The sequence below is a fragment of the Impatiens glandulifera genome, chromosome 8 (genome assembly GCF_907164915.1).
Source record: "Impatiens glandulifera chromosome 8, dImpGla2.1, whole genome shotgun sequence".
Classification (NCBI taxonomy): Eukaryota; Viridiplantae; Streptophyta; class Magnoliopsida; order Ericales; family Balsaminaceae; genus Impatiens; species Impatiens glandulifera.
In genome coordinates this window covers 22,931,750-23,003,838 of record NC_061869.1, presented here as the reverse complement: position 1 = coordinate 23,003,838, position 72,089 = coordinate 22,931,750, and the positions used below count along the sequence as shown (strand labels likewise).

Below are 72,089 nucleotides of genomic sequence, written 5' to 3'. Positions count from 1 at the left end.
GTGTTACGCCAACAGTTGAGTTGCCATCAATAGGGTTACGCCAATAGCTGTGTTGCGCTAACAGCTGAGTTGCCATCAGTAGGGTTGCGCCAACAGCTAAATAGCCATTAGCAGGGTTACACCAACAGTTGTATTACGCCAACAACTGAGTTCTTCATCAGTAAAACTGATATTCAGCAGAGCTCGATATCAGCTAAGTTCCACATCAGCAAAATACGATAAAATGTACTTTTGCCACGTATACAAATATTCCATTCGTCTTGTGCACTACAATCATGTACGCCACGCACTAATAAATATTTGATTCTCATGCACATTATCTCGTACACCCCACACTAATGAATATTCGATTCCTAGGAACACTACCCCGTACGCCAAGCATACATCAAATGTACAAGTGCCACGTGTCAACAAAATGGATTCGACCGTTGCTACTCCTCAAATATAAAAAGTTATTAGAGAACAACAATGAGCCTCTTAGTTTTGGATTTTCTTAGTCATTAAGCATTATTTGTTCAAGTTCTTTGCAAGTGATTATGTTAAACATACTTGAGACAATATATGATTGAGAGATAATAATTTTGTATTATTCCATAGTGATTTCACTTTTGTAAGTTGAACAGAACGTTGTCTGTTCAACAAGAGAGTGTGATTGTTAAGACATGTGATCTGTGTGGGTTTGTGTAAAGTCTATACAAATCAAGAGTGTTTTAGTGGAATCCTTTTGGAAATAGAAGAAAGGGTGACGTAAGAGTTTTATCTCCGAACATCCATAAAATCTTGTGTTGTCTTTTCGTTGCTTTATTATGTCTTATATCTTCTGCTTTAAATCTCGCAAGCATTTTCCACACTTGAAACTGTTCAAGAGCTTGTTATGATTTGTTCAAGAATATAAATAAAATTTCAATCTTTAACAGAATTAAAATCGCATTTTAAGTGAAAAATTGTACAACAATATTCAACCCCCCTTCTATAGTTGTATTCGATCATAACACACATCCTTGGCGAGGAAGGAAATTTGTGCAAACAACAAATGTACTTGGCATTTGTGATATGAATATGTGTTTTACATATATTGTTGTTGGGGGCGAAGGTTCCATGCACAATTCACATGTTTTATAAATGATCGAGAGAAAATGAAACTTTAATTTTCCTATTCCCGTTTCAGGTACACAAGTTTATATTATTGTCATTATTCACCCATGAACATTTACAATATTTTAAATTTTTTAATTGCAATATAGGAAAATACTATTTGGTTGACTTGGGCTATGTTAATAGGCATGGATATTTAGCACCGTATAGACGTGTTTATTACCACATACAAGAATTTTAGTCGAGTGGTCCTCTAGTTGGCTTTGAAGAAATGTTAAACCAACTACATTTATCATTGTGATCCGCAATTGAACGTACTTTTGGAATTTAGAAAAAAAAATGGCGTATACTCTCAACATCAACACATTTGTTGAGTTTTGTTTTAAATCAAATGAAAATTATTGAAGTAACTAGTTGTTTGCACAACTTTATTAGACTGAACAATATAAATGAGGATAATGATTATGATATTTCAATTGATGATGAGCTTGACACAGACATGCCACTGGAAAACTTCAACGAGAAATATTTTTTTTAAGGATGTTGTTATGGGTCACATTCGTAACATTATTGCTTTAGAGATTTCTCGGAATCACTAAAGACAATAATTAGTTTGTTTATGAATTGTTTTATTTTGGTTCTTTTCTTATAATATTTATATGTCTTGTATCATTTTTATTTACTTAATTTTAATATTAATATGAAATGGTTAATCGGATCATCCTTACTATCATTTTAATTAATAAAATGGACTCCTCTATCAGGTCGTCCTTATGAATCATTTTATACAAAATAGCACACGTCTTTCATTTGTCTATCGGTAGGAATTAAGATCAATTTCTTCATTCATATTATAAATTACTTAAATTAAAAATTAGTTTATTTTAAAATAAATAATATAAATATATTAATTTTTTTTAATTTAATTAAACGTGGGTGATTTCACGCTGGAATGTTCTTAAACACATTAACTTTTTTGTCTCCATATTTATTTCTATTTTCATTTTTTTAAATACTAAATGATCCATTCATATATACTTATTATCAGATGGTCATATAAGTTGATTATAGTCAATAAAGTAAAATAATTAATTATTATATATTTTTCACCTTTCCACACTTCTCTATCTTTAACACAATCTTTCAATTGTCAATTTATTTCTGAACCCTCTCACAATCTTCCTATCATTATTCATTTCGGCCGCGTTTGATTCATCTCAATTGTAATCGGTACTTTTAGATAATTAAGACTGGTTTAAATTCCAAAACTATAATTATAAATTTTAAAACAAAACACGGGATATTTATATTTCATATTTTGCTTAATTATTTTATATATTAAGATACATATATTATAAATAATAAATAAAAATATATTTAAATTTATGTTTTATTATTATTATAATTTTATATAAATATATAAAAATTATTAGAAAAAAGATGAAAAAGAATGAATAAAATGATTAAAAAAATATTAAATAGATGAGAGAATGAATAAAATGATTAAAAAAGAATGAAATAAATGAGAGAATGAATAAAAAAATATTTCAAAGTGATAAGAGAGAAAAATGCTAAGATTTTAAGCTTAAACACTGAGAAGAGAGATAGAGAGAAAATTTAGTTTAAACGCAAAATTTATTTAATTATAATTTTATGTGTTAATTTTATGCAAAATTAATGTAGTAGTTTATTACGCAAACGCCCAACGCATCGTTTAAACGCTGAATCAAACTTGGCCTAAATGTCTCATTTTCACGAAAGGATACACATACATCTAAATCTGATGCTCAGCATGTGAAGGTAGTCCGTAAGATGAATTTGTATATGGATAGAACGAATGTAAGCTTTGTGAACCTTATATGAGGGTATGTGTCAAACATTCACTTGTAAATCTAAGTAGTTATGTTTTCCTCTCAACAGTCAATCGAATGTCCATTGATCTGACTTATTTAAGCCTTTAGGTCATGAGTTTGCGTAATCGTAAATATCTTGAAGTAACCTAGAATAGTTGACAATGGTTATCGCAATAGTTGGAAACTTCATTGCTATGATATTGTCTTGTTTTTTGTTGTTTGATTAGAGTCAAAATTATGTATTCAAGTGCATACAAATAATGTGAAATAGTCGACATTATGTATTTAAGTGCATATAAAGAATGAGAAACTGAGAAATAATCAAATTAAATAGTTATAGATGTGAATTAAGTTTCATTAGAGTTTCATTGTTCACAAGATCTGAAAATGTCGCATGATGACTGCAGTTGCTCCTACCCTTCTTTCCCATGTTCATCTCCATCTTCACAATTCTATACAACGCGGATCTACAATGTTGGGTTGAAATTTTTAATGAACTCAACAAGTTTTGATAATTTAATTTAAATAATAAAAAAGGGGAAATTATTGGGTTGGAATTTTTAATGAACTCTACAGGTTTTTGATAATTTAGTTTAAATAATCAAAAAGGAGAAATTGTTGGGTTGAAATTTTTAATTGATTTAAAAATAACTTAACAATTTTGATTTGATGATTGATGAAATAGTTTTTGGATAAAACTAAGTTCAATAATTGTTAGTCATATCAAATATATAAATATATATTTAGATATCAACATCTTAAGTGGTGTAGTGGTAAGTATGTCCGTTTGTCATATAGGTGACCTGAGTTCGAATCTCACCAGGTGCAGAATTAATATTTAGAGTTTTGTTAATTTGCAGGCACATCTGAAAGTCAACGCGAAGTTAGACCCATTATATGAAAAACGTCTAATGTTAGACGTGAGGGTCTAACTAGTAGAATTAGACGTGGAGTCTAATAGATGCAAGGAATTAGACGTAAGTCTAATATATTTGCGGAATTAGATGTGAGTCTAATATATTTGCGGAATTAGATGTGAGTCTAATATATTTGCGGAATTAGATGTGAGTCTAATATATTTGAGAAAGTTAGACGTGAGTCTAACTCCTTCAGATTAATCTGAGGTAGAACCAGAATTAGACGTGCAATCTAACTCAGTGGAGTTAGACGTGCAGTCTAATGGTTATTGGATAATTAGACGTGTAGTCTAATTAAGTGAAAGTTAGACGTGAGTCTAACTCCTTCAGATTAGTCTGAGGTAGAACCAGAATTAGACGTGCAATCTAACTCAGTGGAGTTAGACGTGTAGTCTAATTAAGTGAAAGTTAGACGTGAGTCTAACTCTTTCAGATTAGTCTGAGATAGAACCGGAATTAGACGTGGAGTTAGACGTGCAGTCTAATGGTTATTGTAATTAGACGTAAGTCTAATTCTATTAGACCAGGTGGTCTAATAGACTCTATTATTAGACGGGGATGTTTAAATTTCATTAGACTGATTTTCACAATTCGTCTAACTAAAATACGTCTAATGATCAGCTTAAGCAGTATGCTTGAAGCTAGCACCCGCCTACCCACGTGCTCTAGCTGTACGCTACTCCTGCTCCACTCTCTTGTGAAGATCAGTACGACAGCCAACTGTAACCAATTGATGAATGCCACGTAAGTAAATATTCTTCCCACTACTTGTTCTGTGCAGGACAATTTCAGAAGAATATTTGGCCACTACCAGATTGGTACGGCCACGTTCCATATGCACAGTGCCTGCTGTACTTGTGTACTATGGGCGGCCTTCCAATGGATGCTTGCCACGTATCCAAAAGGAAGATTCAACCGTTGAAGTTTTTCAAGAATATATTGCTACCTAAGGATGAAGATGAAGAGAAGCAGAAAACAAGACAGAAGCTGAAGCTTTCTCTCTCATTGAATCAACAGATTTCCAGAAGCTTGATTTCTTGAATCAACTTACTCTCTCTCTAGATATTTTATTCTCAAGTGTATTTTGTAAATCACTACGTGAAGTTGAGAGATAAGTTACTGGACTATTTGATAGTCATTAACAGTGTGTTGTAAGTTGAACAAAGGCTGTTCTGTTCAACAGAGTGTTAGCTAGTCAGCTGTATTTGATTGAAAAGTATAGTGAATCCTTCTGGTGGTTGGAAGAAGGGGTGACGTAGGAGAGTTTGCTCCGAACATCCATAAACAATCTGCTGTGTTATTTACATTCTGTCATCTTCTCCTTCTTTGGTTTTTAGCTTCAAACCTAAGCAAACGTTTCCGCACTTGAATCGTTCAAGAGTTTGCAAAGGTTTGTGAAGAATAGATAGAGATATTAATCCCTAACAGGATTTCTATCAAACTATTTATCCGAAGTCGTCAACAATAGTCAGACCCCCGTCTCTATTGGTGTCGCCGATCCTAACATTAGAGTTTCATTGTTCACAAGATCTGAAAATATCGCATGATGACTGCAGTTGCTCCTACCCTTCTTTCCCATGTTCATCTCCATCTTCACAATTCTATACAACGCGGATCTACATTAGGGTTGAGGTGGGCTCAAGCCCACCCCAAATAAAAAAAATTTCGCTAAAAAATGTAACATAACCCATAATTTTTAAAGTTTTCTAATTTAATTCACTGTTTATTCTAATTCTTAAAAATAGACAAAATCTTTATCAGTTAGATACATAATTTTCCCAAAATATTTAAGTTCACTATAATTTTTTTCAAACCCACCTAACTTTGAATCATAAATTCGTCGTTAATCCTATATAGTCAAGATATCTTTTTTTTGGAAAACTACATAGTCATTTCATTAAAAAACCCTAAAAGGGGAAAAAACCTACATGAGTTCATGAATTAAAGCAAAACAAATACTTGCTTTAATTTTTAAAAACTATAATTACAAACCAAATGAGTAAACACAAAATGAATTTCAACTTTTCAAACAAACAAACAATAATAGTTTTATGATCTCGCCTTGAAGTTGCTAGATTGAGTGACTTTATAGTAGTTAATACCCCAATTTTGACATATACACCAATTTTGCTCATTTTTGGGACTTCGCCTCCAAGTCTGAATAAGAGAATTGCAATCAAACTATATGTTATTCCAAATATCATCAACACCACCTCTCATCCTCGTGAATACTCTTGAATTTATTTCCATCCAAATATGATAAACAATAGAAGCAAAACCACATATAAATATATTTGAATGAAAAAGATTACCTTTAGCTTTTAAGATGGCCATTTTCTTGATATCAATCCAATCCGAGAGAAAAAGGCTAATTCATAGCTTTTGTAAACCGTCTCCATAACTCGAGTGTCAATGAGAAGGCATCAAATAAATGATCCATCGTCTCTTCTATGTCATCACAAAGTAGACATTTAGAATCTGGGATATCCATAAACCGCTTAAGTCGATCCCTAGTTGAAAGTCTCTTCCTAAACAACAACCATAACACAAATTGTTGTCTCAGAATGATTTTGGAGGACCATACAACATGAGTCCAACCCACATCGTTCCTCCTCTCACGAATAGACTCCCAAGCTAGATTATAATTGAACTTTTCATCTCTTTCTACCTTCCAAACTCGCAAGTCGATATTGTCATTAAAGTGTATTGTTTGCATGAAGCTAAGAATCCTAACACCTTCTGGAATATGCCTTAGAAGAGTATTATAATCTCCATCCCGAATGTCACGAACCGATGAATTAAGATAATCCTTTGAATACGCACCCCACCAAATTCTGCCTTAAGAACGATAGGCAGATTTTCAAACCATGGATCATACCAAAACAAGGTTCCTCGACCATTTCTTAACCAAATATCAAACAAAAATATATCGTTGTTCTTAAGCTTGAGAATCTTCTTTAGTGACCAGCCCATTTTCGGTTTAATCTTTGAAGTCCATATACTCTTTTCATTCTTTATAAACCTTGAATGCACCCACCTAACCCACAACGAGTCTAGCTTCTTTTTTAACGCCAAAAAATGCGTTATCGTAAGAGCCTTTTTCCATTCAATGCAATTTTTAGCCATATCCCTCCTTCTTCTTTCGGCTTACACACGTTAGTGTTGGGTTTTGGGCTCATATTTTATTAGAGTTTATATATTGTAATGAGTTTTAAGCCTTTATTGGACTTAGGAGTAATAGTTTAGTCTTTTGGCTTTTGATGTACTCCTATAAATAGAGACATTGTAACCTAGGGTTACTTTGACCATTATTCTATGGAAAATTAATAGTTTGGACGACTCCTCAAGGATGTAGGCATTGTTGGCCGAACATCGTTATATCTTGTGTTCTTTATTATTCTTTACCACTTTATTTATATATCTTCTTTTATCGCGTGTTCAGATTAGATCTTTTCACAACAAGTGGTATCGGAGCATGTTTTGAGAATATTTATCCTAATCTATTTGTGAAGATATGACGAAAACCCTAACCACTATTGAAGAAGTTGTAAATTTGTACTTTTGTTAAAGATTGTTGGTTATTTGAGAAAATGACATTGGTTGTAGAAGAATTAGTCGCTGTGAAGATTTGAGTCAAAAAAATTCAATTGTTAAGGAGATGTCAACGGTCGTTAAAATATTTCTTAGTTTTGAGTGATGATATCTTGAGAAGAAGAAAGAAGAAGACGACTGGTCTTTTATTCTTCTCGAAGGTGCCAATGAGTGCAAGTGATGAAAAGTCGTCGTAGAGGTAGTGTCACCGAAATGAAGAAGATGAGGTATATTCTTTTGACTTATTTTAATTTGTGGCATATGGTCTATTAAAATATAAAAAGAAAAAAATATATATCTCCATATATATCTCTATATATATTCCACACACACATATATATATATATTATGATATAATATAATATATAAAGAGGAGCCAAGAATCTTTGAAACGGTCAACAACTAAGACTTTTTAACTAAGACTTTTTCTTTAAGTCTCGTTTGATTTCATAAAATAGGTTTAAGACCTATTTGATTCCAATTTTCACAAGTAAAGCCTTGTTTGATTTTAATCAAATTCTCAAAACTTTGTATGCTTTGATCTTAGATTTGTATTGAGCCTTGTTTGACTTGAATTTATCAAAGATGGAGATTTGTGATTTATCTGCTAAGAGATTTGATATTCATCAATATGGAGATTGAAAATTGGAAGTTGAAAAAGAATGTGGAGTACTTATTCGATGTTGCAGGTTATGGAAGATAGTTAATGAAACATGTAAGGGTTTTTCTAATTAAAGAGGGTGGCTTTAATATTTGTTTCAAGAGTGTGGTTTTGATATGTGTGTATAAGGACCAGATTTTAGATTTGCATCAAACCTTGTGAGTTGGTTTGTTTGGCAATCTCCGGTAAGTACTAGTGCGAAGTTGTCAAGTGGGTGTTGATGCCTCAAGGGTTCTATTAAGAATGATAATTTCTAAGGTATTAGTTGAGGGTGCACTAATCATATATATGGTTTGTTAGATTCTTTCTATGCAGGATTTGACTAGAAGATTGTTGAGAACAAACGATACATCTTCATGCTTGTTGAAAATTAGTTTGAGGTTTTATTATAACCGATTGTTGTCTTGGCATATATGAGAGACATTATTTCACTATGTTGAGGGTTTTGACTTGAAGAAATTCTCGGCTAAAATGAATTTGGAGAGATTTTTCTTTGGAAAACGATTTTTGAAGAAGTCAAATTAAAAGAGATGTAGAGAGAAAATCTAGCAGCATATTTTCTCCTACAATCGCACAGGGTTCATTAAACTGACGATCGAAGATTCAAACATAGTCTGATTATGCTAAGATTTTGTCGAGAGGGTTGGTAACTCATTCATCTACATTTTCAACGATTGAAACAAGGTTTGGACGTCTCGGAGTTTGTTTTTTAGGGCTTAAAGTGTCTGCCTATTTTTAGTTTTATTTGGCTTGTTTGGGACCAAAAAGTTTGTATCTTTTTTGTTATGACCATTTATCTTATTGGAAGAGCTAATCAAGATGAAGACGGTAGTGATATTATGTGCTTTACACTTGACAAAAACATGATCGAGTATGGAAAGTTGTTATCAAAATGGTGTTTACCAATGACAACATTTTCGACATGTTTACAAGGTAATCCTTCAGGCCAAATTGCAAGATTACATTGAGTTGACGGGTGATTAAGGATTGGAACAATTCTAGTTTGCACACAATATGAATGAAAGACCAGGAAGAGGAAGCCTAGCAAAAGACACTTATAAGTTGAGGTGGAGACATCTTGAGAGTAACTCTCAAACGAATCAAGAAGAAATCATTACATTATCTTCTAATGTGAGAAGATAAATAAAACCTTGAGTGGGATTCCTAGTCATGGAAAATGGGCTAGATTGGAGACTCGGTTAATTCGAAGGTGATGATTTTGTTACTTCTTTTGTTCTATCTTAATTGTCTATACATTATAGATCATAGTTTATATGAATGAGATGATTGATTTGTCATATTATTGATGAGATGATTAAGACCTTGAATGGAATTCCTAGTCATGAAAAAGGGGCTAGATAAGAAGTTCGATCAATTCAAATGGAAGGATATTCGATTTCTTTCAGAGAAACTATAGATGATCATTTGAAGTATTAGTGAAGACAATTGAAGAGAGATAGTGAATTTTGAAATAATATTCTTGGATTACTAGGCATTTTTGGTTTCAAGAAACTATCAGATTGTAAGCTAATTTGTTCAAGAAAAAGTATGAGGTTCAAGTTGGTTGAGTATGCAACGTTCAAGACAAGATGGGTGATAAATACTTTGTCATATCTTGATCTAGAGAAAAGAGATGTCATGATAGCCTAATTTATTTGTTATGAAGTAGACGATAAAAGTTCATCTTGAGTCTTCTCGCTTTCGATCAATATCTTATTTTGAGGAAGTAGACGATGAAAGTTCGTTTTGGGTGTCCTCAGTTTTCGATAAATATCTAATTTTGAAAAAATAGATGATGAAAGTTCGTCTTGGGTCTATTCGGTATTTTGGTTTTAGTCGATTGTTGGACTTGAAAAATAAGACACTCAATTTGTGGCAAACAAAGGTAAAGATTATTTTGACATAATAAAGAATTGTTCATTCTAGTTTCCGCATATATCAACGGGTATGAACAAAGATTGGGAAGAGTTGTTGAATGTCTCTTGTCGTTGAAATAGCGTGGTTACCCAAATTAATTTGGTGTTATAAACTCTATGATTTTATCTTCTAAGAGATTTTGAGTAGAAATGGAGGTATACTGATTTATCTCGTGAATGTCTCGAGTAGTGAAGATTGATGTGTGGCTCATAACTTTTTGATGGCGCGATATACGTGAAGGTGGAGATTGTTATTCTTTTAAGGTCTCTTGAGTGGAAGTGTATGTACGAAAAATTATCTCATGAATGGCTCGAGCAAAGGTGAAGATTGAAGTGTTGAACCCACTTATTTCATGATGGCTTGACTTTTGTCGATGTGAAGATTGATGAGTACGGGTCATGTATTTTCTAAGGGACGTGAAATTCGTCAAGGTGGAGATTATTGAATTTGTAATTTATTCATCACATCTCAATAAACGCGGTATTCGCTCAAGATGGAGATTGTTGGGTTTTAGGCTCATATTTTATTAGAGTTTATATATTATAATGGGTTTTAAGCCTTTATTGGGCTTAGGAATAATAGTTTAGTCTTTTGGTTTTTGATGTACTCCTATAAATAGAGACATTGTAACCTAGGGTTACTTGAACCATTATTCCATAGAAATCAATAGAATGGACGACTCCCCGAGGATGTAGGCATTGTTGACCGAACCTCGTTATATCTTGTATTCTTTATTATTCTTTACCACTTTATTTATATATCTTCTTTTATCGTGTGTTTAGATTAAATATTTTCACAGCAATCAGCCCACTTCACTTTCTTTCCACCTCTTCCTTGATTCCCCCAAATAAAGTTTCTCATAAGACAATCAAGATCCTTCATTATCTTCTTCGAGAGAATGATTTGTTGTGCCCAATACCCTATGATTCCCACTATGACTTTCGTAACTAGCTCAATCTAACCCGCGTATGATAGTCTTTTTCACTAGTAGAAAAATAGGTATCAGTAAGGGTGAAAACCGTTACTGAAAGCATCGAATGCCGTTACTGAATCATAATTGTAACGGCAAATAAAACCGTTACCAATCGTTACTGAAAAATACGTTACAGAAACTTCACATGTATCAGTAACGACTTTCGAAAGCCGTTACTGATAGTCAATGGATAATAGTAACGGTTCTAGCCGACTTAAAACCGTCACAAAAACTGACAGGTATCAATAACGGTTTTCGAAAATCGTTACTGATATTAAAGGAACAATAGTAACGGTTCTAGCCGACTTAAAACCGTTACTGAAAGACAATTATATCAGTAACGGTTTTCGAAAGTCGTTACTGATACCTATGAAGTTTCTGTGACGGCTTTTTATTTGTTAAACCGTTACAGGAATTTTTAAGAAAAACGGTTTTTTAATTCATTAAAACGTTACTAAACCATAATCGTTTTTTTTTCTCCAAATTTTTACCTATATCACAATCATATCAATAACCAAAACCAAAAAGCACAATCATCAATAACTAAAAACCCAAAACCACAATCATTAATTCAAAACAATAATCATCCACAAACTACAATCCATCCACAAACTACAATCATATCACAAAGTTCAATCATATCACAAATCCACAAAAACCATTAATTAACGTACTTCAAATAACAATTCAACTAACCAGAATACACGGGAAAGCGACGATCAAGTGGAAGGGGCATCATCTCTAGTGGGGGGGGGGGGGCAGGTGGACGTAGAGGGCGACCACCGGGAACCATGGATAATAAGAAGTTCATCGTCTCCCTCATCTCAAGCATCTCATCCTGCATTCTATCACGCTCTACAACTGATTGTTGTCTATTCCTTCGAGCTTCTTCACGTTCCATTTCACGCTGCTTTAGTAATTTATCACGCTGCATTAGTAATTCTTCGCGCTCCATTTCACGCTGCCTTTGTGCTTCCTCACGCTCCATCTGACGCTCCATCTGACGCTCGAGTAAGGCTTCTTCGCGCTCTCTCTGTGACTGAATCTTCTCCGCTTCATGCTCCTCTCGCATCCTCTGCATCTCCTCAAGTAAAACTCGGTTTTCTTCACGGAAATGTTGCGTGTCACTGCGCGGTATGCTAGAACCCCCACGAGCATCTGCTCTAAAACATGTAGGTGTGACACTTGAGCCCATACCCACGACTCGCCCATGTCCCTGAGACCCGAACGCACACTCAGCCAACTGCAGGTCATTCCTAGTCGGGTCTTCTTCTATAGCAATTCGCAAGGCAGTCTACAAACACAAATTACATTTGATTACATACATAAAATAAATAAAATAAATAAAACTAATAAACACGACTTACCACTTTTTCTTGAATAATAGGGAGAACCTCCGGATTTGGATCTTGCAGAGTTGGTTTCTTTGTATGAGTGTGGAGAAATAATTCCGCAAAATTAGGCGACGTACCGGTAGTCTTCTCCTGTACAAATTTAATAATTAATAAAAACGTAATAACATTATAAACTTTGTTATTCAATGATAAAACGAACCATTTGCTTCTCCACTTGCGAAAATGAGATGTTGCCCGCATGATTCTTGTACACAACACGCGACCTATTTTGCGCATTCACATTACTTGTTTTCTGCAAATAAGAAAAGATTTGTGTTTAATGAATGATTAATTTCAGGTCTCTTTATAAAAATTAACTTACCTTGAACTCGAGAGTGAGAAAGCGACGATCAAGAAGATAATGCCAATCACTTAGTTCAATCTCGGGAGGGGGATTTGCCCTAATCGCAACCTCGTTACCTTCACGAGCTTTAACGTACAAGGTGTTCCATTGACATCTCCACCTATCCCATAATTTGTTAGCTTGAAATAAACCTTGTTTGCGATAGTTGTTGATGTCATCCTCCACAGCCACGAAAGGATCCTAAAAAGTCAACATTAAAATACGATTATAGATTGTGATTAATACATAAAAGTTAATTATATAATAAGTTACCGTGATAGCCATCCATATGTGATCTAGCTAAGTAGAGCTCGGGTCCGACCAACGCAAAGTCCTGTGAGGTAGTGCATTGGAGTCTCGAATGACACTCCCAATATGTCTCGACCACGCTGTCCTATTCTCGCACATGGGCTTACCATCTACCGGGTTAAAATGAAGAGTCATCTTTTTCCCCGCTTGCAATCTACCAACTGCTGTATTTTTGTTCTTGCCCCGTGTCCTCCTCGAAATAGATCCTAAAAATAAACACAAAATTATATAGGACCATAACAAATTAACACTAGTAGAAAAGAGGTTATCTGTAACGATTCCTAGTAACGGCGCTCGAAAGCCCTTACTAATATTTGGTATCAGTAACGGTTATATTAAACCGTTACTATTATAAGTGAATCTGTAACGGTCATATAAACCGTTACAGATATGGTGTCTCTTTATCGTTTTCAGTGAGGATATCTGTAACGGTTTTCTATCAAAACCGTTATTACTATAGTATTTGTAACGGTTTAAATCAACCGTTACAAATGTTGAACCGTCTTTTAATTTACTTCGCTGGTATCTGTAACGGTTTTACGATTAACCGTTACAGATACTGCTTCCCTTTTAACGGTCTAATAAAGAATATCAGTAACGGTGTTTATATAAGCCGTTACAAATAGAGTATCTGTAACGGTTAATCAGTAAACCGTTACAGATACCGAGTCGACTTTTTAACTTCTTTACTAATATCTGTAACGGTTTTGTAAAAACCGTTACAGATATCCTATAATAACTCCCGCGCCGAGTTCTTTTTTCCTTCTTCTTTTCTTTCTTCTTCCGTTTTCTTCCGCGCTCTCGTTTTCCGATCATCCGTTGCCGCTGTCGCTGCCGACGATAGAAGACTCCTTTAATCCGTCGTTTTCTTCCGATCATCCAAGATGCAATCGATCTGCAGGTAAGTTCTCTCTTCCCTATTCTCTACCCCCAATCCGCCGGCCGCCCACATTCATCCAATCATCGGAAACCGCCGCCGCTTGCCCCGCCGATAGAAGATTCCATTAATCATCCTGCATTCATCAATCACGCCAGGTAAGCATACTGCATTCCTTGATCGTTAGACTATATTAGGTCAATTTTTGTTCTTTGTAATGACTTTACAGTTTGTATATATATCGTTTGTTTAACATTGAACAACCTGGATTGTTTGTTATTTATGGATTTTTGTTATTTATGGATTTACAGTTTGTATATATATGGTTCTAGATAGGATTTACAGTTTGATATTAGGATGTTTTACAAATTTAGGATGGAATCAAATAGGATTTTGTTGAATACATATGATAGGTTGATAGGTTGAGATTGATTTCTCATAGTTTATTTAGATACTGATTCTGATATTGTTTGTTATGGAGAGTTTGAAGAAATATTTAGAGTGTCATGGTATTTCTGCTCTATTTTCTTTGGATCTAGATTATTACAAGGAAATATATATAGTGGATGTTGATAAATCCTAGTTACATATTCTAATATTATGTGAAATTAATAATACAGTTCAATTGAAGGAATCCTGAATAATACATTGATAAATCCTAGTTACACTAACACTTGTTTTATAGTTGAGAATCTTGAGATTAAAAGTTAATTGTTTGTTGCTAAGATTTTTGATTTGGGGTATACAAAATCTAGCTGTATATCCAATCCTCCTGTCAACATAATCCAATTTTTGGTTTGCAGAAATTCTGAATTTCCCGTTTGAACTGTTGAATTCGTTCTTCAATACCGTTTGAACGGTATAATCAGGTATTCAATAATGTTAACTTCTTATATATGTTGAACTATTGAATCAGGTTTTCATTATCATTTTTTGCGTTTGAACTGTTGAATCAGGTTGCATCCATTTCAATTCTAGTTTGAATTTGCCATTGTCTTTGCTGCCGCGGATTGTAGTTTGCACTTCAAAATTCAGGTTAGTTCTTATTTACAATCAATGTTAGCTTGTTAGTAGATTATTGATGTTAGTTTAGTGGATAATTTGTATGTTAGGTTATATAATAATGAATGCTAAGTTAGATTATTTGATGTTAGATTTAGGTAAATTATTTGAATGTTATATTATTGGATTTAGGTAGATTAAGTTAGATTAATTTGTATGTTAGCTAGATTATTGCATGTTTGGATTATTAGATTAATTGTATGTTAGATTATTGGATTGGTAGATTAAGTTAGATTAATTTGTATGTTAGCTAGATTATTGCATGTTTGGATTATTAGATTAATTGTATGTTAGATTATTGGATTGGTAGATTAAGTTAGATTAATTTGCATGTTAGATTATTGCATGTTTGGATTATTAGATTAATTGTATGTTAGATTATTGGATTGGTAGATTAAGTTAGATTAATTTGTATGTTAGGTTAGATGGAAATCCCGGACAAAACATGGATGACTACACTTCGTACCGATCCTAAATATAGTGAGGGGGTAGACAAATTCATAGAATTTGCTGAAAGATCTACGGGTAGATCATCGATTGCATGTCCTTGTGTAAAGTGTGCAAATCGAGTATATGAGAATAAGAGTGTGGTTAGATCCCATCTAATTGTATACGGCATAAGACAAAATTATGGTTTTTGGTATTTTCACGGTGAAAAGAGATCAATTGGACGTCAACTTGTAAATGCTGTTACCGAGAATGTGGAGGAAGATGAATCAGATGATGAAATTGAAGACGAACCGATCAATGAACCACCAAATAACGAGACTAATATCATGGAAGATGAACCTGTTGAAGTTTGTGAGGATCATCTAATGGAAGATATTATTGTAGAGGATCATCTAATGGAAGATATTATTGGTGATTTGTACCCTAATGTCAACATTGATAATGAACGGTCGAGTGAAAATGAGCCTCCCGTTGATGATGTTAATACGTTTTACAAATTGTTGGACGATTCGAAACTACCTTTGTATGAAGGTTCTCGCATTTCCAAAGCCTCAACTCTTCTTAAACTTCTTCACATCAAAAATGTAGGTCAGTGGACAAACACGTCATTTGATTTATTGTTGAGTTTATTGAAGGAGGAAATACTGCCAATTCATAATCAACTACCGAATTCGTATTATGAGTGCAAGAAATTCATTAAAGACATGGGTCTATCGTACGAAACAATTGACGCGTGTAAGAATGATTGCATGCTTTTTCGTAAAGAGGATAAGGATTTGCAGCAATGTAAAGTTTGTGGGCTTTCTAGGTGGAATGTCAATAAATCTAATGGTGCAATTCGAACGAAGGTGAATGGTAAGTATATACCCAACAAGTCGCTGCGCTATTTTCCATTAAAACCGAGGTTGCAAAGATTATACATGTGTTCCAAAACTGCTCCACACATGACTTGGCATAAAGATAACAATCCTGAAGATGATGTGTTGAGGCATCCTGCTAATTCAATGACATGGAAGACCTTTGATAACTTGTACCCAAATTTCTCAACAGAACCTCGAAATGTGCGACTTGGTTTGGCTAGTGATGGTTTTCAACCTTTTGCTAGCGGAAAAACATCGTACAGCATTTGGCCAGTTATTCTAATCCCTTACAACGTCTCTCCTACCACATGTATGGATAAAAACAATTTTCTTCTTTCAATGCTCATTCCAGGACCAAAAAGTCCCGGTGATTGTATTGACGTATTTCTAGAGCCACTTATAAAAGAGTTGACGGAATTGTGGAATACCGGTGTGAAGACATACGATGCAAGCAGAAAACAATATTTTAATTTACGGGCAGCTCTTATGTGGACTATTAATGATTTTCCGGCTTATGCAAATTTGTCTGGATGGAGTACAAAGGGTAAATTGGCATGTCCGTCTTGTAATCAGAACACCGCGTCTTTGAGGTTAACAAATTGCCAGAAGGAGTGTTACATGAATCATCGACGATTCCTCCCGTCTAATCATCGATGGCGCAAAGAGACGGATACATTTGACGGGCATACGGAGCATAGAGATCCTCTTGTACTTTTATCGGGTTCCGAAATTCAATTGCAATCGCGAGATCTAAAGGAAATTTGTTTGACAAAGTACCTGCCTAAGAAAACGAAAGTTATACATGAATCCCGAGGTGATAATTGGAACAAATTCAGTATATTCTTTCAATTGCCTTACTGGAAATCTTTGATGTTGAGACATAATTTGGATGTAATGCATATTGAGAAGAATATATGTGATAGTTTGTTGGGAACTTTAATGAATTTCAAAGAAAAGACCAATGATGGAATTAAAGCAAGGAAAGATTTGGTCATAATGAACATAAAACATTCCTTACATCCGGTTGAAGTTGATGGTGTTCTTCGGTGTCCGCCGGCCCCCTATGCATTGTCCTCAGAACATAAGAAACGTTTATGTCAGTTTTTGAAAGATATTAAAATGCCCGACAGTTTTTGTTCAAATATTGGGGCGTGTGTAAACATGGAGGAGAAAAAAATATCAGGATTGAAGAGTCACGATTGTCACATTCTATTACAATATCTCCTTCCACTAGCTACACGTGGCCTACTTCCCGATGATGTGTACGATGTCGTGGTGAATTTAGCAAGGTTCTTTCGGTTGCTTTGTCAAAAAAGTTTACAACGCGGGCAATTGGAAACATTACATGACGACATTGTCTTGACACTTTGCAAATTGGAGAAGATCTTTCCACCTTCTTTTTTTGATATAATGGTGCATTTGCCAGTTCATTTAGCTTTTGAAGCTTGTCTTGGAGGGCCCGTTCAGTATCGATGGATGTATCTAGTTGAACAATATATGAGCACACTCAAGAAATACCTTAGGAACAGGAACTTTCCAGAAGGTTCAATCAGCGAGAGTTACCTTTTGAATGAGAGTATGAGCATGTGTGCCCGATATTTGGACGATCAAGAGTCAAATGATGAATCCATAAATACAAGTACAACATTCTCCATTTTCATCACTATGGAAGACTTATCTAATGGCACATCCTACACATATGAACCGGGTGATCGTGAGCGTGCTCATTGGTACATTTTAAAAAATTGTCGCGAAGCTGAAGAATATTATAAGTAAGTCCATTAATTTCATATGAGGTATGATTTAAGAAAGTAATAATTTAATCTGTCATTTGCGCAGCGATTTCGTTCAATCATGCCCTCCTAATATTTCCAATGAGGCTCGGGATAAACAATACGTTAGATATTTCCAAGAAAGAGTAAGTAATCGTCTCAACAATTTTCTTTTTTAGTATATGACAATTAGTTTAACAATAATTTCTAATGAATATATAGGTGGAGCAACTAACCGATCAATCCGATAGGACAACAAATCTTAAGATTTTAGGACGTGGGCCTACATTGTATGCAAAGAAATATAACTCGTGCAAGATAAATGGGTACAAGTTTAACACTGAAAAACATGACGAGAGCTTGACTACCCAAAATAGCGGGGTTTTGGTTGTTGGTAATAATGGGACCGAGACTATTAACTACTATGGAGTGATTAATGAAATCATAGAAGTGATATTCTTTTGTGGAAGACGAGTGATTCTCTTCAAATGCAAATGGTTTGATGTTTATCACAAAGATCGGGGCATTAAAGTTGATAAGTATGGTTATGTTAGTATAAATATCAACAGGATTCTACAGACCCAATTAAATGAACCATTCATAATGGCAAGCCAAGCACAACAAGTCTTTTACTCAACAGATATGGCATCAAGGCTTGAATGGAAAATTGTGACACCAATAAATCCCCGTTATTCTAATTAAGGTTGAATTATTTTCTATGAAAGGTTACTTGTAAATTTGTCTTCTAAACATTACATTCAATATTTGCAGCTATCATGGCACCTAAAAGAATGCAAGGTAAGAGTTTAAACAGCGCGCTACACGACCTTATACAAAGGACCGAGGAGCATTCAGAAGATCCCGTGCAATTGTGTACCTCTATCGGGGAAATTGATTTGGACCTTGATGATGTCATGAATGTTGATAGTGTACCAAACACTATCCCCGGTGATGATGATGATGAGATACAGCCCCCGTCTGAGGAGCAAGATGGAGGTACTTGTGTTTTTGCTTAAGTTAGTTGTTGTGATCCTATATAATTTTTTGTTTAATTTTAGGATCTATTTCGAGAAGGAGACGGGGCAAGAACAAGAATAAAGCTGTTGGTAGATTGCAAGCGGGGCAAAAGATGACTCTTCAATTTAACCCTGTTGATGGTAAACCAATGTGCGAGAATAGGACACAGCTTGGTCGAGGCATATTGGGAGTGTCATTTGAGACTCCAATGCACTACCTCATAGGACTTTGCGTTGGTCGGACCTGAGCTCCACACAAATCACATATGGATGGCTATCACGGTATATAACTTTTTATATTATTAAGTCCATTATGTATTCAACACAATCTATAATCGTATTTTAATGTTAACTATTTAGGATCCTTTCGTGGCTGTGGGGGATGACATCAACAAATATCGAAGACAAAGTTTATTTCAAGCCAACAAATTATGGGATAGATGGAGATGTCATTGGAACACCATGTACATTAAATCCCGTGAAGGTGACGAGCAAGCGATTAGGGCAAATCCCCCTCCCGAGATCGAAATTAGTGATTGGAATTATCTACTTGATCGTCGCTTTCTCACGCCGGAATTCAAGGTAAATTAATGTGTTTATAAATAGCTCTTACATTAATCATTCATTAAACACAAATGTTTTCTTATGTGTCACACCTAGATCTTTTAGACCTGATGCTCGTGGTGGTACTAGCACACAGTGCGGTGACACGCAAAACGCACTTTTACTTGAGGAGATACATAGGATGCGAGAGGAGCGTGAAGCTGAGAAGCTTCAGTCACGGAGAGAGCGCGAAGAAGCCTTAGTCGAGCGTCAAATGGAGCGTGAGGAAGCACAAAGGCAGCGTGAAATGGAGCGCGAAGAGTTATTGATGCAGCGTGAAGATGAACGTGAAGAAGCTCGAAGAGAGCGTGAGAGAATGCGGGATGAGATGCTTGAGATGAGAGCGACAATGAACTTCTTATTATCCAGGATTCCCCGTGATCAACTTCCACCTGCCCCTCCCACTCGAGATGATGCCCCTCCTACTTAGAGATGATCCCCTTCCTCGTGATCGTCGCTTTCCCACTTCAATTCTGGTCAGTTGAAATGTAATTTGAAATACGTTAATTAATGGTTTTTGTGAATTTGTGATATGATTGTAGTTTTTGGATGGATTATAGTTTTTGGATGGATTGTAGTTTCTGGATGATTATTGTTTTGAATTAATGATTGTATTTTTGGTTTTTAGTTATTGATGATTGTAGTTTTTGGTTTTTGGTTAATGATTGAGGTTTTAAATAGGTAAAAATTTGTAAAAAAAAAATATTAGGGTTTAGTAACGGTTAAATAATTACAAAAACCGTTAATAAAAATCTAACTGTAACGGTTTAAGAAATAAAAAACCGTCACAGAAACAACACGAGAATCTGTAACGGTTTTCGAAAACCGTTACAGATAAAAGCAGTCTTTTAGTAACGGTTTTTAGCCGGCTAAAACCGTTACTGTTGTTCCATTACTATCTGTAACGGTTTTCTAAAACCGTTACAGATTCTCTTGTTGTTTCTGTGACGGTTTTTACACGGCTAGAACCGTTACTATTATTCAATGACTATCAGTAACGGTTTTCGAACGCCGTTACTGATACCTGTGAAGTTTCTGTAACGTAATTTTTTGTAACGATTGGTAACGGTTTTATGTGCCGTTACAAATAAGTTTCAGTAACGGCGTTCGATGCTTTCAGTAACGGTTTTAGCCCTTACTAATACCCTTTTTTCTACTAGTGTAAATACTTAAGCAAACACCGGTACCTCCATCTTGCTCCTCAGACGGGGGTTGTGTCTCATGATCATCAGCATCATCTTCAAAGTTAGTGTTTGGTACACTATCGACATTCATCACATCATCAAGGTCCAAATCAATTTCCCCGATAGAGTTAAATAATTGCATAGGATCTTCTGAATGCTCCTCGGTCCTCTGTACAAGGTCGTTTAGCGCGCTGCTTAAACTCTTTCCTTGTATTCTTTTAGGTTCCATGATAACTGCAAATTTTGAATGTAATGTTTATAAGAACAATTTACCAGTAACCCTTCATAGAAAATAATTCAACCTTAATTAGAGTAACGGGGATTTATTGGTGTCACAATTTTCCATTCAAGCCTTGATGCTATATCTGTAGAGTAAAAGACTTGTTGTGCTTGGCTTGCCATTATGAATGGTTCATTTAATTGAGTCTGTAGAATCCTGTTGATATTTATACTAACATAACCATACTTATCAACTTTAATGCCCCGATCTTTGTGATAAACATCAAACCATTTGCATTTGAAGAGAATAACTCGTCTTCCACAAAAGAATATCACTTCTATGATTTCATTGATCACTCCATAGTAGTTAATAGTCTCGGCCCCATTATTACCAACAACCAAAACCCCGCTATTTTGGGTAGTCAAGCTCTCGTCATGTTTTTCAGTGTTAAACTTGTACCCATTTATTTTGCACGAGTTATATTTCTTTGCATACAATGTAGGCCCACGTCCTAAAATCTTAAGATTCGTTGTCCTATCGGATTGATCGGTTAATTGCTCCACCTATATATTAATTAGAAATAATTGTTAAACTAATTGTCATATACTAAAAAAGAAAATTGTTAAGACGATTACTTACTCTTTCTTGGAAATATCTAACATATTGTTTATCCCGAGCCTCATTGGAAATATTAGGAGGGCATGATTGAACAAAATCGCTGCGCAAATGATAGATTAAATTATTACTTAAATCATACCTATATAAGATGTAATTAATGGAATTACTTATAATATTCTTCTGCTTCACGACAATTTTTTAAAATGTACCAATGAGCACGCTCACGATCACCCGGTTGATATGTGTATGATGTGCCATTAGATAAGTCTTCCATAGCGATGAATATGGAGAATGTTGTATGTTAGGATCGGGGACGCCCTTGGAGGACCGGGGTGTTTCCGGTTTCAGAAAGGGTGGCCGCTTACAACGCACACAACACTTTGGTGATAGTCCGGTTAGAGACTAAAACCGCTCTTAACACTACACAGATTGTCACAGACTCTTGAACCGAGTTCAAGTGCGGAAATGTCCGTTTCAATCTGAAACAACGAATACGATTCGGATGAAGTTTATGAGGAGTTGGTTTAAGGAGTATGTATAGACCGGTTTTGATTATTGGAGTAGGATTATATTTCGGTTAACGTATTTCGGTTTTGGAGTAAATAAGAGGGAAATAAGTAAAAGACACGAGACAAGATTTTTTATGGATGTTCGGAGCAAACCCTCCTACGTCACCCCTTCTTCTCAGATTATGTGAAGGATCTCCACTAACTTGAATGTTACAACACTTACAATGCCGGTCGAGCCTAATTCGCTACTCGCCGGTTACACCAACTCATTATTGATGTAATACAATAACACAACACAATACAACTTTCTCTCTCTTAATAATTTTCAGAAACGTTTTTGACAATTTTATCGCTTTTTTTTTTGCTTGTTCTTGGATTACTTCTTCCTTGCCTTCTATTTATATGAAAAATATGACAACGGTCATATTTTCTCTCTCCAGGAGATTGGCCGCTGGAAACCGGTAATGATCAAGAGGCTTGCACGCCTTCCCTCTTGGACAGATCAATTTGGACACATGGCAGACATGCTCTTAGCCGGCTGCCTGCCTGACAGCTACCTGCTGCCTAGAGATTGCTTCTGGATTTGGACAAGCATGCCTGACAGCTACCTGCTGCTTGGAGATTGCTTCTGGATTTGGATTACTCATTTAATAACCGGAGCTTGACAGCATTTAATCAAACCGGAACATTTATGACCGGAACATATTTATGACTGAGCGGCTCATTTAATAACCGGAACATTTATGACTGAGCGGCTCATTTATTACTGGAGCGGCTGCATTAAGTGTCGGTTGACCGGAGCCTTCTTTCATTATATGACTGGAGCGGCTGCATTAAGTGTCGGTTGACCGGAGCCTTCTTTCATTAAATGTCCGTTTGACCGATCTCCTAACTGAACTCCAGTTGACCAACCGGTTGACTGAACTTCTTGGACGAACCGGTTGACCGAACCGGTTTGACCGATCTCCTAACTGGACTCTAGTTGACCAACCGGTTTGACTGAACTTCTTGGCCGAACCGGTTGCTTTTACTTCAAACCGAAGTCAAACAACCGAACAGTATATATATTTCCAACCCAATGGATTTTGCTCAATTTCCCTGAAATAGCAAAACTTTAAATATAATTTGCAGCTAGTGAGATTTGATCCCAATTTCCCTGAAATAGCAAAACTTTAAATATTATTTGCAAGTGACAGGCAGAGGTGTTAACCACTACGCTACAACAGCTTCTTGTTATATTTAAACCAATTAATATACTTGATATAACTTAGCGGTTTAACATATATATTTGAACTTAGTTTTATCTATTTATTAAACTTTTCATAAGTTATAACAATTATTTTCTATCAATTTCTCCATTTTTGATTATTTAGAATAAATATTCCAAACTCGTAATGTGTGGCCGGTTTGAAAATTAACTTACTTAATTTTTCTTATCATTGTACTTGTATTTATCGATTCATCATCTGACTCTTGATCGTCCAAATATCGGGCACACATGCTCATACTCTCATTCAAAAGGTAACTCTCGCTGATTGAACTTTCTGGAAAGTTCATATTCTTAAGGTATTTCTTGAGTGTGCTCATATATTGTTCAACTGGATACATCCATCGATACTGAACCGGCCCTCCAAGACAAGCTTCAAAAGCTAAATGAACTGGCAAATGCACCATTATATCAAAAAAATAAGGTGGAAAGATCTTCTCCAATTTGCAAAGTGTCAAGACAATGTCGTCATGTAATGTTTCCAATTGCCCGCGTTGTAAACTTTTTTGGCAAAACAACCGAAAGAACCTTGCTAAATTCACCACGGCATCGTACACATCATCGGGAAGTAGGCCACGTGTAGCTAGTGGAAGGAGATATTGTAATAGAATGTGACAATCGTGACTCTTCAATCCTGAAATTTTTTTCTCCTCCATGTTTACACACGCCCCAATATTTGAACAAAAACCGTCGGGCATTTTAATATCTTTCAAAAACTGACATAAACGTTTCTTGTGTTCTGAGGACAATACATAGGGGGTCGGCGGACACCGAAGAACACCATCAACTTCAACCGGATGTAAGGAATATTTTATGTTCATTATGACCAAATCTTTCCTTGCTTTAATTCCATCCTTGGTCTTTTCTTTGAAATTCATTAAAGTTCTCAACAAACTATCACATATATTCTTCTCAATATGCATTACATCCAAATTATGTCTCAACATCAAAGATTTCCAGTAAGGCAATTGAAAGAATATACTGAATTTGTTCCAACTATCACCTCGGGATTCATGTATAACTTTCGTTTTCTTAGGCAGGTACTTTGTCAAACAAATTTCCTTTAGATCTCGCGCCTGAAATTGAATTTCGGAACCCGATAATAGTACAGGAGGACCTCTATACTCAGTATTCCCGTCAAACGTATCGGTCTCTTTGCGCCATCGATGATTAGACGGGAAGAATCGTCGATGATTCATGTAACACTCCTTTTGGCAGTTTGTTAACCTCAAAGACGCGGTGTTCTGATTACAAGACGGACATGCCAATTTCTCTTTTGTACTCCATCCAGACAAATTTGCATATGCCGGGAAATCATTAATAGTCCACATAAGAGCTGCCCGTAAATTAAAGTATTATTTTCTACTTGCATCGTATGTCTTCACACCAGTATTCCACAATTCCGTCAACTATTCAATAAGTGGCTCAAGAAATACGTCAATACAATCACCGAGACTTTTTGGTCCTGGAATGAGCATTGAAAGAAGAAAATTGTTTTTGTCCATACATGTGGTAGGAGAGACATTGTAAGGGATGAGAATAACTAGCCAAATGTTGTACGATGTTTTTCCACTAGCAAAAGGTTGAAAACCATCACTAGCCAAACCAAGTCGCACATTTCGAGGTTCGGTTGAGAAATTTGGGTACAAGTTATCAAAGGTCTTCCATGTCATTGAATTAGCAGGATGTCTCACCACATCATCTTCGGGATTGTTATCTTTATGCCAAGTCATGCGTGGAGCAGTTTTGGAACACATGTATAATCTTTGCAACCTCGGTTTTAATGGAAAATAACGCAGAGACTTGTTGGGTATATACTTACCATTCACCTTCGTTCGAATTGCACCATTAGATTTATTGACATTCTACCTAGAAAGCCCACAAACTTTACATTGCTGCAAATCCTTATCCTCTTTACGAAAAAGCATGCAATCATTCTTACACGCGTCAATTGTTTCGTACGATAGACTCATGTCTTTAATGAATTTCTTGCACTCATAATACGAATTCGGTAGCTGATTATGAATTGGCAGTATTTCCTCCTTCAATAAACTCAACAATAAATCAAATGATGTGTTTGTCCACTGACCTACATTCTTTATGTGAAGAAGTTTAAGAATAGTTGAGGATTTGGAAATGCGAGAACCTTCATACAAAGGTAGTTTCGAATCGTCCAACAATTTGTAAAACGTAGCATCATCAACAAAAGGCTCATTTTCACTCGGATGTTCATTATCAATGTTGACATTAGGGTACAAATCAGTAATAATATCTTCCATTAGATGATCCTCAGCAATAATATCTTCCATTAGATGATCCTCACAAACTTCAACAGGTTCGTCTTCCATGATATTAGTCTCGTTATTTGGTGGTTCATTGATCGGTTCGTCTTCAATTTCATCATCTGATTCATCTTCATCCACATTCTCGGTAACAACATTTACAAGTTGACGTCCAATTGATCTCTTTTCACCGTGAAAATACCAAAAACCATAATTTTGTCTTATTTCGTATACAATTAGATGGGATCTAACCACACTCTTATTCTCATATACTCGATTTGCACACCTTACACAAGGACATGCAATCGATGATCTACCTGTAGACCTTTCAGCAAATTCTATGAATTTGTCAACCCCCTCACTATATTTAGGATCGGTACGAAGTATAGTCATCCATGTTTTGTCTGGCATTTTCATCTAACCTAACATACAAATTAATAATCCAACAATCTAACATCAATAACCTAACATACAAATCATTTATTAATCTAATAATCCAAACATGCAATAATCTAACATAAAAATAATCTAACTTAATCTATCAATCCAATAATCTAACATACAATTAATCTAATAATCCAAACATGCAATAATCTGATCATACAAATAATCTAACTTAATTTAATAATCCAAACATGCAATACTAACATCAAATAATCTAACTTAGCATTCAATATTATCTCTAACCTAACATACAAAGTATCCACTAACCTAACATCAATAATCTACTTAGCATTCAATATTACTAATCTAACATACAAATAACAATCTAACTTTAGCATTCAATATTACTAATCTAACATACAAATAACATTGATTGTAAATAAGAATTAACCTGAATCTGAAAGGGAAAACTTCAAGCAGCGATAGGAAATACAAGGGCAAACGGTGAAAATTGAATTTTCTGCAAAATAGAATGAAAAATAGTATTGAGAAATAATGCACACAGTCCTATTTCAAATTAACTATTCAGCCAAACTATAAATAGAATACACAGTCCTCTTTTCTAATAAAAGAGTTGCAAAATAGGATTATTGTTGTGCATTATACAAGTGTAAATAGGATTGTTGTGCATTATACAAGTGTAACTGGCAAATGTTTTTATTTATTATAGGCAAAATAAATTTGATAGGAGACTTATATACAAATGATGTAATCTGAAGATTTGCAGCAATTACCACCGGCAGAGCTCACTTAGAAGGCAGATTAAGTTCAAATTTATGTCAAACAAAGACAAAAGGGAGTCAGGATTTCAAATTAAGCATTAAACCGTTAAGAGAACGAAATCCGATCAATCATGAATTAGTGACTGTTGCGGGTTCTTTCAAGACAAATCAATGTAAATCGAATTTGACATTGTAGCAAAATTGAAAGCTATCAAAATGCCTTGCAAATTTGTGGCCATAGTTACCATCGTTATCTCAATGAATAGCATGATTTAAGGAATTATACACTTCTAACTCCAAACAAAATCAAATAACGCGAGGAACACATTAAGCTGAATGAATGCAAACGATAGAGATGAAATCATTAAGTTGGATAAGAAGCAAAAATAAAACAGATTAAGTGATCATTCGCTACCTGGGGCAGAGACAAGAGGCTGGAGTAGCAAAATCTGACAAACAAGAACGAAGTGAATGATGAAAATCGAGTAGAAGGTTCCCCTCCATAACATGTATTTTTCTTATAAACATTGCCTTCTAAAGAGTAAAAAACTAATGCCATAAATATTATTATTCCTTTCTCAAAACAGCTAACAACAAAATTCAGGGGCAATCAATCGCACACTCATTGACAATATTCAGCCTTAGCCTAGCTAACAAATATGATATGGTTATTGGCTAAATTCTAACCTAATCAGACCTAAATTCCATAGTCAAAAACATCTAATTCATATAACCTTCTATGAAAACACAAAATCTAAACAGCCTATGATGATGATGATGCATAAACAATTCAAAACAGATAAAGCTTCTTAACCTAGCTCAACATTCAATCTAAAGAAGAAAATCGAAAACAGATAAAGCTTTGTAACCATATACTTTAACATTCAATCAGCAGACTTCACATAACCAAAATAAAAAGGGCAGAGGGAGAAGAGAGTTTACCTTGATCGATCGAAGAAGAATAAAGGGCGGATGGATCCTTGAATGGTTCGATGATCGGCGGGTGGCAGGGAGAGAAGACGATCGGCGGAGGAAGAAAATAGAGAAAAGAAAACTTACCTGGCGGCGACGGCGACTTCAACTAGTGATAAACGGATGATCGGAAGAAGAATAAACGGCGGCGACGGCGACTTGAGGAGACGGGCGGCGATTTCAATGGATGATTGGAAGATGATCGGAAAGAAGGAGAAAGCGCGGAGGAAGAAAAGAAAAGAAAGGAAAGAAAGAGGGAAGTTGTTCGCGGGGTTATTACAGACTATCTGTAACGGTTATTGACAAAACCGTTACAGATACTAAAGAGGAAAAATAAAAAGACGATTCACTTTCTGTAACGGTTTTCTCAATAACCGTTACAGAAAGTATATTAGTAACAGCGTTGAATGAAAGTCGTTATTGTTTCCTTTCTTCAAAAACTTTTATTTAAACATTATCTGTAACGATTTTCTCAATAACTGTTACAGATACTAGAAGAGAAAACGAAAAGGCGGTTCACTATTTGTAACGGTTTTTTTTCAACCGTTACAGATACATTATTAGTAACGGTGTTGAGAGATAGCCGTTACAGATGATGCTTCCCTCAAACGGTAACTTATGTCTTATCTGTAACGGTTTTACAAATAATCGTTACAGATAGTAATAGAGACATGAAAGGAACGGTTCAGTATCTGTAACGGTTCTTCTTCAACCGTTGCAGATATATTATTAGTAACGGTTATCATATAAAACCGTTACTAATATTCTTACTGAAACGTTAAAGGGATGTCTTATCTGTAACGGTTTATATCGCCGTTACAGATGTTCTTATATCAGTAATGGCTTTCGAAAGTCGTTACTGATAAATTATATTAGTAAGGGCGTTCGAGAGCCGTTACTAGTAGTCGTTACAGAAGACCTCTATTCTACTAGTGTTTGTTGCTCAACCATTCATTGAATTCTTGACTTTCTCGATAAGCGGCCTATAATGTGAAATATGTAGCAGCTTAGCCTAATGGTATCCCCAAGTAACGAACCGGTAAAGTGTCATCTTGAATCCCCATAATGTCAAAAATACTAGCTTTTGTTTCCTCCTTCACACCACCGTAGAATGCTAGACTTTTTCCTTCATTAATAACCAAACTTGTAACACCTAGAAAAGATTGTTAATACTTCCTTAATAGTTTTAATAGAGTCAATATCAGCATGTGCCATAATAAAGAGGTTGTTCGCAAAACAAATGTGTGTAATATCTTTCTCCCTACATTGTGGATGATGGATGCACAGAAGATTCTTTCAGATCATTATAAAAACGCTCTCAAAGATTCCCATGATGAGAACGAAAATGTAAGAAGAGAGAGGATCTCATTGTCTTACTCCGTTTTCACCCTTGAAATACCCAACATGAACTCCATTAACGCTTACAATATGAGGAGTTGAGATACACTGCAAAATCCAATCAATAACAATAACCAAAAAACCTGAAACACTAAGAAAATCATGAATAATAGGTCATTTAATTGAGTCAAAGACTTTCTGAATAAGCTACCGTAACTCTTTAAAAGCCTTGCATAAGAAGAAGTCAAGATATCTCTTTATAGTGCAATATAATAACAATGCAAATCCAAATTACTACCAACACCCTAAAAGCGCAACATAAATCATTTAAGTAATAATAAAAGTAAAAAATAAGATAAGTAAAAATAAAATTAAGTTTGAACCAAAAATAAATAAATGTTAGATAATATTTTTCTTTTGTTAAGAAATCAATATTGATTTAAATGATTTTACAAATTTTTAAATGGACCTATAATTTAAATATAAATATTATAGAACGTGGCAATTTGTAACCAATCATGTGATGTTAGGTTTGGTGTTTGGTAAAGGAAGAAAAAATCAAGAATAAAACTTTGAACTTTATCCCATTTTCTCTCTCCTCCTCTGCAAAATCTCAAGCTAAAAACCCTCATACTAAGAATTCGAAAGGGAAACGAGAGAGACAAGAGAGAGCAGAAGGTATGGAGAATCTTATCTACTCCAATACCATATTCTCCAGATTCCAGTTAAATCGCACTCATCACATTCCCCGGCTCACCGGTAAATTGGGTTGTCCACCGCCATTTTCCCCACAATTCCGGCGATTCATCTCGATTTCTCGCACCCAGAATGCTCCGTCTTTTCCAACACTTGTTTCTCGATTACCAGACACAAATTTCCTCGACCCGTCGTTGCCTATCACCTCTCTCGATGCAGATTCTCCAGATGGATCAAATCCCGCTCTCCATGTTGAAGAAAGGTCTTCTTATCGGCCAAAGGTACAATTTCTGTCAATACTTGTGTGGTATGCATGTATTTCCATTACTGAAACTGAGAAAAGGATTCATGCTTAGAATTTCCTTCAGAATTTTGATTATCTGATCTTCCTTAGTTCTTGGAATAAAATCCTGAATTGGGATCTGGATCTACTTTATCATCTGAGTTTTTTTTTTGAAGTGAATATGCTTATATCATGTTAGTTAAAAATAAATGCTATAGTCTTTGATCAAAGTTGTAAGTTAGTGGGTAGATTTACTTCAACATTATTTTAATCAATTATTGTTTGTTAAATCCCTCACTGTTATTGTTTATTTCCTAGTTAATGTAGTGGGTCAAATTGAAAGTTGAATTCCCCAGAAACAGGCTGCTTGGCTGCGAATTTGATTCTAGACATAGGAGAAACCGAGAAAGGAAAATTGAGCTCCGAGTTTGGTTAGAGAGCTCGCAATTCACCCCATTGTCATACCTGGCCGGTTGGGTTATGTGCTAAAAATATAGGACTGCTTTGACAGGGTAATGTCTGTAGCAATTAAAATGAGTAGTAATGGTGAAGGGTTGGACTATTGTGGAGAAGATTATGAGCATATTGACTAACAAGTTCACCTATGTGTACATAGTCTCAACTGAATTATTTCATGAGTTACAAAGTTTATTGCAATTTCATGAACAAAGTTTAATAGATCCAACAGGGAGGAAGAAGAACATATTCTCCGGTCTGTTGTATGTTTTGAAGACAGGGGTAGAGGAATAACTTCCTTTGACATGGCTCTAGTTGAATGTTACAAGTGTCACAAATTAGGACAATTCTAATATGAGTGTCCTAAATGGGAAGAAAATGCAATCAAGATGAAGAACTTCTTCTCATGGCATTGGTTTAAACTAAATGTCAGATACATCTTAGCTTAAAGGACGGTTTCTGTACTTAAAAGTAAAGACTTAGTCTTCGAGTAAAGTCATGAGTTAGTGGGTAAATTACCTTTATAAGGTACTAGTGGGTCAAGTTAAAAGTCTTTAAAATGCTAATATCTTATTCAATAAAGTAGGCTTCTGTTTCGAGTTAGCCGATTCCATCAGATCATAGAGAATCTAGATTTAAATAGTTAGTTGATAATGATTCTCGTTGATTGCCTCAGTGGGCAATGTGTCATAGGAGATATTGATACCCATCTTATGCATGATTGAGTTGATGATTCCATCTATTTAAATTTGTGTAATTTTGGGAAATAAGGTGCTTTTATTTGATTGTTATTTGTTATTGTTGAATTTCTTTAGGTGATTTTATTGTACTTGTTAATGAGATAATTATCTTGGTAATAGCTTATCTATACCCGTTTAAATATTTTTTTTAAAGAATCGAATGGAATCTGCTTGACCTTGAGCTTGTTTAGAGAATGTATTTTCCTTTTCTTAAATTGATAAAATAATATGAATTATTTGGGGTTAATTGACACCCTTTTAACTTTTAATATTTTAAAGTGTAAAAATTTGATGTAAATGTTTTTAATTGAGTAATGAGATAAGGTACTCTTTTTTTTTTGAGATAAAGATAAGGTATTATAAGACCCTGTTGTTTTGGGTACTTTATATATATCTTTCTTTTATTTCCTTTATCCTTCAAAGCTTTTTGGCCTCACATTGAGGCCTTTTCCCCTTCCTTCTCTCTTCCCAAGGGAAAAATGCCTAGATGGGTTGTTTTGTAAGCCTTGACTACGATTCTCTAAACAACTACATCTTTATAAACTTTCACTGTTTGTAATGTCTAAAAACCGTAGTTGAAGTGGCAAGAGTCGTGAAGTTGGGGTCATGTCGTCGTTTCTTCCAAAAATAAAAATAAATACAAAAAACTATTTGTAACATGTAGAAATGTAGTTTTGTTACAGAGCATGCTAATCCTCTTGTTCTTTTATGTGACTTTTGCTTTTTGTCGTTGTTTTGACTTAAACGACTCATTATCGATTCTCTTGACCTTTCTTTTGAAAAAGAAAATTCATTTAAATGATATAAGTTATCGTTAGTTATCTACATTTTGTCTCATGCGCTATGAATTCATTGTTTGATTTGTTTGCAGGCAATTGCTGTTGGGACAATTATACTATTATCAACTATCTTAACAACTCTAATCCATCCAGTCATTGTATCGCCAGCTCTTGCTGCATTTTCAACTGCTGGAGGCCCCATAACCGCCAAACTTTTTCGTACAGAGGTGCTAAGCAGTGCTTGGACAGGGTTCTTGGCCGGTTGCTTACACACCCTATCGGGTCCAGACCACTTAGCCGCTCTGGCTCCACTTTCAATAGGCCGGTCCAAGCTAGAAAGCGCGGCGGTTGGAGCTTTATGGGGTTGCGGTCATGATGCAGGACAAGTGATCTTTGGCTTACTCTTCTTACTCCTCAAGGATCGACTCCATATCGAAATCCTTAGAACTTGGGGAACTAGAGTTGTCGGTTTAACTCTCCTCGTAATCGGTGCTATGGGGATTCGTGAGGCTTCCGAGGCGGTTGTTGTCCCGGAATTTAGCGGTTACGAGGGTTTTGGGAATCAACCGGAATTGAAGAAGAAGAAAAAGATTGGATTTGCAACTTTTGCGACGGGGATTGTACATGGGCTACAACCGGATGCGCTTATGATGGTGTTGCCTGCATTGGCATTGCCTTCGCGTTGGGCTGGGGCTGCGTTTCTTGGGATGTTCTTGGTTGGGACGGTGATTGCGATGGGTAGTTACACTGTTTTTATAGGGTCTTGTAGTGAAGCGTTGAAAGAGAGGGTGCCAAGGATCACGGAGAAGTTGACGTGGGCTTCGTCGATGATTGCGATCGCTTTTGGGGTTGGGCTTCTTGTAAGCCAGTATTTTGGGTTTAGTTTATATTGATGGATTGATTATGGTTTTTAATTGGAGTAGAAACTCTCTAGGGTTCTTGACAAGTCTATCTGAGTTTTTCACTTTCTAGTTTATTATGATGATTCAAGATTTGAGAACATTCATATTATAGTATCCAAAACTGATTTTCAATGAATTTGAATCTGCGACAAAGAGAACATCATGTCACATTGAATCTTTGCAAATATTATCGAAATGATTAGATAGAGTTATCACAAATACTTCTAATGGTACAAACAATGTTCAATACATCATGTCAAAATTGTATCTAAAATGTTGTTGGTAGCATCAAAATTTTTGACAAACAAATTCACAAATAGGGTCCAAGAATCTATATCAACTCCAACACTCGAATAAGCCGCTCTCGAAAGCAAATCAACAGCCTCTAGATCCAACCCCGATTTGAAAAATCCATCGATCAAAATAGTATAAGTCGACTTATCCGGCAAGCAACCTTTCTCCAACATCTCTTCGAAAACTCTAACACCTTCCTTTGGACTTCCAACTTTACAAAAACCATTAATCAAAACATTAAAAGTAAATGAATTAGGCAAACATCCTTTCTCCACCATATTATCCCATAATCTCCCAGCTTCACAAAGCTCACCTGCTTCACACAATCCAAATATAAGAGAATTATAAGTTAAAACCGAGGGAATTGAACTTTTATCGAATTCGTCGAATATCTTCCTCGCTTCCCAAATCTTCCCATTCTTACAAAGCCAATGAATGAGTGTGGCCGATATTGCATTATCAGGAGTGCAATTCTTCCTCAACAGCTTCTTCCATAGATCACAAGCTTCTTCAACCCTCCCTTCTTTACACAAAACATCAATAACCTTACAGCAAAGTGTAGAACTTGGTATATATTTCTTCTCAAGCATATCGCCAAGAAGTTTAAGTGCTTCAACTGGTTTCTTCTCTTTACAATACGCTTCGATTATTACTCCGTATGTCACATCGGTAATCTGAACTTGGTTCACATCCATTTCATCCATCAATTTAACAGCTTCAAGAAGTTTCCCCTGTCTGCAATATCCATCCATTAATACAGTGTATGTAATGGTATCAGGAACCCATCCTCGGTCAAGAATTTCATCAAACACCTTCTGTGCATTAACCATATCCTTCCTGAAAACAAACCCACCTAGTATAGTTGTATAGCTAGCAACATTAGGTATCAAACCCATCCCAGGCATTTCATCCAAGACTTGAATCGCTCTTTGAATATCATCCATTTTACATAATGCTTTCAACAGAATGTTACAAGTAAAGATATTGGGTATGATACCGAATTTCTTATGACAGTTCTTGAACACAGAATGGACAAGCTCCAACTGTTTATTTTGAACTAGAATATTCATCAACGTATTGAATGACCTAACCGAATGTTGAACACCAAAATCTTTTATACGTAGAAATGTACGAAACGAATCTTTCGGACGACCTGCAAATCCATAGCATCTGATCACAGTAATAAATAGATCTTCACCACAAACGATATCGGATTGATGCAGTTTTTTCAAAAGGACTTCAACTGGTTCAAAAGCACGAGCCCGACCTAACTTGTGGATGATGGAATGGTAGGTATCGTAAGTGTGGTGATAATTTGGATGGTAATTACCTGCGTAATCGAAGATTTGGAGAGAAAGGTCGAGGTTTTGTTGCTGGGTGATCATGTAGATTAGACGTTTAGGATGAAGTTTTTGAGGCCAAGGTTTGATTGGGGGAGTGACTGTATATGATTTGAGTAGTTGTTCCTTGGATTTGATGGAGGAGAGATGATAATGGGATGGATGTGCAATGAAGGATTCATCGGAGATTGACGATTCCGTTGAGATTGAACAATAGTAAGCTTTGTCGCCGGGAAATGAACGGCGGCGGCGGAGGAGGAGTTTTGTCCGGCATAACTTTGACGCCATAAATTAGGTATAATGAAATGAGAGTGAGAAATTATGATATCGATTATATTCCGCCGCTTTTTCGATACTAATTTAACGGTAAATAAATATAAGTTTTTGGAAATCACTCAAATTAAATTGAATCGAATAAACCGAATTCAAATGATTTCTTTTTACCATATCGATTATAATAGTTCGGTTGATCATTTCACTAAAACTGTTCAAACTGATTAAATATTTAAAAAATAATATTTAAATAAAAAAAATAAAAAATATAAATATTAAATAGTATATTATTACTATTATGTCCTAACACATTTAAATTAATAATAATAATAAAAGATTATGAATTTTATTAATATTATCAAAAATATTAACTATTATTATTAAAAAAAAATTAATTTTATAATTATTAATTCAATTTTAGTGTGATGTTTAGTAAAAAATCTTAGTTATAATATATTTTTGTTTTAAAAATTATGCTAGTAATTCATAAATTATGTTACCGAATTTTATTTTTTTTTTCACTTGAATGCGATTTTAATCCTATTAAAAACTGAAAATCTGTTTATATATATATATATATATATGTGTGTGTTAGGATCGACGACAACAGTAGAAGGGGGTTGAATACTGTTGTTCTATTTTCCACTTGAATGCGATTTTAATCCTGTTAAAAACTGAAAATTTGCTTTTATTTTTGGACAAATCGTAACAAACTCTTGAACTGTTTTAAGTACGAAAAATGTTTGCGGGATTTGAAGCGTCAGATATATGAAAGAGTGAAGCAATAAAAATACAACACAAGATTTTATGGATGTTCGGAGAAAAAAACTCATGCGTCACCACTTCTTCTGTTTTCAGAAGTCCTCATCAGTTGTTTCAGCTCCACTTCCATTAGCTTTATTTTGTCCACAAATAATTGATAAATCTTTCTAATTCTCAACAATTTTACTTCTATAATGACTCACATCTGGGTGTGCCTAAAAACAAGTCACAAAAAAAAATATAAAAGTGTTATCTTAAAATAAGAATCAAGCAACATAAACTAATACACCTTGACATAAGCTGTTCAAACTTCTTCACTATCAACTTTCACCACTTTTCTATCCCAATCCCATCCAAATCTACTCGTACCAAGCATAACACTTATAACAGCGTAATGTTTATCCTAAGTCTTAAGTCGCGATTGTATATTTTCCCTACTAACATTAGCATTACATTGATTGTGTAATATATGCACTAACCGCAACAACATATGCAACAGATTTCCATCCGTTAGGAGGATGATTTCCCAAATTATGTTGCTCAAGCAATACATTTGTTAGCACATTATCCATCATTGATGTCCATTTGAGATATGATTTAGTCTTCATTCTCTTTATCTTTTCAAAATAGAAAGTGAAAATATAAGATTGATTAGAAAAGACACCAACAAAGATTTTATATTGATAAAAGAAGATATACATCACCACAATTATACTAGTTTAACATAAACTGTTCAAGTAGATATAAAATCACTAAAAACATGTAACTAAGTTCTACCACTCCTAACTTGATATTGGTTATACATCTCCCTTGCCATATCATCCCTAAAATTTGTCCATTGACTACCACCTTGTACATTTGTTATGACATCTTGATAGTCCACATCAAATACTTCATTTGATTGTTGTGCCAAATCACAATCAACCTCATGCAACAATGGATAATCCAATTCACTTATAATTTCACGAATGTAGTTATGAAGAACACAACAAACATTAATAATACGAACCTGACATTCAAGTAAATTAATTATTGAGACAAATATTTATGTATCTATGTCAAAAAAATAATATGACCAATTCTTATAATTATGTTATAAAAAATCACATGTGTATTAGTACCAAAAATGATGGTTGGCGAAGTACTGTCCATCATTTTTTCAGCAATCCAAATGTTCTCTCTACAGAATTTCTTGCTAAAGAGTGTCATAGGTTAAATAATTCCTTATAGTTAGAAGGACGATTGTCATGACTCGACCATTCATTTAGGTGATAACGAGTAGATCGACAAGGCGCTTAAAATCCTGGAGTATTTGCATATCCAACATCAACTAGATAATAATTTCCTAAATAAAATTCAAGTTTATTAGTATCTTCTTAATGCTACTAATATAAATAAAATTTAAAAAACAATACCATACAGCACAAGAAATGGATCCCTTTCTCTCACTAATGCACTTCGTAAAACTTTTAAATTTGATGATGAACATTCCCATCTAGGAAGAACATAAAGAAATTTCAAACTTTTTCTATCACATACTCCCAAAACATTAGTTGTTATCTGTTGTTTCCTATTTCGACATCTACCTTGATACTTAAGTGGAATAGTCATCTCAACATGTGTTCCATCCAAAGCTCCAAGGCAATCCTAAAAAATTTAAAATCAAACTATATAATTTCTAAAATAATCTACAAATATATGTCAAACTTAATTTTGGTACTAACCTTGAACCACATCTATTTATGATCATTCTCATCAACATTCTCAACTTGTTTAGGTAATCTTATAAAATTCTTACTTAAACTGAGAACCAATCATAGTACTTCATGAAAGCGCCTACTAATTGTCTCTAATGAACGAATATAAATATCTCCAAGTACCCGAAGTTTTACTCCATGTCCCAGTACAAGTAAGAACATGGCTACAGATTCTTCAACAATCACATTGCTACTATCGTGTAAACCCTCTTCACGCAACAATTCATAAAAATAGTGAAACTGTGTTTTATGAATTGTAATAAGTCAAAACAAGTCTGGCCTTTTTCTCCATATAATCTTTTTAACAATATTTTTCTTAATGCATTATTTTCCTCAGTGTCATATAGTGGAACTCTTGGTATAAGTTGGTTTTGTAACCAATCCACAATTGCAATATTGGTTTGAGTTATCACATCAAGAAATAATCTTCTTTTTTTACTTGTACTAAATTGTTATCATCCATTAATAATCAAATACCACGTTCTGCAAAATAAATTAAATTAAATAAGGTTTATATGTATCATATGATGTTTTTATTCACAATTGCAATTAATGGCGACCAATCCACAATTGCAATATGGAGACCTAAAAGGTATTGAGGATGTGTTAATCTATCTCATGTTTCAAATCATCAACCAACTTACCCTCTATTTGATTCTAACTCCAAATAACCTGATTTATCTCAAAAAAGAGATTAAATACTAATAATCCTCATATGACTCCTAATCCTACGTACTATGATTCAAATACTAATAAATAGCCATAATCTTACTAGATACTAACAAACATATTTATCTAACTAACACTTATCCTAATCTACATAATCTAATCTTACCATATGCCCCATAAATAGCCACAATCTTTTTTTATAATCATAAACCATCGCATACAAAAAACAAAGGGTCTACTACTACTCCACAAATACATGACATCACTAAAATCCTATTGCAAAACACGTGGATCGGATCAAATATCTTTTTCTAAATAAATATTTGAATCTATATATAAGTAAGAAAAATTTTCGAGGAGATAGGATTTACAACAGTCAACAACTCGCATTTCATATGATTTGAATAAATATTTGAATCTGTATTTGGAAGTCTAATTTGAATATGTATTTGGAAGTCAGCAGCTCGCATTTTATAAATATTTGAATAAATATTTGAATCTGTATTTAGAAATCTGGAAATCTGATCAGAATCCTATCAGTTCTTCTTCTATTCAGCATCTTCTTCTGACTACTGATCCATTTGTATGTTCATATCATCAATACAAGTTTTTTACTTCAAATTTTCATATGATTTATGTATTGACGAAAGGTTAATATTCTCAATTGAATAAAACTCAACAAAAGGAATATCAAAACGCATTCAGATCCAGAAAAAAAAATAGAAAGTGTTTCCAATGGGCATTGAAGAGATATATAAAAGGTGCCTGATGTTGAAGCCAGTGAGAGATCGTCGCCCCGTCAGTGAGAGATCGTCGCTGCCAATGAGATATTTTTACAGAAGAGAAGAGAAAGAAGATTGGGGGAAATAAGATTGGGGAAAATGATACGGGTGGAAAATGGGGAGGTGAATGGAAAATGGGGAAGGAGAGAGAGAGGTGAAGAGAAATGGGTTATGGGGAAAATGGGTATGGTCCGTTTGATTGAAATTAGAATTCTTACATGATTTGACCGGAATTCAAAAGGTAATAAATACATGGTTTATAATTCCATCGGAATTTAAATTCTAAATCCAATTCCTATATTTAATTCTTCAAACAAACATCATAATTGGAATTGACCCCTTCAATTCCAATTCCAATTCCCCCTCACCAAACACACCTCAGAAGATTTTGATTTGTATAGCCTCTACACAAACTCACTCAGATTACAGGTCTTATCACTTGTTTGTCTGAACTCCTATCTCTTACACTATCTTGTTGAACAAACGACTCTCTGCTCAACTTACACAAGTAAAATGTTTATCAAATAATAAAATAGATTATCGATCAATGTATATCGTATGACATCCGTATATCGCTAAGAATCGAGAGCTTATTGAATTGAGAGATGACCGAGAGAATAGAGAGAATTCGTCGTTCTCCTTTGATGTCTTTTTATATTTTCTATATGGCAACAGTCAAATCTAATTTGTTGATACGTGGCGCTGGTACGTTCGTCGTATGCCTGGCGTACGGGGTAGTGTGCAAACAAAAGGAATATTCGTTAGTGCGTGGCATACAAGATTGTAGTGTGTAGTAGAGTAGAATATTCATTTATCGTTTTGCATGTTAGAGCAAATAGGTGGTTGTACATTTTTGTCGTATTGTAATATATGCGTTCTCAGCTGCTTGACTTAATTGATGAGCATTCAGCTGATGTAAAACTCAGTTGATAGCGAGCTCTACTGATGGAGAGCTTTGCTGATAGCGCACTCAGTTGATAGAAAATTCACTTGATGGGAACTTAGATGATGAGTTACTCTATTGATAACGAACTCAGTTGTTGACTACTCAATTGTTGGCACATCTTCAACTGATAGAACTTTGTTGATGGCAACTCAGTTGTTAGTGCATTTTCAGCTGATGACGAACTTTGCTGATGACAACTCTGTTGTCAGCGCTTCTTCAGCTTTACTGATGGCAACTCAACTGTCAGCGCTTCTTCAGCTTTACTGATGGCAACTCAACTGTCAATGCTTCTTCAGCTCTGTTGATGGTAACTCAGTTGTCAGCGCTTCTTCATATGTCAGCGCTTCTTTAGCTGATTGAGTAAGTTTGCTGCCAAAGTCTTTGAATTTACCTGCACATTTAAAACATTGCTAACTTAGTTTTATTCATTTATCAAACTATGTGGGTTCATTTTAATTATCCTAAGTTCATTTTTATCAATTAAAACGTTTTTCATAATTCAACTTAATTAACAATTTCTCCTTTAATATTAATTTAATATTTTCCCCCTTTTCCATTTTTAATTTACTATAACAGTTTTTCCCTTTTTGATGATGTTAAACTTAAGTTATGATTAGTAGGAAACTAAAGATATATATATATATATATATAGACATAAATAAGCAAAATATTCAGAATATAAGTTTCCCCCTTTTTAATTATTCCCCCTTTGTAGTTTGTTTGAACCTTCAGTTGGCTTCTCTTCCTCTACTACCTTCCTCTTTCAGGTTTCCCCCTCACCGCTCTTCCCACTCTACTACTTTCCCTCTTTTTAACATCAGCAACTCCTGGTCGATTATCCCTTGTTTGGTTAAGGAAATTTGTTACTTTGGCAATCTGCATTCCGATAGTATCGATCTTCGCAGAGAGCTCTCTGTTGTAATTGTCGAGAGAATTGTTTAGAATGTGTTTGAGCCTGCTCATTGATTCTTTGATAATTGTAATCTCAATACTCCCATTTGTGACTTGGCTAAGGATTTTGTCCTGGGCTGATGTAGTCGAGGCAGCTGACACCTGCTCCTTAAGGGATTCCATTTCTCTAAAGATAGTTGCAATGCTTTGTTGCAATGGAGCGAGGGAGTCTTGGATACAGCCACGAAAATCCACTGTCTTTTAGGATGACTCCTCTACTGAATGAGAAGTCGATTGTTGATGTGGGGAGATAGTTGGCAATATCTGTAAGGGAAGAATCTGTTCACCTGGTCAACAACTGGCATAGGCCCTCTTGGAGATGGAGAGGATCAGGGAGTAGGCACTTGTGTCAGTGCTGGAGATGAAAAGTCGAACTACTCAATCTCTGCACAATTGTCTTTGAATATTTTAGTTGTTGTTGCAGAGTGACTTGATGCAGCCGGGGAAGTGTGTTGCTCTATTGTTGAGGGTTGTTGTTCGGAAGTTGGGAGTTGATGCTCGGCAGCTTGGCGTTGATGCCCAACAGTTTGGCTGGAAAGCACTAATTGGACTAGAGCTGACTCTGGTGGAGGGGTGGAGTTAGGCACTTCCATTGAATGGGAGGACAAAGGATTAGCAATGGATATATTGATTGGTGCCCCTTGTGGCCTAGTAGTTCCGGAAGACTCAGTACCATGTCTGATTGTCATGGATCTCGAGTTAAGTGTTTCCAGGGTCTGTTTCAGCTTCTCATTAATTCTGGCATCCAACCATACAGTTTTCTCCAATGACCTGTAATTAGCCATCCTCTATAGAAATATTTTGTGCATGTGAGCTCCTCTAACGGAAACTTCAACTAACTCCCTCCTTGGAGGACCTCTTGTATACTAGTAGTGGCAGACCACTTCAGGACTGCGTTCTCTAGAGAGATTAGCCCATCAATCATATCTACTACTAAGAAATCAGAAACCTGTTGTGGAGCCTCCTATTGCTCTAATTGTCAAAAAGTTTCATCCATTCCTCCACTTTTTCTTCGATCTCCTCCATTATTTGATCATAGTTTAGTTGTTCTATGGAGGGAGCCTTGGATTGAAAGACCACAACTTCTTTTCCTTTACTTGTAACTTCAGCGTGTCGTTCAATAGTCTGGACTGGTTCGTTTATAATGATACCTCTAACAGCTGGAACTAATGCTTTGGTAACTATTGGAGAGGCATCTATTAATGGAATAATTGCTAGTGAAGTTCCTGCATCATGGTCCTTAGTTGATGCCGCAGCTGGTGCTTCAACAAGGTTATCAGCTGGTACTTCAGCCGGACGTTCAGTTGACGTTTCGGTAGGTCCCACTACAGGGGATACCTTAGAAGTTGTAGTAGGGCATGCTGCTACCTCTTCTGTTGTGGTTTCCTCTAGTCGGGTCCTCTTGGCCTTAGAAATAATCTTTGCTAACTCTTCTGCTGTGTCAGGAGCTCTGTTGCTTGAGCTATCAGCAGATTCATCAAGTCTTAACATCCTTCTCTTTACTGGTGTTGGAAGCCGGGAGAGGGTTGAGGACTGTCCACTTGACTGTTATGTGGATATTTCAAGGTTGGAATCCTGCACCCCTTGTAACCTGAGAATATAGTTACTGACCGTCTTGATGGTTAGAATTCTGGATGCATGGACGTTCACTCCCTTCCCTGCGTTTATCTCGAAGTGCTCGAGCAACCTACTGATCTGCATAGTAAATCCAGGATGCTGCTTCTTCGGGTGCGTCACCATGACCACTAGGGTTGTGAATAGAACCGATGACTAGTTGATAATCATTCTTTTGGTGATGGCCACCATTATCTCAAAATGGTTATGTGTGTAAGCATCGAAGGACCCTACCTTCGCTCGAAGGGATTTTGCAACAATGTCGTTGAGCAAACAATATTCAGGTTTCATGAACTTCTTCTTTCAATGAGTCGGAATGGGTTGAGAGACATCCGAGAAGACCGTACACATCTCCTTAATAGAGTCTGTCGAAATTTGGTCGAACACTATGAGCCCTTCCGTCGGAAGCTCAAAGTATTCGGCGAACGCCTTTTCGAAAATTGTGATCCAGTGCCTTTCACCCAGCACTGGATGTTGTCCTCGACGATCTTCTCTGTCGAGAAGAACTGGCATACCTCTACTTCGTGGACACTACTAGTTCTTTCGAGAAACTTCTTTAGGCCAGATGCCTCTAGGGTTTGAAACATTGTCACTGTTAAGATATAATTGTTAGAACTTATGAAAAGTTTAATGAATAGATGAAACTAAGTTCAAATAAATATATAAGTTAAACTGTTAAGTCATATCGAGTATATTATTTGTTTTAATGATAACAAGAAGGTGTTGTAGTGCAGTGGTAAGCACTTCTGCCTGTCACACAGGTGACTTATGATCGAATCTCATCGACTGAAAATAATATTTAAAGTTTTGCTATTTTAGGGAAGCTGAGAAAAATACTGAAATTTACCTGCAGCAAGATCGTCCGGCTGAAGTGAAAATCGGTCAACCGACAATTAATGCTCCTGAAGAGGTGGCAGGTTAATTAAATACTTCGGCATTAAATGAGGAGTGACTTCGGTCATAAATAAGCTCTGGTCAATTAAATGAACTAAGTTAAACACTCTAGGAGGTGCTATCAGATTACGAAGTTAGAGAGAGAAAAAAAACTTTTGCGTGATTCTTTAACTCTTGCGAACATACTTTGAGAAATCTACAAAGTTATTGAGTGATAAGAGCAAACTGAAAAGTTTTGTGTGTTTACATATTTGTAAAAGTGTATTACAATACTGTGTGAGTATTGTAAAGTGAACATCGAGCAGTAAATAAGACTCGATCGTGTGTTTTTTTGTGTTATTGAATATTCCTTAGTGAATATCCTTCTCATTGTTTGAGAAGAATGGGTGACGTAAGAGCTTTATCTCTGAATATCCATAAAATTTGTGTGTTGTGTTCTTCATTTATTTTCGGTCACCAAACCAACCGAACCAACTGAACCGGTTTCCCTTCATTCTAACCGGTCATTCTCTACTCTCTTCTTTAACCGATCTGTGTGTGTTGCTTCAAGCTGAAACCAACTACTTCCGCACTTGAACCCGGTTTAAGAGTTTGTGACAGTTTGTGTGGTGTTAAGACCGGTGATAATTCTTAACTGAATTAGAGTCAACCGGTGTGTGTGTTTTTAAAGCAGTCTCCTTTAGCCGGACTCCGGTTCCCTATCGGCGATCTTGATCCTAACAAGTGGTATCAGAGCAGCTAGTCTTAACACCCAAGCAACCCGAAGCAAGCAAGTATGACTTTCGGCGAGAAACTTTCAATGCTAGAAAGTGAAAAGTTCGTTAATTAGAAGATTCGCATTCACTTGCTCTTGACCACCATGAATGACGAAATGATGTTCATTCTCTCAGACGGTCCGATTAAGATCGAGAAAGAAAGAAGCGAATGGACAGCTAGGGAAAGAAGGAAGAATAATCTTGACAACATAGCTAGATATGCTATCTATAAAGTTTTGTATAGAAACATGTTCGCAACAATCAGGTCATGATCCACTGCCAAAGAAACCTGGGAGAAGCTGACTCAACTTTTTGAAATGTCATCTAGTGACAGCTCATCAAGTGAAAGTGATGAAGGAGCGGTCACCAGTCTCATGGCCGGTGACATTGAGGTAAGTGATTTCAAACATGGAAGTACATGATCTTTTTTTCAAAACAATGAAAATGATGTTTTGAAAAATAAAATAAGTGAGATCTCATCTGAGAATGAGAAGTTCAAAGAAGAAATTACAATCTGTAATGATTTAACTTTAAAAGATGAGATGATTTATGTAAAGCCAACTTTAAGCTGGCTGAAACCTGAGAGAATGACCGTCAGTTTGTATGACAAAGAAAAACTTGAAAGAAAGTCAAGAGATGTTTACCGAAAATCATCCTTTAAAGAATCATCAGAAGGTAGATATATTATACATACACGCAACGGGAAGTCCGTCAAACAAATCAAAGTGTGGATTACCAAGGGACTAATAAGCCACGGAACCAAAGAAAAATGGGGACCAAATTTTCTATTGTCTATGAATGTAGGTAAATCAAGATAGAAGTTTGGAAGAGTCAACATTACATCCGGACAGCCGGTTGCTGACGGACACATCACATGAATGAAGTGGTTAACATCCTCACAAAGCCACTTCTCGAGTCTAAGTTTTCTTTCCTTAGAAATATTTTAGGATTGTTAGATTAAAATAATGTCTAGACTGATTTAATTATAAAACCCGCCTGGTTTTGAATATTTATTTTAAATAATCAAAAAAGGAGAAATTGTTAGACCATACAAAACTTGTTAGAATTTTCTCAACTTTTTCAACCGGCCAAATAAATACAACTTCTTTTAACTGGCCAACAATTACAAGTTTTGAATATTTATTCTAAATAATCAAAAAGGGAGAAATTGTTAGAATTTTTCTCAACCTTTTCAACCGGCCAAATAAATACAACTTCTTTAAAACCGACCAACAATTACAAGTTTTAAATATTTATTCTAAATAATCAAAAAAGGAGAAATTATTAAGATATAATTGTTAGAACTTATGAAAAGTTTAATGAATAAATGAAACTAAGTTCAACTAAATATATAAGTTAAACTATTAAGTCATATCAAGTATATTATTTGTTTTAATGATAACAAGAAGGTGTTGTAGTGCAGTGGTAACCATTCATGCCTGTCACACAGGTGACTAGGGATTGAATCTCATCGACTGCAAATAATATTTAAAGTCTTGCTATTTTAGGGAAGCTGAGCAAAATACCGAAATTTACTTGTAGGCGAGATCGGCTCGGTAATGGATATCGGTTCTGTAGTTTGACCGGTAGTCCGACTTCTACTCTATGCAAGATCGGTCAACCGACACTTAATGCTCCTGAAGAGGAGATCGATCAAAAGCATGTCCGATTAATTAAAAACTTCGGCATTAAGTGTCGGTTGACCGATCTTTCATAGAGCCGAAGTCGGACTAGCGGTCAAACTACCGAACCGATATCCACTACCGAGTCGATCCGCCTATAGGTAAATTTAGGTATTTTGCTCAGCTTCCCTGAAATAGCAAAAACTTTAAATATTATTTGTTGTCAATGAGATTCAATCATTAGTCACTTGTGTGACAGGTAGGAATGCTTACCACTACACTACAACTCGTTCTTGTTATCATTAAAACAAATAATATACTTGATATGACTTAGCAGTTTAACTTATATATTTATTAGAATTTAGTTTCATCTATTCATTAAACTTTTCATAAGTTCTAACAATTATATCTTAACAATTTCTCCCTTTTTGATTATTTAGAATAAATATTCAAAACTTGTAATTGTTGATCGGTTTTAAAGAAGTTGTATTTATTTGGCCGGTTGAAAAAATTGAGGGAAATTCTAACAACCACCATCCTAGGAAGCTCTAAAGCGTAGACAGATTCGAAGTCTATGTTAGGATCTAGGTCGCGGATGGGGAACCAGGGTCTGGCCGGTTAGCGCGTCTCACTCAAAAGTTGGTGATTAATCCGGTTAGAGATTAACACCGGGGTTTTAATACTACACAAACTGTCACAAACCCTTGAACCGAGTTCAAGCGCGGAAGTGGTTTGTTTCAGGTTAAAGCAGCACACACACTGGACGGACAGAACCAGATTTAGATGAGGTCGGTTTGGGATTGCTGGGTCGGTTTTGGGATTCAGTAAGTCGGTTTAGGTAGAGTCGGTTAGAGCACAAGACCGAAAGAAAGTAAATAGCAAGGCAGAATTTTATGGATGTTCGGAGATAAACTCCTACGTCACCCCTTCCTCTCGAAACCGCGAGAAGGATATTCACTAAGGAATACACAAACACAATCCGATCGAGACTTATTTTCTGCTCGATAACACTCGTACAATTTTAACCGAAATTGTAATCACTCTTTATATAAACACTTCAGGTCTAAGCCTTGTAGAGAAATAAACTTGCAATAAATCTTAGAGCTTGTAGTTGGTAAGACTGGTAAACGTTTTTAACTTGTTTCTGGTGTTGCATTTATTCCTCTTGAGCTCCTTCTTTTATAGGTGAAATGTGTCAACGGTCACATTTCATTTCCTTGAATCTGATTGGTTGAGCAGAGGTTCAGTGATTCAGACCTGACGGTCTAGGCTTCCAGTGTGTAGGTCAAACCGGATAGGTTTGTCTTTTACTCAATATGGCAATTGTCGGTTGGACAGTTGCCTGTACCTGGAGGATTGCGCCTCTGATTTATCCTGGAGTGGAAAGATCTTGTCGGACGATCTTCTGCATCCTGCATACTGTCTTCAGACTTGTATGAATATGGCAATACTAAAGTCTGTCCCTTCGGTATCATCCTCAACAGATACTCGAAGTATCTATTTGTACTGGTCGGTTGTTTATGTTAACCGGATGACTTCCGGTTTTTCCATAACTTCAGATTGGCCGAATGTTCAATGATTTTGGCCTTCTGATTTGACCGGTCTTGTCTTCTTGTTCGGTCAGGTTTTTGTTCGGTTGAATTGCTTGACCGGTTGAGTAACTTGACCGGTTGAGTAACTTGACCGGTTAGTAACTTGACTGTTCCTACACAAGAGATTTGTTTTTGTTAAGTTCTATTTAACCGATCTAATTTTATCTAACAATTTCTCCCTTTTTGATTATTTTATTTAAAATATTCAAAACTATGTAAGAATGCAAATGTAGGCCGATTGTTTTTAAAAGTTTATTTGGCCGGATTTTTGGAAACTGACTTGGAAGAATTTTTCGAAAAATTTTAGGAAAATTTTGAATTTTTTTTTTTGAAATTTTTTACATTTTATCTAACAATTTTTCTTTTTTGATTATTTTATTTAAAATATTCAAAACTATGTAAGAATGCAAGTGTAGGCCGGTTTCTAAAAATACTTGATATATATATGAAATATACTAAGGTAAAAATACTTGATATATATAAAGTTAAACTAAAGTAAACATAGGAAATATAAGTAAAGAAAGCCCCTATTTCTTCGATCTGGGCGGCAAGAATTTTTCCAGCTGTTCATTAGTTGCTTTTCCCTTGACCGCTGGAATCGGCCTGGATGAGGATCCTTGACCGCCTGAAGTGCCGGTGAAAGGAGAAGCCGGTGGAGCAAATGATCTGATTGGAGCTACGTCAAGACCTCGCGGTCTTTTGGTCAGCGGTACGCCATCGTCCTCGAGATCTACATTTTCCTGCAAAACTGGGTTGCTTGGAGGGTTGATAACCGTGTCAGTAACTCTGTCCAATAACTTTGAAACCTCTGCCCTCTTAGAAGAATTCTTTCTCTTTCTTGTAGTCGGACCGGATGGGGGAGCAACCTCTTTGGACTTGTGATGAGCCTCGGCGAAATCATTGTATGCAGTCTGTTGACTGATTAGACGAGCCGCATCTTCATTTTGCTGAACCGCTATGGCCGGTCCCATGTTTTCTAATGTCTGTAGTCGTCCGTCCAGGTTCGCATCTGCCTCCGCCATTACCTTTTGAAGTCAGTTTTGCTCGTCCAAAGCATCCTGAAGCTTCTGGTCCGCGAGCGCATTTGCCTCCTCGAGTACTTTGTCGGCTGCTAGTTTTGCCGCTATCAACTCCGCCACATGTTCTGTGACCGCCTTTAGTTCAGCTTCAGTCTTGACATGCTTTTCCTCAAGCATTACCACCCTCTCAAGTGTAGAGCCGGCTTGGGCACTGGATTGAGCCAGATCCTCATCAACCTTCTTCAGCCTTTGATCGGTTGTTACTTGGGATTGTTCCGTCATACCGACCTTTTGGCTGGCAAGAGCGAGGTCGGTCACCAGCTTCTTAGTTGCCTCCTCCAATGTCTTAGTTCTGTCAATATAGCCGATGTACAACTGATCGGTCATGCCGTAATTGTCTTCAACGGACGTGATCCGGTCGACCGCATTTTTTAGCTCTTTGTTTGTCGACTCAATCATCTCGATGGATGTAGTCGCGATTTCTTTGATCTTCTTTTGCCACGGCCGAATCGCGGTATTGACAAATTCCTAGATGAGGTTCTTTACCCTATCTTCCGTTATAGCCGGTACCGAATCCCCGGTTTGAACAGAGACTCGCTGGTCGGTGGGCGGTGTACCCGTCCTGAGTTCGGTGCTGTTGATTTCCTGTTCCGGTGGAGGAGAGAAATGCTCATTTTCGGTCGGATTCGGACCGCCATCATCCTCAGGTGGGGATTTGGAGAAGTTCGACGTCTTCTGGTGCTCGGGCTCCGCTTCAAGCTATGACATCTCCTCGGTCAGTTCCCTTTCCTTAACCGCTAGCACGTCCAACACCAAGAGCTCAAGTTGAGAGTCCGCTGTCCCTGGGATATGCTTTCCTTGGAGACGTCAGATGTGTTCGTTGAGCCCCAGTAACCGAGCATGCGGTTCGACCATCCTACTTCGTCGTAGGGCGGTCATGACACTCTGAGCCTTTGTGAGGTTGACTACCTCCGCCTCCATCTCAACCAGCTTCTCGAATTTCCGGTCAACTGTGAGATCCGGTAGCATGTTGATGTAGAATATTTCATGTCGGTTCAGGGCCCATTGATAGTAGACGTTGGTTGCCGCGTGAGCCTGCTCATGAATCTCTTCCATGATCCTGTTGACGAGATCCTCGGCCGTTTGCCGGATGTGTTCATCCGTGGATTCATCTTCCTCCTGTAGTCTGTTAGAGCCGGCATCAACATCATCATGTCGGACCGATTGGTCTTCGACCATTGGTCCTTTCCTTTTGCCGGTCTGATCTTCTCCGGTGTGTTGTGAAGCGGTTCGGCCAGAGCTGGATGCCGAATTTTCAGTGTTGAGGGTGTCGGACTGCGGATTAGCCGATCCAGTTGGTTGCTTATCACTCTTGCTTCCGGGTTTTTCTTTGACCGGAGTCGTTTTCTTTTTAGTCTGTTTCTTCTTTCGGCCGCTTGTAGAACCGGAGGCCTTCTTTTTGCCTTGCTTGTCCTCTGGTTTAATGAATTGATGGGATTTTATAACTTTGTTGGGGGCGAGGAAAAACCGGGGCCGGTTAATGTTGAAGTGACGCATCAGTTTACCGAGTGGGATGGCGTATCCCCATGACCGTTTGGATGTCGGATCCACCATCTCACATAGGTTTGTGAAAACCACCTTCGCCCAGTTGATTTTGATGTCGTTGACCAAACCGGCAATCATCTCGATTTTTATTCGGGTGAGGCTATCATAGTTGCCTCCTCGCGCTTGAATCGATTTGGTGAAAATATCGAATAGTGGCCTAAACTCCGGTTTAAGTGAGGTTTTCTTACCGGATACCGCGATAGGAACCTTCGTATCCGAAAGATCCCGACAAGCCGCCTGGAAAGTTTCCTCGTTTGTGACCACCGAGAAGTCGCTCCCCTCGGTTGGTAGATGCAATACTTCAGCAACCGACTCCTTCGTCAGTTTGAGCGGTTGTCCGCATATAGTTGCGATGATTGTCCCTTCGGTGAGGATGGCGGTTTGAAAGAATTCGTTGACCGCATCCTGATATAAGACGAATGGCCCAGTCAAGAAATGTTCGAGACCGGACTCGGAGATCTGGGTTAACACCCGCTTTGCCTCCGCCGAACCATTCGCTCGAACTTCATCGAAGTCGACTTGGACGATGTGGTTGAACAGCACAGATTCGCGACCCATTGTAGTTTGAATAAATCGAGAGATCGAAGGATTGAAAGTTTTGAGAGGTTTGAGAACTAGAGAGAGAAAGTCGATTCGCGTGAGAATGAAAGAAAATGGCTAAGGATCCTATTTATAGTTGCGGGTTGGAATTTCAACCGCCGCGAACCGTCACATCAGGATTGGGCGGGAATTTTCCCTCCAAAATGCTTTGGGCGGCAAGTGATGGGCGAGAAACTTTGAGCGGGCTTTTGATGCGGTTATTTAACCGGCGATGAAGCGGTTGTTCTTTAACCGCTTATTAAGTGAGTCGGTTATGTAACCGATAATCAAGCAGTTTGCGATTTTGACCGGTTTTTCAGCGAGGTAGTTAGCGTTTTTAGCCGGTTAGTCATTTAGATAAATATTCTAATAGCGCGATTTTTGACCCGGTTTTTCAAGCTTAGAAATTCAGATAATCATTTGAAGAAAAGGAACATGATAGAAACCGATACATTGATCGGTTTAGAATACACAAGATACAGAATTATAACTTATGTAATAACTATTCTAGAAAGCCTGTCTTCCACCCCTTCCTCATCGAGAACATTTGATAGGTTCGCTAGTGTACCCGGTCCAAAATCTGGACTATGTGCAAGAATGAGCCGGCTTATGTGGGGGGCGTAGCCGAGACCTCTCTTAGTCTCGACCATAGTCCTCAGGATTTTGAAGATTACCGATGACCAATTTATGGGGGTGTTGCTTACGATGTAGGTCATCATGTCGAAGACTCTCCTAGAGTAGTGTCGATTCGGAGATTGACAGATGATGGATCGGTTGACAATCTCGTGAAGGAGTTGGATGTGATGGGCAAGGCGGGTCTTCAGACCGTGGTTCTCCACCGATACTTCGGTTCCGGAGAATAATTGCGCATAGTCATCTGCTGCACTACCTACCCAGGATGGGAAATCGGAAAACCCTTCAGTGGGCAGATTAAACATTTGAGCGAATGCGCTCTCGTTCAGAAAAACGGTGCGCCTTTTCACCATGGAAACAATGAGATCGCCACTCATGGATGCATTGTTGAAGAATTCCAGTACTTCTAGAATGAGCATAAGTCCGGATTCTTCGAGAAAATCACGAAGGCCGGTGTCGATGAGGGACTCGAAGAGAAGTTCCTTCGTTTCCAGATCATCAAATTGAAGGACTGAGTCGAAATCAATGCTCAGATAGTTTCTTAGTGTTCGGTTCGACATGTTTTCAGATTTTGCCGAGAGAGAGAGAGAGTTCAAAGGATTTTAATTTGTTTAGAGGTATGTTGAAGTGATAAGATTGGGTTTCTTATATAGATCTGAGATTGGAGAGAAAATAGGGGCATTTAATGCTGAAATTCAGTTTTGTCTCATTTATGAAGGGAATATTTATGTTTCCAAAACTCCTTAGGAAGGAGTTACTTTTGACCGTTGTGGAGCTCGAGGTGGAGAATCTAGTTAGAAAATAACTAAGTTTGTGTAATTTCCCATGTAGTTGGAAGTTGAAAGTTACTTTTCATTAATGAGAGAGAAATACAGGAAGCCGAAAGGGACATAGTTGAAACCGAAAAGAAACGTAGTCTAAGCCGAAATGATTATAGCGATACAGTCGGTTCGTGCAGCAAAATGACCGGTTGTAGGAAGGAATGACTTAATTGCCGGAGGAGTTGAGGTGTCGGTTCTTCCTCTTCCATGCCTTCTCGAACCGCTCATAGAATGAGTCGGCAACTTCCTTGGTTATGACCTGGGCCTGATTCAGTCCTTCACCCGAACAAAGTGGAACACCGAGTTCCATGAGTTGGCAGCTGACCTGAGGGATAAGTCCGGTTTGGCGGATGCTGATAATCCAGATTAGGACATCGAATAACACCCTGCCCCAGCTGATCGGCGTATCTGTTGTGATAGCGGTCATCATATTGAAAGTTGTAGCACATTAGGTGTTGGTCACATCCTTACCTAGGATGCCACGACCGATGATATCATTGAGAAGCTGGTATTCAGCTCTCAATGATGACCTAGCACCGTGGTCACTGACCGGATGGTTTGACCGAGAGAAGCTCAAGGAGATTTTGGCTTTTAGTCCGTCCGGGACGTTCAGATCAGTGATCCCTTGCTTCGGAAGATCGAAGCATCTTGCGAAGTCACTTTCCGAAAAATCAAACACGGTCCCTCCGACCCTGGATTGAATTAGAGTGTCGAAATGAGGGGTACCACGGAAAACCCTGGCGTTATAAAAGAACTCTAGGACGGTTTCTGGAAAGATGACATGTTTATCATCTAGGAAGGATTTTAGACCGGTATCTTCAAGTGACTTAATCATTTTGAAGATTTCATAGTGCTCTGTACTTTGAGCTGAATCGAAATCAACTTGAAGAATGTTTGGAAACTGAGACATTTTTGTCTTAGTGAGAGGATAAGTTGATACTTGTGAACATTTTGTCTGATATTTGCCTAAGTTATATATTAGTAGAGGGATGATAGTATTATCCAGTGGGTGACCGTTGATGTATTCTATTGACTATAGGATAAAACAAATTGCATGAAATAAGCATGTCTACAACCTAGAATGTGAGTCATAGGCTTGGACGGTGAAAGATATCATATCTTCACGTCTTTTGAGGTATGACCATTTTTCTTTGAAAAGGAATCTTTTCAGAGCAGATAAGTCTAAACACAGATAATTATTCCACTTTTGTTCGAAAGCAAAATAATCCGGAGTACATTATTTCCAAACCGGTCGGTTTTCATTCATTCGTTCCGATGCGGTTAATTGGTGCATGCACTAAGTAACTGGTCGGTTTACTCTAACTGATAGACAAAGCGGTTCTTCAATAGGTACCTTGGTGAATTTGGAATCCGACAATTTAGGAAGAACTACCGGTTTTGTCTGTCCGAACCGATTTTCCCTTTTAGACATTTCTAAGAGATAAGATGATTAATATCGGTTAAACCGAGTATGTTTCTGAAGTGAGAAAACTTAGCTTCCTGCAGAGGCTTTGTGAAGATATCGACTACTTGTTGTTCTGTTGATACGTATTCCAGCCGGATATGCTTCAACATGACATGTTCCCGGATGAAGTGATGCCTTATGTCGATGTGCTTGGTTCTAGAATGTAGAACCGGATTGTAAGTGATTGCTATGGCACTTGTGTTATCACAGAATATCGGAGACTCTTCGGTTGTGATACCAAAATCCTTCAGTTGTTGTTGGATCCATAGAAGTTGTGAACAACAACTTCCGGCTGCCAGATATTTAGCTTCTACGGTTGACGTGGCAACCGATGTCTATTTCTTGCTATGCCATGAAACAAGCCGATCACATAGGAATTGGCATGTTCCACTGGTACTTTTTCTGTCAACTTTACAACCTGCATAATCTGCATCTGAGTAACTTGTGAGGTTGAAGGACGAGTCTTTTGGATACCACAGACCGACTTTAGGGGTTCCCTTTAGGTATTTCAAGATTCGCTCTGCGGCTGTGTAGTGAGACTGTTTTGGATTAGCCTGGAATCTTCCACACACACTGACCGCAAATAGTATATCCGGTCTACTTACTATCAGGTATAGGAGAGAGCCGATGATTCCTCGGTAAGCTGTTAGGTCTACTGCCTGACCGTCATCATCCTTGTCCAGTTTGACTGATGAGCTCATTGGGGTAGCGGCTGAGGAGCATGTATCCATCCCAAATTTCTTTAGAAGTTCCTTTGTGTATTTAGGTTGACTGATGAAAGTTCCTCCATCGAGTTGCTTAACTTGAAGGCCTAGGAAGAAGCTTAATTCTCCCATAATACTCATCTCAAATTTGTTAGTCATCAAGGTTGAGAATTTTTCACATAGCTTAGGATCGGTTGATCCGAAGATGATATCATCTACATATATTTGAACAAATAGGATATGTTCATTTTTCTCAAATTTAAATAGTGTTTTGTCCATCGAACCGATGGTGAAATCATGTTTTAACAAAAATGCGGTTAGTGTATCATACCAAGCTCTAAGATCTTGCTTTAAACCGTATAATGCTTTGTTTAAGAGGTATACATGATTAGGCAGGTCAGCATTTTTGAAACCAGGTGGTTGTTCAACATATACTTCTTCACGTAGTTCACCATTCAAAAATGCACTTTTGACATCCATTTGAAAATTTTTAAAATTTTTGAAAGCAGCAAAGACAAGAAAAATCCTAATGGCTTCAATTCTAGCTATAGGGGCAAATGATTCTTCAAAATCAATGCCTTCTTCCTGTTTGTATCCATGTGCCACTAATCTGGCTTTGTTCCTCGTGACCAAACCGTCTTTATTGAGTTTATTTCTAAATACCCATCTTGTTCCTATGACCGGTTGATCTTTCGGTCTAGGGACTAGGTACCAGACTTTGTTACTCTTAAACTGGTTTAATTCTTCTTGCATTCCCAAGATCCAATCTGGATCTGACAATGCTTCATCCACTCTTTTCGGCTCATTCTGGGATATAAAAGCGGAATTAAAGTATTCCTCCAAGATTTGTCGCCTAGTTCGAACGGGTTCTGAAGGATCACCTATAATTAGCTCAGGAGGATGATTTGTGTTCCTTTTGAGGTTCGGTTCAGGAGTGTCTACCAAGCCACCGTTTACTTGATCAAGGCTAGACATATCGGTAGGCTAAACAAGGATGTCAGACCGACCGATTTCCTTAGTTTGAACCGAGGTGTCAGCTTCCTGCCGTGTGATAGCTTGATCCAGCTGGGTTTCATCATTACCCATTTGGTCATGGACAAACCGTCTAAAAACTGGAATCTCATCTTCACTATCATAGTAGATATTGTTGTTTTGCAATCTGTTGTGTAGATCAAAGGATGATGTAGTGTTGTTTTCAACCGATTCATCGAAAACGACATGAAGTGATTCCTCCACGGTTAAAGTTATAGTGTTATACACTCTATAAGCTTTACTGACTGCTGAGTAACCTAACATGATCCCAAAATCGGATTTTGCATCAAAAGCAGATAGGTAGGTTTTGCCATTTATGTGAATGTAACATTTACAACCGAAAATCTTAAGATACTTAAGGTTAGGAATCCTATCAAAGTATACTTCATACGGTGTTTTGTTGTGAAACTTGTTAATCAGAGACCGATTTTGTGTGTGACATTAAATATTGATAGCCTCAGCCTAGAATTTCTAGGCAATACCCGAATCGGCTATCATGGACCGTGCGGCTTCCTTGAGAGTTTGGTTTCTTCTCTCAGTCAGGCCGTTCTGTTGAGGAGTCCTAGCACTAGACAACTCGTGTCTAATACCAGATTCATCAAGGAATGCATTTAGAGTACTATTTGTAAATTCGGTTCCTCTATCACTCCTAATGTTATTGATGCGTGTTGATTTTTCATTTTGTAAACGTTTAAGCAATGTAATCAAATTTGATGCGGTTTCACGTTTGGATGCCAAGAATATTACCCATGTATAGCTAGAATAATCATCAACAACTACCATAGTATAAAGCATACCTCCTAGGCTGACGACCCAAATCGGTCCAAATAAGTCCATGTGAAGTAGATCTAAGAATTGGTTAGATTGAATGTGTCCTTTACTCTTGAAGGTTGACTTAGTTTGTTTACCCATTTGACATGCTGAACAGACCTTATTCTTATTGAATACTATAGTAGGAATTCCTTCAACTAGCTTTTTACCGCGAATATAGTTTTAAGTTTTCAGGTTTAAGTGGTTCAACCTTTTATGCCATACCCAGGTTTGATCGGTTTTAGCCATCATGCAAACAGGGTATTCTACTTTATTTTTCCAATCTACCTTGTATATATTTCTTAACATATTTCCGGTTAGTAGTATGATACCTTGAGAATTTTTAACTAAGCATGCATGTTTAAGAAATTCTATAGTGTATCCAGCATCACACATTTGACTAATGCTTAACAGGTTAAAATGCAGGTTTTCAACTAAGAGTACATTATCAATTGTTAGATTACCATGGACAATCTTACCCTTGCCCACAGTTCTACCTTTTGAGTTGTCACCGAAGGTGATCATTGCACCGGTTTCTATTCTGATGTCGGTAAGAAGATTGGTGTTCCCAATCATGTGTATGGAACAACCGCTATCCAGGTACCACTCGGAGTTTCCTAGCCGTTTCTTCATATCCTTCAAAAATACATATTTACAACTATTTGGTACCCACATTTACTTGGGTCCACAAGCGATTAGTCCTTTAGGTATCCAGACTTTAATAAGTCGGACAACTTTCTCGATTATGGTTCTAACTAGTTTTCCTGCACTCGGTTTGGAGTCTTTCTGCTTTCCTAAAGGTGCCTTATTCAGAGGTGGCCTTTGGTTTAACCTATGTGGTTCGGCTTTCTTACCTTTGGGCCGGTTGGCTATCCTTTTCTTAGGGTGAAACCATTTTTCAGAGCTAGTTGGACTTACATAGATTAGTTCGTCTTCCGGATATGAGGCACTTAGTTTCTCATCGTCGGTTAAAGAGCTCTTAACAAACTTTACAAAGGGAAGGTTGCCTTTTGTAAGCTTTATTTTGTCCAGATGGTTCCGGTTGGTGGATTCGTTGTCTTTGTACCCAACAACAAATTTGCATTTGGGATGTCTTTTATACTTAGACATCTGGTTCACCATGTCACTGGATCTTTTCCATGCGGCTATTCGATACTGGATTCGGGCCTCATCCTCTTCGGTCAGCTCTTGGACTAATTCCTCGAACTGTTTGGTCTTAGAGGATAGTTCCAGCATTGTCTCGGTTTGCAGGATTCTATTAGGTTGAATGATTTTTGGTTCGGTCAAGGTAGGTGTTATGGGGTTGGTTCTAAAGTTCAGTTGGGTAGGTATTAATGTTAATAGGTTCTTATATTCTGCTACCATATCATTTAGTGCATTGAATAACTCATCTTTAGTAAATTCATCACAGGGAGAGTCGAATATATGTTCCTCGTTTGCCATGAGGCATGTGAGTTCATCATCACTGTCACTGTGAGCCCATAAGCTTCCTCCATCATCGGCTATCAGCGCTTTCTGAACTTCACTTCCTTCATCGGTTTGTTGATAGTTATTTCGGTGATTCTGATCGTCCAGTTTCCGGTCATCCCGTCTTGGTTTTCTACATTCCCACCTGAAATGTCCCAAACAATTGTAGTTATAACATCTAATATTAGATTTATCACTGTAGTTATAGTTGTTGTTATTTGTCGGTTGGCTTCTCTTCATGAATCTGCCAAATTTATGTGCAAGCATTGCCATGACGTCCTCGGTGAACTGTTCAGCGGTTCTGATCGGTGTAGGGACAACCGGTTCTGTGGATGTGACCAATGCTCTGGTTGAGGTTGAGGCTGAGACTTCATATTCAGTCCTAGATCTCATTTCAAACTCATATGCCTTAAGATCTTCGAATACATCGTGTAGCTTCATCTTGCTTAGACAGTTTGATTCACTCATCACCATTGTCTTTATATCCCATGCACTTGGAAGAGATCTTAGCGCTTTCATGATGACTTCCTTGTTGTCATACTTCTTGCCAAGAGTTGATAGCTCGTCTATCACATCTGTGAACCGGTCACTGTATTCTCTCATTGTTTCTCCCGGTCTCATCTTGATGTTTTCAAACTTTTGGGTAGCCACCATTATCTTATTTTCCTTGGTTCTTTCATTTCCCTCATGGATTTGAATCACCGCTACCCATATTTCCTTTGCGGTTTTGTAATCTCGGACCTTGCAAAACATATTTCTATCCAAACCGTTAAAGATGCGGTTTCTGGCATGGTTGTCCAGATTGTTTCTTCTCCTGTCTTCAGCTGTCCAGTTCTTTCTGTCTTTATCAATCTTTACCGGTCCTTCGGTCAGGATGAACTGTATCTCGTCATCCATGGTGATTAAATGCAAGTGCATGCGTGCCTTCCAGTTGGCAAAGTCGTCACCTTTTAGCATTGGGGGCCTATCAAACGACATGCTTGCTTGAGTATTGAAACTAACTGCTCTAAAAACAATTGTTAGGATCTAGGTCGCGGATGGGGAACCGGGGTCTGGCCGGTTAGCGCGTCTCACTCAAAAGTTGGTGATTAATCCAGTTAGAGATTAACACCGGGGTTTCAATACTACACAAACTGTCACAAACCCTTGAACCGAGTTCAAGCGCGGAAGTGGTTTGTTTTAGGTTGAAGCAGCACACACACTGGACGGACAGAACCGGATTTAGATGAGGTCGGTTTGGGATTGCTGGGTCGGTTTTAGGATTCAGTAAGTCGGTTTAGGTAGAGTCGGTTAGAGCACAAGACCGACAGAAAGTAAATAGCAAGGCAGAATTTTATGGATGTTCGGAGATAAACTCCTACGTCACCCCTTCCTCTCGAAACCGCGAGAAGGATATTCACTAAGGAATACACAAACACAATCCGATCGAGACTTATTTTCTGCTCGATAACACTCGTACAATTTTAACCGAAATTGTAATCACTCTTCAAATAAACACTTCAGCTCTAAGCCTTATAGAGAAATAAACTTGCAATAAATCTTAGAGCTTGTAGTTGGTAAGACTGGTAAACGTTTTTGACTTGTTTCTGGTGTTGCATTTATTCCTCTTGAACTCCTTCTTTTATAGGTGAAATGTGCATACGGTCACATTTCATTTCCTTGAATCTGATTGGTTGAGCAGAGGTTCAGTGATTCAGACCTGACGATCTAGGCTTCCAGTGTGTAGGTCAAACCGGCTAGGTTTGTCTTTTACTCAATATGGCAACTGTCGGTTGGACAGTTGCCTGTACCTGGAGGATTGCGCCTCTGATTTATCCTAGAGTGGAAAGATCTTGTCGGACGATCTTCTACATCCTGCATACTGTCTTCAGACTTGTATGAATATGGCAATACTAAAGTCTGTCCATTCGGTATCATTCTCAACAGATACTCGAAGTATCTATTTGTACTGGTCGGTTGTTTATGTTAACCGGATGACTTCCGGTTTTTCCATAACTTCAGATTGGCCGAATGTTCAATGATTTTGGCCTTCTAATTTGGCCGGTCTTGTCTTCTTGTTCGGTCAGGTTTTTGTTCGGTTGGATTGCTTGACCGGTTGAGTAACTTGACTGTTCCTGCACAAGAGATTTGTTTTTGTTAAGTTCTATTTAGCCGATCTAATTTTATCTAACAGTCTACCTGCAAGATATTTTGAAAGAAAGATCTCATTGTAGATTCTTAGGGTTTCAGAGAATGAATATAAAGATATTTATGGTTTTAGAGTGAAGATGAATAAATTTATGGTTTTAAATTGCAAGAGAGAATATGAAATCGCAAGAGAGAATGTAAATCGCTATTGAAAATACGAGTCCTTTAGAAATGTTGGTCACACATTTATGTAACATGAAAATCCATGTGTCTTCATGTAATTTTTAAAAGAAAAAATAAAAGTATTTATTTTAAAAATGTAACCGTTAATTGTCCTTAGGGATATAGTACGACATCCTATGAATAAGATCGAAGAGCTGTTCCACTCAGCTGAAGAGTCATCGGTTGATACTCACTTGAACAACTAACTTACTATGCGTGCCTTGTATTTCAGCTGAGTGTCAATACTCTACTAAATGCGTTCTGTTGACGCACATTTATAATTGATATACATTGCTCATCAGCTGAGTTAAAGTACTCAACTAATAGCGCATAGTATTTAGCTGATATACAGTGCTAACATTAGACCTATCAGCTAAGTGTCACTACTCTACTGAAATTACAAGTTATTTAAGTATAGCCTCATCTAATGTACAGTGTCATCAACCGACTCTTCTTTCAACTGAGTCAGAGACAGCTGTTTCAACATGTCTGGCTTATCAGCTGACCATCAGATCCCCCCTAAGTTTATGCATGATTAAATTAATTTAAATCTAAAAAAACTAAAATATTTCTAAAGTAAGAAAACTTAGTCTCGGGAAGTGTCTTCGTGAAGATATCAGTCACTTGTTGATCGGTTGGCACATATTCCAGCCGGACGTTCTTCTACGCTACGTGGTTTCGGATGAAGTGGTATCGAATGTCAATATTCTCCATCCTTGAGTGCAACATCGGATTATACGCGATTATTATGGCACTAGTGTTGTCACAAAAGATCTCGATCAGTATTCCGAAGTCCCTCAGTTGTTGTTGAAGCCACAACATCTAAGCACAGCAGCTGCCAACAGTAAGGTACTTTACTTCTGTTGTTGAAGTGGTAATAGACGCTTGCTTCTTACTGAACCATGAGATCGGATGATCATCAAGGAACTGACACGTTACACTGGTGTTTTACCTATCAATCTTACAACATTCATAGTTTGCATCAGAGTAACTAATTAAGTTGAAACTAAAATCATTTGGATACCACAGTCCAAGACATTGAGTTCCCTTAAGATATTTTAAAATACGTTTAGCAGCTATATAATGAGATTGTTTAGGATTAGCCAGAAATCTTCCACACACACCGACAACAAACATGATGGATGGTCGGCTAGCTGTCAGATAGAGTAGGGAGTTAATGATCCCTCGATAGGCTGTTATATCAACATCTTGACTGCCTTCATCTTTGTCTAGTTTGCTCGATGAGTTCATGGGAGTTGAGGCAGTTGAGCAGTTCTCCATACCGAATTTCTTCAGTAATTCCTTGGTGCACTTAGCTTGATTTATGAATATTCTAGTTTCAAGTTGCCTAACTTAAAGTCCAAGGAAGAACGTTAGCTCACCCATCGTTCTAATCTCAAATTTGTCCTGCATCAACTTAGAAAACTTTTCACATAATTTGGGGTTAGTTGACCCAAAGATGATGTCATCTACATAAATTTGCACAAGTAAAATATGTTAGTCTTTGACAAATTTAAAGAGCGTTTTATCTATAGTGCCAATAACAAAGTCATGCTTAAATAAGAATTTTGACAAAGTGTCATACCAAGCTCTAGGTGCTTGCTCAAGTCCATATAATGCTTTATCTAATTTGAAAACATGATGAGGCAAAGTATGATTTTGAAAACCAAGAGGTTGTTCAACATAAATATCTTCATTAAGTAAGCCATTAAGAAAGACACTCTTAACATCCATTTGATATACTTTAAAAATTTTAAAGGCAGCATATGCTAAGAAGATTCTAATAGCTTCTAACCTAGCTACATGGGCAAATGAGTCCTCGAAGTTGATTCTTTCCTCATATCTGTATCATTGAGCTACTAGTCTAGCTTTGTTTTTCATAATTAATCCATCTTCATTTAGTTTATTTCTAAATACTCATCTAGTTCCAATAATAGGGAAATTATATGGTCTAGGAATAAAATGTCAAATTTTGTTTCTTTCAAATTAGTTTAGTTCTTCTTGCTTTGCATTGATCCAATCTGGATCAATCAATGCTTCATCAACTTTCTTAGGTTCAAGTTGAGAAATGAAAGTCAAGTTAGCATATGGATCAATCAATTGATTTCTGGTCCTAAGAGGTGTAGAGAGACTTAATATGATTAATTCTGGTGGATGGTTTCTGTTCCATCTAAAGTTCGGTGTCCTAGAGGGTCAACTGTCTAATCAGCAGTTCTAGCAACATCCAGATTATCAACTATCTGTTGACTTTAAGTCTGGTTGACTAGTTGAACATCAACCATTTCAACTAGCTGATCAGATGGTCTGTTTCTGTTAACCTGAACTTCATCTTCACTATCAGATTAGAGATTAGTTGCTTCCAATCTGTTAGATACTTCATTAATTTCATTAGAGTTATTTTCAACATAATCATCAAATACAACATGGGTCGATTCTTTAACCGTTAGAGTTTTTTTATTAAAAACTCTATAGGATTTTCTAACTGAAGAATAACCTAGCATGATGCTAATATCTATTTTGGCATCAAAATCAGTAAAATTAGTTTTGTCATTGTTGTGAATAAAACATTTATAACTGAATATCCTAAAGTATGATATTTTAGGAACTTTGTCATACCAAATTTCATAAGGTATTTTATTATATCTTTTATTAATCATCGATCTGTTTTGAGTATAACATGCTGTATTGATGGCTTTTGCCCAAAGTTTTTGAAACACCCCAGATTCAGCTAGCATTGATCTAGTTGCTTCTTTCAGTGTTCTGTTTCTCCTTTCAGCAAAGTCATTTTGCGGTGGAGTTTTAACACTAGACAACTCGTGTCTAATACCATATTCCTCAAGAAAAGATGACAGATTTTTGTTTGTAAATGTTGTTCCTATATCACTTCTATTTTTTATAATGCTTAAGGATTTTTCATTTTGTAGTCTTCTAAGAGTTTTAATTAAGTTAACACCAGTTTGATCCTTAGACACTAAAAATATTATCCAAGTAAACCTGGAGTAGTCATCAATTATGACTAGTGTATATCTCATTCCCCTAAACTAGTTACTGGAATTGGACCAAACAGGTTCATGTGAAGTAATTTCAGACATCTTTCAAATTTGGATATTCCCTCTGTTTTTAAATGTTGATTTGATCTGTTTGCCATTTGACAAGATGGGCAGACTTTGTCTTTATTAAATTTTAGTCTAAGAATTACAGTTACAAGATCTTTTGAACAAATGTTATTAATTGTTTTAAAGTTTAGGTGATTAAGTCTTTTCTGCCATAACTAGTTTTGATAATTTTTGACAATCATGCATACGGGATCTAGAGATTTTATTCTTCGAAACCACTTTATATGAATTTCCTACTCTAATTCTTGTTAGCAGGGTGTTCCCCTGCTGATCTCTAACAAGACATGCATGCTTTTGAAATTCTACTGTGTACCCATTATCACACATTTGAATTATGCTAATTAAATTGTAACACGTACAAGATTTCTACCAATAACACATTATTAATAGTAAAATTACCATGAACAATCTTACCCTTACCCACGATTTTACCTTTCGAGTTATCACCAAAAGTAATTTTTGGTCCTGTGTATCTTGATATCTCTATCAGCAGCCGGCTGTCGCCTGCCATGTGCCTGGAGCAGCCGCAGTCCAAGTACCATATGGACTCTTCCAAGATGCTGTCATGTTTTAGCTGCACATATAAACATTGACAGCTTTGATACCCATCTTTCTTTGGGTCCATAGTTAATTAGTCCATTGGGGATCCATACTTGAGTTATTTTTATTAATCTTCCATTTTGTGTGTATGTTTTAGACTTGGAAGATTTTTTTCTGTCAATTTTGTGCTTACCTAACGAGTTGACTACCCTGTTTGTAGGCTTCAACAAACTTGACTTTTGGTCAGTTGGATGAACATGTTTAATTTTATCTTTAAAAGTCAAATTATCACATTTTAATTAGTTTGAATATCAGTTGAATTTCCCTTGACAAAAATTATGAAATTAAGTCTGCCTTTTACTGGGTTCTACTTGTTGCAAGACTCAACTGGATTGCCCTCAACAAATCCAGACCGAATTTGCGTCCGGAGGGACTTTGCTGCTCATTCAATTTCTTGACAGCGTTTCCAGATTTAGTCCATGAACTAATCACATAGTTTATTCTTTGAAATGTTTCTTTGAACTTATCATTCTCAACTGATAGCTCATTCATTTGAGTTGAGGAACTTGTATTGTTAGATGTGTTTTTCAAATTTATTTCGTTAAACGGATTTGATAGTTTCTTGTACTCCTCAGAGGTGAAGTCAAATACCTCATTGTCATCTACCATGAAGTATTTAACAATTTCTTCCTCACTTTCACTTGAGGATCTTTCATCGGAGTCGCTTTCAGCCCATTTTCTCTGGTTTTCCTCAGCCAGTAGAGTCTTTTGTTCCTTCGCGTTCCTAAAAGATCTGCGATCGTCCTTGTACTTCCTTCCAAATGGCTTCTTGTCGTCCCTTCTGAGTTATCTACAGTCAGCCATGAAGTGACCTGGTCTATCACAATTAAAGTATTTTAAATTAGCATTAGACTCATTTTTATAATTATTCTTGTTGAGATTAGAGTTAGAATGATTTTTCCTCAAGAATTTGCCAAATTTCTTGACAAATAATGACATCGCCTCGTCGCTGATCTATTTAGCAGACTTAGTAGTTGTCGAAGTAGGTGGCTCTTTAGCAGTCACTAGTGCTTATGTTATGATGGAGGTGGATGGCTCCCTTCTCATTCCTTGAATTTATCTCAAACTTATAGGCCTTCAAATAGGCAAAAAGATCATACAGCTCGATCTTGTTGAGGTCCTTAGATTCCCTCATAGACATCGTTTTGATATCCCATTCTCTGGGCAAAGCTCTCATAGCTTTAATAACAACTTCTCTGTAGCTATATATCTTTCTCATGGTTGAGAGTTCGATGACTATGCTGCTAAATCTTTCGTCGAACTCAGTCATAGTCTCACTCGGGCGCATCTTGATGCTTTCGAACTTTTGTGTGGAAACCATCAACTTGTTTTCTTTTGTTTGGTCGTTGCCTTCATAAAGTTGAGTCATCTTCCCCCCAGATTTCTTTGGTAGTGGAACATGATTTGATCTTGCTGAATATGTTCTTGTCCAAATTTTTGTAGAGAATGTCTTTGGCCACGTTGTCGAGGTTGGCCTTCCTCTTGTCTTCAGCAGTCCACTCTTATCTGGGTTTCTCCTTCATCTCAGGAGCACCCTCAGTTGTATTTATGATTGTGTTGACCTTTAGAATTTTCATGGGACCATCTATGATGACATACCACATATCATCATCTTGTGCCGCCAAATGTACTTGCATTCTGATCTTACAGTCATCATAGTCTTCCTTTGAGAATATTAGAATTTTATTTAGGTAAGACATGATTCAGATATCTGCAGTAGCTTAAGAATAGAAAATATTGCTTTGATATCACTTGTTAGGATCGAAGACAACAGTAGAAGGGGGGTTGAATATTGTTGTTCTATTTTTCACTTAAATGCGATTTTAATCTTGTTAAAGACTGACAATCTATTTCTATTCTTGGACAAATCGTAGCAAGCTCTTGAACGGTTTCAAGTGCGGAAAATGCTTGCGGGAATTAAAGCGGTAGATATATGAATGAGTGAAGCAATGAAAATACAGCACAAGATTTTAGGATGTTCGGAAATAAAACTCCTACGTCACCCTTCTACTGTTTCCAGAAGGATTCCACTAGAAGATTTTGATTTGTATAGCCTCTACACAATTAAAACTCAGTTTATAGGTCTTATCACTTGCCTATCTGAACTCCTAGCTCTCACATTGTTTTGTTGAACAGGCGACTCTCTGTTCAACTTACACAAATAAAATGTTTATCAAATAATACAATAGATTATTGCTCAACGTATATCGTATGATGTTCATATATCGCTAAGAATCGAGAGCTTATTGAATCGAGAGATGACCGAGAGAATTCGTCGTTGTCCTTTAATGCATTTTTATATTTTCTGCATGGCAACGGTCGAATCTAATTTGTTGATATGTGGCGCTGGTACATTGTTGTATGCCTGACGTACGGGATAGTGCACAGACGAATGGAATATTAATTAGTACGTGGCGTACGGGATTGTAGTGTGAAGAAGAGTGGAATATTAGTTTATCGTTTTGCATGTCAAAGAAGAGAGGTGGTTGCACATTTTGTCGTATTGCAATATATGTGTTCTCAGTTGCTTGACTTAGTTGATGAGCATTCAGCTGATGTGGAACTCAGCTGATAGCAAGATTTGTTGATAGTGCACTCAACTGATAACAAACTCAGCTCTGTTGGCAACTCAGCTGATGAGCTACTCTGTTGATAGCGAACTCAGTTGTTGGCTACTCAGTTGTTGGTGCATCTTCAGTTGATAGCAAACTTTATTGATGGAAACTCAGTTATTAACGCATCTTCAACTGATGGCGAACTCTATTGATGACAACTCTATTGTCAGCGCTTCTTCAGTTCTACTAATGACAACTCAGTTTTCAGCGCTTCTTCAGCTCTGCTGATGGCAACTCAGCTGCCAGCGCTTCTTCAGCTTCGCTGATGACAACTCAGATGCCAACGCTTCTTCAACTGATTGAGTTAGTCTGCTGCCAACGAGTTTTTGAATTTACCTGCGCATTTAAAACATTACTGAACTTAGTTTGATTCATTCATCAAAACATCATCAAAACTATGTGTGTTCATTTTAATTATCCTAAATTTATTTTAATCAATTAAATGTTTTTCATAATCAACTTAATTAACGATTTCCCTTTTAATCTTAATTTAACAATTTCCCTTTTTCCCTTTTTTAACTAAATCTAACAAAATATATTTTATATTTAATTTATTTTAATAAATTTGTCAATGGATTAAATTGATTAAACCGGTCTTCTAACCATTCAAACCGAACCGATAAAACCGACAAAATAACAATTTGAAATATAATAAATTGACGTTAGCGATTTAGATTTACATTTCGATCAATAAACTGACCAAACCTAACCGTTTACCCCATTAGTTTTGTTCGATTTTTTAATAATTAGATAAGCAAATAATGAATTAAATTAAAAAAATTAAGAAATTAAGGACTATGTCATATTTCTTTAATAACAACTTCTCTATAGCTATATATCTTTCTCAAGGTTGAGAGTTCGATGACTATTCTGCTAACTCTTTCATCGAACTCAGTCATGGTCTCACCCGGGTGCATCTTGATGCTTTCAAACTTTCGTGTGGCAACCATCAACTTGTTTTCTTTTGTTTGGTCGTTGCCTTCACAAAGTTGAGTCAGCTTCCCTCTAGATTTCTTTGGTAGTGGAACATGATTTGATCTTGCTTAACATGTTCTTGTCCAAATTTTGTAGAGAATGTCTTTGGCCACGTTGTCGAGGTTGACCTTCCTCTTGTCTTCAGCAGTCCACTCTTATCTGGGTTTCTCCTTCATCTCAGGAGCACCCTCCGTTGTATTTGTGATTGTGTTGACCTTTCGAATTTTTTTGGGACCATCTGTGATGACAAACCACATATCATCATCTTATGCCGCCAAATGTGCTTGCATTCTGATCTTCCAATCATCATAGTCTTCCTTTGAGAACATTGGAATATTATTTAGATAAGACATGATTCAGATATCTGCAGTAGCTTAAGAATAGAAAATATTGCTTTGATATCACTTGTTAGGATCAAAGACAACAGTAGAAGGGGGGGTTGAATATTGTTGTTCTATTTTTCACTTAAATGCGATTTTAATCTTGTTAAAGACTGAAAATATGTTTCTATTCTTGGACAAATCTTAGCAAGCTCTTGAACGATTTCAAGTGCAAAAAATGATTGCGGGAATTGAAGCAATAGATATATGAATGAGTGAAGCAATGAAAATACAACACAAGATTTTAGGGATGTTCGGAAATAAAACTCTTACGTCACCCCTTCTTCTGTTTCCAGAAGGATTCCACTAGAAGATTTTGATTTGTATAGCCTCTACACAAATCCAGTCAGATTACAGGTCTTATCACTTGCCTATTTGAACTTCTAGCTGTCACACTATCTTGTTGAACAGACGACTCTTTGTTCAACTTACACAAATAAAATGTTTATCAAATAATACAATAGATTATTGCTCAACGTATATCGTATGATGTTCATATATCGCTAAGAATCGAGAGCTTATTGAATCGAGAGATGACCGAGAGAATTCGTCGTTGTCCTTTAATGCATTTTTATATTTTCTGCATGGCAACAGTCGAATCTAATTTGTTGATACATGGCGCTGGTACGTTCGTCGTATGCCTAGCGTACGGGATAGTGCGCAGACGAATGAAATATTCGTTAGTATGTGGCGTACGGGATTGTAGTGTGCAGAATAGTGGAATATTCGTTTATTGTTTTGCATGTCAAAGAAGAGAGGTGGTTGCACATTTTGTCGTATCGCAGTATATGTGTGCTCAGTTGCTTGACTTAGTTGATGAGCATTCAGCTGATGTGAAACTCAGCTGATAACAAGATTTGTTGATAGCGCATTCAACTGATAGCAAACTTAGATGCTGGCAACTCAACTGATGAGCTACTCTGTTGATAGCAAACTCAGTTGTTGGCTACAGAGTTGTTGGTGCATCTTCAGTTGATAGCAAACTCTATTGATGGCAACTCAGCTATTAACGCATCTTCAGCTGATGGCGAACTCTATTGATGACAACTCTACTGTCAGCGTTTTTTCAGCTCTACTGATGACAACTCAGCTTTCAGCGCTTCTTCAGCTCTGCTGATGGCAACTCAGCTGTCAGCGCTTCTTCAACTCTGCTGATGGCAACTCAGCTGTCAGCGCTTCTTCAGTTCTGCTGATGGCAACTCAGATGCCAGCGTTTTTCAGCTGATTGAGTTAGTCTGCTGCTAGCGAGTTTTTGAATTTAATTGCGCATTTAAAATATTGCTGAACTTAGTTTTATTCATTCATCAAAACATCATTAAAATTTTGTGTATTCATTTTAACTATCCTATGTTTATTTTAATCAATTAAACGTTTTTCATAATTAAACTTAATTAACGATTTTTCTTTTAATCTTAATTTAATAATTTCCTCCTTTTCCCCTTTTAACTTAATCTAACAATTTATATTTATATTTAATTTATTTTAATAAAATTGTCAATGCATCAAATCGATTAAACCAGTCTTCTAACCATTCAAACTGAACCGAGAAAACCGACAAAACAACAATTTGAAATATAATAAACCGACGTTAGCGATTTAGATCTATATTTCGATCAATAAATCGACCAAACCTAACCGTTTACCCCATTAGTTTTGTTCGATTTTTTAATAATTAGATAAGCAAATAATGAATTAAATTTAAAAAATTAAAAAATTATAACTATGTCATATTTCTATTTTATTTTTTTTAATAAAACCTCTCATTTGTATCAAATCTTTATACATAAGAAATAATAGTTGGAGCAAATTGTGTTTAAAAATGAATTGACAGTAGAAACGGCGATGGTGAATATTAAAACAATCGTACGGAGAAAAAGGTCGTCTCTTTAACTATGGAGGAGTTCTCTTCCTTGATATTCGCTTTTCCTCTCCACTAGTTTCCTTTCATCCGTTGAACTGCCTATACCATTATCTAGGTTTTCTCTCTTTCAAACTCTCATCTCATCTCTACTCAGACTTTCTCTCTTTCAAACTCTGCATCCATCTTCCCGCTGTTCGTATTCTCGCGTCAATCCGAACCCACAACCTCAAATTCACCGATTCAATTGTCGTTTTCTTCATCTTAAGACTGACAACAGAAGGCATTGTGAGTCTTTTCATCTGATTGATTCTTTTTTTTTTCATTACAATTTTGCATGTACAAATCTAGGTTTAGGGTTTGATAATTCGCTACATTTCTCGGCTCCACATCATCTGTTTGTTTGTTTGTTTGATTATTTTACACCCATGTTGTCCTTTTGTTTTTCTCTCATAGGGTTTCGTGAGTTTTGAATATCCTACTTTAAAAAAATACAGATTGAGGCAAAGGGTGGATCAGGATTGTAAGATTATTTATCACTGTTAATTGAGTGTTGATTTCGGATTTACATATAAATATCAAGATGGATGATGGTGAACTTGATTTCTCAAACCAAGAAATGTTTACAAACTCTATTGGGGATCTACCAAGTAGCTGCTCTATGGATAGTTTCTTTGATGACATTCTCAAGGACACTCATGCTTGTACCCATACTCACACTTGCAACCCTCCTGGTCCTGATTTATCGCATTCCCACACTTGTTTTCACGTTCACACTAAAATTCTCCCCGCAGCAGTTGAGGAGAAGAATGGATCTGACGATACTGGAGAATCCGACGAAAAGAAGTCTAAGAAAAGGCCTCTGGGTAATCGCGAAGCAGTACGGAAGTATCGTGAGAAGAAGAAGGCTCGTGCTGCATCGTTGGAGGATGAAGTCGTAAGACTGAGAGGTTTGAATCAGCAGTTGCTGAAAAGGTTACAGGGTCAGGCAGCGTTAGAAGCTGAAGTTGCTAGGCTTAAATGTCTGCTCGTGGATATTCGAGGAAGGATTGAGGGAGAGATTGGATCTTTTCCTTATCAGAAGTCTGGAAATGCTTCTGGACAGAACAATCCTTCTGCTGCTTATGTTATGAATCCATGTAATAATCTGCAGCAATGTGATGATCAGCTTTATTGCCTTCACCCAGATGGAGGAGAAGGACAAAGTACAGAAGTTACAGATTTAAATGAACAAGGATTTGGTAATTGTGAATTTGGAAATATGCAGTGTTTAGGGAATCAGAATGTTGTCTCCAAAGAGATGGCTCCCGCACCCACCAACATCACGGTTGCAAGCAAGCGAAAAGGTGAAAATCTCGTGCTATTAACTTCTGATTTATAGTATCCATTTCTGGCAATTACCCACTAGATTAGTTCATGTTTTAAGAGTTTAAAATGCCATATCGTGCATAATTAGACATGGTCCTATCTACACACATATGTATGTGCATAATTGTACATCTAAGAGCTTATTAGGAGTTTTTTGGTTGTATCTCCATCCAATCTAGATTTGATTATAGATCAGAGATCACAAGTTCTTTTGGCTAGATTTTGATCTACAAATCTGTATTAGAAAATTTTCAAATTTATCTTTGTTTGGTAAATGATTACCATATATGTATGATTCATGGTGAGGTGTGCACTGCTAATAATGGGCAAACCACCGTAAACACTTTTTGGATCTGAATCCGGAACCATATGAGAAAAACTGTCGATAGATTTCTGAATCTGATAATGACTAAGTTTTGTTTCCAAACACATCTAGATGGATACCTAACAATAAATAAATCCATTGACAATTTCTCATCCGGATTTAGATTCAGGTGATTCTCAATACTTGTAAAGGATGACATTGATTCCTGTCTATTTGACCTGTATAAATGATAGAATTGAAGGGGCGGAAAAGTGTTTTATAACTAAAATTCCTTTCAGGTGGTGCTAGAGGTGCAAGAGCTAGTTGAAGATCAAAACAAAGCTCGAAAATGACCGGTTCCTTTCAGGTGGTGCTAGAGGTGCAAGAGCTAGTTGAAGATCAAAACAAAGCTCGAAAATGACCGGTTCAATTTGAGGTTAACGTTACAATTCGTTTTTGTGGAACAAACTTACATGTGTTAAATGTTTACCTGGATTGGACCAGACAAATATTTTATTTTATTTTTGTTTTAAAAGGATGGAATCTGTTTCTATCCATATTATTATGCTTAATTGATGTTGTATGAGTATGTGAAATGATGATGAAGAATAATTTTGGTTTAAGGTAGTAATATTTTACTTGACCTTTTATGTTTATTAGAATTGGTTTGATTTTGGATTATTGGGATTTTTCTTAAGTTTTTTAAATAAAAAATGTAAGATGAATAGATAGTTTATTTTAACCAAATCATAAATCAAAGTATTCTCTAGCAAACTCTTAATATGTTCATTTTTTTTTATTAAAATCCAAATAACACTATCTTATATGCTGTAATATTTAAGATAAGACAAGACTAAATGCGGAGTCGAATTTGTTGATTCTCGTATACGAAGATATCAAATGGGCTACATCAAATGTGTGATTTGATCAAAATTCTGATTTTACAGATTTGAAAGATTTGAAACAAAAACTGTCATCCCATAATTCTTTTGATTGGTATGAATTTCTAAAAGATGCCATTTTCTCCGTCAGC

At 36.6% G+C, this 72,089-nt stretch overlaps 4 protein-coding genes across 6 annotated transcripts; 2 read left to right on the top strand and 2 right to left on the bottom strand.

The window, feature by feature from the left end:
• Positions 1–11,698: 11,698 nt before the first annotated feature.
• On the bottom strand, positions 11,699–21,106 carry LOC124913187. Its single transcript, XM_047453791.1, has 4 exons — positions 20,881–21,106; positions 13,168–13,259; positions 12,724–12,945; positions 11,699–12,223 (listed from the first exon to the last, which is right to left on the bottom strand). The coding sequence occupies exons 1-4, from the start codon at positions 21,104–21,106 to the stop codon at positions 11,699–11,701; spliced, it is 1,065 nt and encodes a 354-aa protein (XP_047309747.1).
• Positions 21,107–29,798: 8,692 nt separating this feature from the next.
• LOC124911251 lies at positions 29,799–33,268 on the top strand. Of its 2 annotated transcripts, none has more exons than XM_047451706.1 (2): positions 29,799–30,226; positions 32,296–33,268. In XM_047451706.1, exons 1-2 carry the CDS (start codon positions 29,930–29,932, stop codon positions 33,094–33,096), a joined length of 1,098 nt encoding a protein of 365 aa, XP_047307662.1. In that variant the 5' UTR covers positions 29,799–29,929; the 3' UTR covers positions 33,097–33,268. The 2 variants fall into 2 exon arrangements, with proteins under 2 accessions (XP_047307662.1, XP_047307663.1); XM_047451707.1 differs by lacking the exon at positions 29,799–30,226 and adding an exon at positions 31,822–31,923.
• A 2-nt stretch (positions 33,269–33,270) lies between these two features.
• Positions 33,271–35,044, bottom strand: LOC124911250 (pentatricopeptide repeat-containing protein At5g16420, mitochondrial). Its single transcript, XM_047451705.1, has one exon. The coding sequence runs from the start codon at positions 35,025–35,027 to the stop codon at positions 33,357–33,359; it is 1,671 nt and encodes a 556-aa protein (XP_047307661.1). The 5' UTR covers positions 35,028–35,044; the 3' UTR covers positions 33,271–33,356.
• Positions 35,045–69,367: 34,323 nt separating this feature from the next.
• LOC124911406 (basic leucine zipper 19-like) lies at positions 69,368–71,699 on the top strand. Of its 2 annotated transcripts, none has more exons than XM_047451883.1 (3): positions 69,368–69,672; positions 69,882–70,730; positions 71,356–71,699. In XM_047451883.1, the coding sequence occupies exons 2-3, from the start codon at positions 69,968–69,970 to the stop codon at positions 71,382–71,384; spliced, it is 792 nt and encodes a 263-aa protein (XP_047307839.1). In that variant the 5' UTR covers positions 69,368–69,672; positions 69,882–69,967; the 3' UTR covers positions 71,385–71,699. The 2 variants fall into 2 exon arrangements, with proteins under 2 accessions (XP_047307839.1, XP_047307838.1); XM_047451882.1 differs by having other exon boundaries at positions 69,841–70,730.
• Positions 71,700–72,089: the final 390 nt, after the last annotated feature.

Bases quoted from the DNA above. Each gene is read 5' to 3' on its own strand.
- LOC124913187 (XM_047453791.1), bottom strand. From the start codon at position 21,106: ATGGAACCTAAAAGAATACAAGGAAAGAGTTTAAGCAGCGCGCTAAAC. The intron at 12,946-13,167 runs GTAGATGGTAAG...TTGACTTTTTAG, and splicing joins TGACTCTTCATTTTAACCCG to GATCCTTTCGTGGCTGTGGA. The intron at 12,224-12,723 runs GTAAGTTAATTT...TTCGGGTCTCAG, and splicing joins TTCTCACTCTCGAGTTCAAG to GGACATGGGCGAGTCGTGGG.
- LOC124911250 (XM_047451705.1), bottom strand. From the start codon at position 35,027: ATGGCGTCAAAGTTATGCCGGACAAAACTCCTCCTCCGCCGCCGCCGT.
- LOC124911251 (XM_047451706.1), top strand. From the start codon at position 29,930: ATGGAGAATCTTATCTACTCCAATACCATATTCTCCAGATTCCAGTTA. The intron at 30,227-32,295 runs GTACAATTTCTG...ATTTGTTTGCAG, and splicing joins GGTCTTCTTATCGGCCAAAG to GCAATTGCTGTTGGGACAAT.
- LOC124911406 (XM_047451883.1), top strand. From the start codon at position 69,968: ATGGATGATGGTGAACTTGATTTCTCAAACCAAGAAATGTTTACAAAC. The intron at 70,731-71,355 runs GTGAAAATCTCG...AATTCCTTTCAG, and splicing joins GGTTGCAAGCAAGCGAAAAG to GTGGTGCTAGAGGTGCAAGA.